General features: G+C 38.3%; 8 protein-coding genes and 2 pseudogenes across 14 annotated transcripts; 8 read left to right on the forward strand and 2 right to left on the reverse strand.

The window, feature by feature from the left end:
* The first annotated feature begins 15,031 nt into the window (after positions 1-15,031).
* On the forward strand, positions 15,032-16,508 carry LOC137730097 (AT-hook motif nuclear-localized protein 25 pseudogene; annotated as a pseudogene). Its single transcript, XR_015951979.1, has one exon. The product of XR_015951979.1 is annotated as an AT-hook motif nuclear-localized protein 25 pseudogene (transcript).
* Positions 16,509-18,142: 1,634 nt separating this feature from the next.
* On the forward strand, positions 18,143-23,189 carry LOC137729815 (cellulose synthase-like protein D4). The gene is made up of 6 exons (XM_068468851.2): positions 18,143-18,710; positions 18,989-19,375; positions 19,618-20,422; positions 20,842-21,249; positions 21,448-21,815; positions 21,961-23,189. The coding sequence occupies exons 1-6, from the start codon at positions 18,247-18,249 to the stop codon at positions 22,895-22,897; spliced, it is 3,369 nt and encodes a 1,122-aa protein (XP_068324952.2). The 5' UTR covers positions 18,143-18,246; the 3' UTR covers positions 22,898-23,189.
* Positions 23,190-23,437: 248 nt separating this feature from the next.
* LOC137727998 (uncharacterized) lies at positions 23,438-28,893 on the reverse strand. 2 transcript variants are annotated; one of them, XM_088677374.1, is made up of 13 exons: positions 28,672-28,893; positions 26,679-28,421; positions 26,553-26,592; positions 26,002-26,054; positions 25,729-25,774; positions 25,542-25,622; positions 25,330-25,455; positions 25,179-25,230; positions 25,020-25,095; positions 24,851-24,914; positions 24,708-24,758; positions 24,415-24,507; positions 23,438-23,798 (listed from the first exon to the last, which is right to left on the reverse strand). In XM_088677374.1, exons 2-13 carry the CDS (start codon positions 28,394-28,396, stop codon positions 23,694-23,696), a joined length of 2,505 nt encoding a protein of 834 aa, XP_088533500.1. In that variant the 5' UTR covers positions 28,397-28,421; positions 28,672-28,893; the 3' UTR covers positions 23,438-23,693. The 2 variants fall into 2 exon arrangements, with proteins under 2 accessions (XP_088533500.1, XP_088533499.1); XM_088677373.1 differs by having other exon boundaries at positions 25,020-25,104; positions 28,672-28,885.
* Positions 28,894-34,343: 5,450 nt separating this feature from the next.
* LOC137729082 (protein FAR1-RELATED SEQUENCE 5) lies at positions 34,344-38,503 on the forward strand. 4 transcript variants are annotated; one of them, XR_015952605.1, is made up of 5 exons: positions 34,388-34,750; positions 34,940-37,232; positions 37,430-37,611; positions 37,813-37,946; positions 38,074-38,503. XR_015952605.1 is itself a non-coding variant. In XM_088678480.1 (4 exons), the coding sequence occupies exons 2-3, from the start codon at positions 35,019-35,021 to the stop codon at positions 37,607-37,609; spliced, it is 2,394 nt and encodes a 797-aa protein (XP_088534606.1). In that variant the 5' UTR covers positions 34,388-34,750; positions 34,940-35,018; the 3' UTR covers positions 37,610-37,611; positions 38,074-38,503. The 4 variants fall into 4 exon arrangements, 3 of the variants coding, with proteins under 3 accessions (XP_068324007.2, XP_088534606.1, XP_088534605.1); XM_088678480.1 differs by lacking the exon at positions 37,813-37,946; XM_088678479.1 differs by lacking the exon at positions 38,074-38,503 and having other exon boundaries at positions 37,813-37,973.
* A 2,311-nt stretch (positions 38,504-40,814) lies between these two features.
* LOC137729386 (protein FAR1-RELATED SEQUENCE 9) lies at positions 40,815-44,094 on the forward strand. Its single transcript, XM_068468332.2, has 3 exons — positions 40,815-41,006; positions 41,757-43,264; positions 43,765-44,094. Exons 2-3 carry the CDS (start codon positions 41,774-41,776, stop codon positions 43,930-43,932), a joined length of 1,659 nt encoding a protein of 552 aa, XP_068324433.2. The 5' UTR covers positions 40,815-41,006; positions 41,757-41,773; the 3' UTR covers positions 43,933-44,094.
* A 576-nt stretch (positions 44,095-44,670) lies between these two features.
* On the forward strand, positions 44,671-46,475 carry LOC137727419 (UPF0481 protein At3g47200-like). The gene has a single exon (XM_088678629.1). The coding sequence runs from the start codon at positions 44,891-44,893 to the stop codon at positions 46,307-46,309; it is 1,419 nt and encodes a 472-aa protein (XP_088534755.1). The 5' UTR covers positions 44,671-44,890; the 3' UTR covers positions 46,310-46,475.
* Positions 46,476-50,510: 4,035 nt separating this feature from the next.
* On the forward strand, positions 50,511-54,599 carry LOC137729997 (protein VACUOLELESS GAMETOPHYTES). The gene has a single exon (XM_088677700.1). It carries the CDS (start codon positions 53,693-53,695, stop codon positions 54,416-54,418), a length of 726 nt encoding a protein of 241 aa, XP_088533826.1. The 5' UTR covers positions 50,511-53,692; the 3' UTR covers positions 54,419-54,599.
* A 478-nt stretch (positions 54,600-55,077) lies between these two features.
* LOC137728312 (putative L-type lectin-domain containing receptor kinase S.5) lies at positions 55,078-57,304 on the forward strand (annotated as a pseudogene). The gene is made up of 2 exons (XR_015952450.1): positions 55,078-56,049; positions 56,164-57,304. The product of XR_015952450.1 is annotated as a putative L-type lectin-domain containing receptor kinase S.5 (transcript).
* A 129-nt stretch (positions 57,305-57,433) lies between these two features.
* Positions 57,434-58,615, reverse strand: PDE191 (Mitochondrial transcription termination factor family protein). Its single transcript, XM_088677699.1, has one exon. The coding sequence runs from the start codon at positions 58,613-58,615 to the stop codon at positions 57,626-57,628; it is 990 nt and encodes a 329-aa protein (XP_088533825.1). The 3' UTR covers positions 57,434-57,625.
* A 917-nt stretch (positions 58,616-59,532) lies between these two features.
* LOC137728761 (Pentatricopeptide repeat (PPR) superfamily protein) lies at positions 59,533-60,661 on the forward strand. The gene has a single exon (XM_068467518.2). It carries the CDS (start codon positions 59,533-59,535, stop codon positions 60,472-60,474), a length of 942 nt encoding a protein of 313 aa, XP_068323619.2. The 3' UTR covers positions 60,475-60,661.
* Positions 60,662-60,948: the final 287 nt, after the last annotated feature.

The raw sequence follows: 60,948 nt of genomic DNA on the forward strand, positions 1-60,948 counted from the left end.
CAGCTCATCCGGGCCGTTCAAACTTGATTCAAAGGCTACAATAATTATAAATTTTAGAAGGGCCCCATGTTTGGAACCATTAGATCAAATTTCAACGGTCTGAATGAGCTGCTCAAGAGGATCCCCATCTTGAACTTAGGAGAGGATCCAGTTCCCTTCCACAATATCTCTTATACAAAAAGTTGGATTTATAAACCTTTTCTTTGTCACCAATTGTGATATTTCTTTGACCCTAGGGCAGTAACCTATCATGTTTCCACCCAACCTAGCATGTGTTTCTTTAATCGTTTGATTTTCCTTGGTTAAGATGGTTATGGTTTGAAAATTTAATAATAATAATAATATTATATTAAATTTATTAATTGAATGGAAATTAGAAGTGGAGTCTTTTGGTAGAAATATGTGTCTACTCAAATGAAGAGTTGTAACTTTTGACTCTTCATGAATAGTCACATGTTTTCCAAAGAGGTATCTCATATTCTATGAATAGGGAAGCCCCCTATAATCATTATAGAATTTTTCATTGTTTACATAATCATACATAGAGTGCACTAAATATTAGAGAGTCTCATTGAGTCCATATGAGAGAGTTTTCAACACAATCGTGGTTCATGGAGTGCTACTATTACAAGGACGTGGTCGTTGTATATTGGGAGACATGTGCCGATCAAACATGAGCACTGTAATGGGGCGTAAACTTGTCTTAAGGACAAAGTGTCCAACACTTGCCTCGACCGTATTTTCTAGGTTTTTCTAATCCATTATATCATGTTCATTTAACATTGGTTACTCATGTGCATGCATTATTGTGATATATAATTGCATGAATTATTTCTTGATTTTCTATGTGATTTATTATAGTAATTAGACCCTAATTTTTCCCAACAATCTTAAGACAAGTTTAAGGTTTAGTTGCTACCAAAAGGTTGATCAAATAAAGTTTGATTGTGAGAAAATCATGTATGGACACAAAATATGGTATTCGATTACATGGATTCTGTCATTTTGGTACGTTGTTCGTTTGTCATTGAAAATTATGAATAGTATATGATTATATGAGAGCAAATGCATGATTAATATATGGTATGGTATGCATGTTTATTACAAAGCAGGATTCAATGTATTAAATCCTGGTTTACGATTGGATACCATGTGTATACTTGAAAGACTTACTTATACTTGTTGACTTTTTAAGTTTGCAGTTTTTCTTTTCTTTTTAAGTCTAGAGATTTAAATAAACATCCATAGATTCTTGGTTGGTTTTGACTGACCAATTGGAAGTCTCGAAGTGCCTTTTGAAACTAATGCAACCCTTTTAAAGGTTACATCATTGATCAAAGGGCACGATTGGTGTCTTGGGTATTGTACAAAACTAGTACATGAAAGACATGAGAGAGATTACCAAATTTGGTATGTAATATTCTCAGTGTGATGTTCAGTTGCATCTCTTACCGTTGTATATTCGTGTTCAACAGACATGAATAAAACTTACAGTGATGTATATATATCATGACTATGATCATATTCCTGATAAGAATTTAACGAAAAGGCATGATCATTTAGTATGAATCATTTGGTTCCTTCCAAATGAATTAGCGAGTTTTAGAAGTCGTGACTTTCTTTCATTAGTATGGATATATGTGTAATCGTATGTCTAAATTAATTATAAACTGCTTGGAGATGTCAGCCACCAAACTGGTACTTTTGTTTATTACTTGCATGTTCTACTTATTGCAAAACTGGTATATGGCAGTACCTTTTCCAGGCGGTGGTATCTAGCAGTAAAGTTAAATAAGTTAGTAATGGATGCATATAGGAATTTTTCGGTGAAATGTACTGGCATAAGTTTGTTTACTGAGAAGTACGTCTGTCAACATGAAGGGTATAAACCAAAACCACAATATTGACTGGTGAATTTTATTGGGGTTTTTAAATCGAACAGATGCATCACTTGTCATTGTTCCGTTAAAAGGGATTAATATGCCTTAAATGGTCTGTGTGCAAGGAATTCATCATTTCAGAAATAAAAATGACCTAATTAATGATATATATTATATGTATCATGTACTGTGTAGATGCAAAATTAATTTCAAGAAACAAAAACAAAACTCAATAGTTTGTTCTTAATTAAGTATTCTATTTGCTTGATGAGTATATTAACGTTGCAGATATATGTGACGGCAAAAGAAGTATTCCCTCAAAGGGAAGAAACTTTAGATCATGTTTGGTGTGATAATTAGAAGCCTAATTAAGGAGACAGGTCACTCGGTATGTTCATAGGCTTAAGGGCCTAAGTGAGGCTTAAGGGCCTATGAAGATAGATGAGAGAAATTTATCTGCATAAGTTTTCAATTTCTTTTAAGTATGATGAATGAAGTATTGATGGAAATTGAAAAGCAACCACAATGTAACGGAATTGTGGGGGTGGCTTAGCTATCTTTGAGAAATGATCTATACTAGAGAAGAAAGAAAAAGTAATTTGCTTCTAGAAAGAAATAAAGATTATCTCTTATAACAGTAATTTTAAGGTATTTGAATGGTTGGAGATCTTCTAACAAAATACCTTAAATGTGGGGGAGTTTACCCAAGCATAGGAAAATTACTTAGTAAGTCCCTGTATATGTTTGGAAGACTTAACATTGGAAAACAACTGCTTTCAAATGAAATATAATTTCATAAATGGAAGTGTGCACCATAAGAGATAGTCATCAACCAAGTGAATCCAATTAATTAAAGGTTTGACTAGAGAGTAAATTGTATCATCAAGGGGAATGGGTTAAAAGCCTACGTCTTTAAGAATCACCATAATGGCAACTCAACCTAGCTGACTGGAGATCTCGAAATCTAGGTTCAAAGGGACAACCAAATTGTGGATGATTCAAGGGGAGCACTGCGGAGATAATCTCCTAACCATGTCCTATGATGAAATAGTGTTATCTGCAGCGTATTAAGGATAGGCTTTGCTTTTAATGATTCCTATACTTGGAAATAACAAGTGGGGTATTGCAGGATACTCTTAATTGGAAGTCACCTATCTTGAGTGAGGAATTGGGCCATTCCTGTGAGAATTTTTTGAAGGGCTTAGTTCACTAAAAGCACTCATGAGAAACCAAGAATTGTTCAAGGCCAAAAATGAGCACAACTGAGCAACCACGAAGTGTTTGGAAGGGTATTGTGTGATTACTATTGTCTTGGTTTACACAAACGGTTGAGCAGTTCGAGACATCGCATTCACTGATTAGCCAAGTAAATCCAATGGTAATTCACTACGGAATGTTCAAAGCCAAAAGCCACCTATCCTGATGTGGTACCTTTCCTACTGAATTCTCTCTCTAGTGTTTGCATTGTCATTTGCATGGTATTGAGTTAATTTCCATTCATGTGGGGGATTGTTGGAAAATTTAATAATATTATTATTATATTAATTTTATTAATTGAATGGAAATTAGAAGTGGAGCCTTTGGTAGAAAGATGTGTGTACTCAAATGAAGAGTTGCAACTTTTGACTCTTCATGAATAGTCACATGTTTTTCAAAGAGGTATCTCACATTCTATAAATAGGGAAGCCCCCTATAATCATTATAGAACTTTTCATTGTTTACATAATCATACATAGAGTGCACTAAATATTAGAGAGTCTCATTGAGTCTATATGAGAGAGTTTTCAACACAATCGTGGTTCATGGAGCTTTGTGATTTGGAGTGCTACTATTACAAGGACGTGGTCGTTGTATCTTGAGAGACATACGCCGATCAAACATGAGCACTATAGTGGGGCGTAAACTTGTCTTAAGGACAAAGTGTCTAACACTTGCCTAGAACGTATTTTCTAGGTTTTTCTAATCCATTATATCATGTTCGTTTAACATTGGTTACTTATATGCATACATTATTGTGATATATAATTGCATGAATTATTTCTTGATTTTCTATGTGATTTATTATAGCAATTATACCCTAATTTTTCCAACAACTTATACGATCTAGTGGCATTTCTCTTCACTTGTAAGTGAAAGGTTTTAGGTTTGAATTTTGTCAAAGGAGAATTTGAATCACATTATTGTTAGTCCATTGTGAGGCTTAGCCGAATCCTCCACCCACTTAGTGGAGATAACATCCTTTAAAAATAAATAAATAAATAAAAAAGATAGTTAGATGTGTCTTATTTCATGCAATATGGCTAATCGTACGACCTTAAAAAAATTTCTCTTGCAACTATTTCATAGTTATGATGACGTTATTTGGCAATTTATGATTGCCATGTGTTTAAAAAATGAACCATTAGTTCAATAAGAACTTGCCACATGATTAAATAATTGCATGAGAGAACCTTTCCCTGCAAGAGGCTTATAGTTCAAATGTTCAAGCAGTTAAAGTGTATTTATCCTTGCAATCAATAGCACATGTTTGATTCCCCACTCCTCCAATATCATTATACAATATAAAAAACCATCTTATATTTTTCTTTTTATTTTTTATCAACCGAAAAATGATAATTTGAATTTGAAATCTCTTTCAAATTTCAATATTAAGAGCACGGTATAGTTATTGCCAAAAAGTGGATGGGACATGTATCTCACCTAGAAAAAGAGTGCATATGTTAAATTGATATAGGGTTTTATCACAAATGGTCTCTGAAATTGACCAAAATCATCAAGGTGATTCCTAAAATTGAAAATCAATAAATGTAGTCTATGAAAATAGGTGTTACAAATCAATGTGGTCCTTCCGTCATAATTCTGTTAAAAATTCAGTTAAGTACTAATGTGGCACATAAATGGGACCCACAAAATTTACGAATTTTTATCACAAATGGTCCCTAAAGAGACGCACCTCGGGTATAAACTCAAGAGACGCACCTAAGAAGGGGTGTGGAAATAGTTTTCAACCAACAAGAGACGCACCTCGGGTATAAACTCATTATCTCAAGGCAGACCTCGTTGTTCTTTGCATCACCAGACCACTAGGGAAGTGCCGCACAAGCTATCCAAGATTAAGGTTGTGAGGATGTTGTTGGCCTAAATGTTAACGGTGATGTCCCAAAAGTCATTACCAATCGGCCAAGCAATCACCAAAGGTGATTTCGATCCAGGTTCAATTCGGTGAAGGGTGTCGAAGTGTGTAAAGATGGGTATATTGAGATTTAGAAAATAGAGAACGAATGAGGTAGAGAAATGTGGATTGAGATCGGAGATGATTATAGGACTGGGTTTTTGAGTTGACAACTTTTTTATTAATATTGAATTATTACGATTATTTTCAAAAATTTTAATTTAATTAGCCTTGTATGACCCCTTTATGTGTCACATCAACACATATATAATTTTTGACAAAATTATGACAGAATGACTATGTTGATTTAAGACACTTGCGGGACTACATTGATCAATTTTCAATTTCAGGGACTATTTTGATGTCGTGGGTCAATTTCAGGGACCATTTTGATGTCCCGGGTCAATTTCAGGGACCATTTTGATGTCCCGGGTCAATTTCAAGGACCATTTGTAAGAAAAAAAATTACTTATGGGGCCCATTTATATGCCACATCAGCACTTAACTGAATTTTTAACAGAATGACCACATTGATTTGCGACACCTATTTTCAGGGACTACATTAATTGATTTTCAATTTCAGGGACCACCTTGATGGTGCGGGTCAATTTCAAGGACCATTTGTGATAAAAACCAATTGATATATGATGTTGAACTTGTTTGTCATGTGACTCATGTCCTTTTTGGATTCTATAATCTTGTGGGTTTCTTCTAATAAATTGTGCGGGGTATCTAAAAAACACTCTACATCCATACTAACGATGCACAATATTTCAAAAGTGTTTTGAAAGATATCCAAAGCTAGTGTAAATTGGCTCAAAATAGTTCAAACTCGCACTAGGTTCGACTCGTGTTTGACTCGTTGAGGCTCGGCTCGTGAAAGAATCAATTCAAGCCTAGTTCCGCTCAGTTAAAAAACAAACCAAGCTTGAACATTAGTATGTTCAACTCGTAAATGACACGCCCGACCCTATTATTCTCCAAACACCAGGGTAGGCACATGCTAACCGACACCTGAAGGTGACGAAGCCATATTAGGATGCATGAGAACTTAGAAACAATTAACCGACATAAATAAAACTTGTAAATTTAATTATAATGAATATGCAGTTGCGAAACGTGTTCAGAGCATACAACTAATCCGAGAAGCTAAAAAGGAATAATATAAAATTGAATGAACAAGGAGATGGATCCTACACCGAGAAGACTCGAAAATGCCGATGCAGGAGTGCCTTGACATCGAGATTGTACGCCTCAATTCTAAGTCCTGAGGGGGCGCAAAACAAAACATAAGTGGACCAAGTTTATATATATATATAAGTTATACTAAAACAGTTATTCAACAACGTATTATCCCCCAAAGTTTATGAAAACTCAATAGCGTAGTATGTAATGGGTTTTCGGAAAACCCTAGCATGCCATAAAATCGAGCTAGAGGTGAAAGGGAGTGGTTTCGTACCTTTGATTGCCGTGAAATGGATGGAATCGGTCGGAGATTTGAGCTCGACTCAATGGCTCGCCGGGGGTTTTCCCTGTGTTCCACAGAAGCGAGGAGAGAGAGAGAGTAGCACAGTGGTGAGTGTGGTGGTGTCGTCGCCAATGGTCTTCCTCCTTGTTAGGTGTAATGAGTGAGTGAGATAGATAGAGAGGTTGGGGGAAAGAATGAGTGAAGAAGAGATATGGGTAGGGGTTTGCCATGTGGTAACAAAGGGAAAAGGTGAGAGCTTGGGGCCGGGGGAACCAAATCCAAAGGTCGGCCCCTTGGGCACACCTATTAATGCCCTAAAAATAATATTTTAAACCAAATGAAACCCAACCAAAGTGAAAATACGAAAACACCCTTCCATTCCGTAAAATTCGGGATAGGTTGTCACAAGGCAAGGAAGAAGAGAGGCCAAGGGACCAGAAAGATAGTGGGCCCCACCGGCTCACCATTTAAGACCCAAAAGTAACATCTCAAAGTATCTTTCATGTGTGAAAATACCAAATTGTCCTCGTTCTAAAATCCGTAAATAAATTCAGGACGAGTTGTTACAGTAAAGCTCATGGGCAGCTCAAAATTTTTTACGTGGCATGTCAAAGTAGTCATGAGCTCAGCTCGGTCATTCGAGTTTGACAGATAACATTCAAAAAAATACATGATAGTTTAATAGGTTTCTTCCTTTTTGTGGGACTTGCTAAAAAAAATTCTACTACATGTTGATGAAGATTTGTGCAAGATGTCTTACTTGTAACAAAGATGATGTGTTGTCATTTTGCTTTAAAGCATTGTATCCTCCCGTTTTCTTTTACTTCTAAAACTATATGCGTGATGGCCTAGTATTGATGTATCCACCCATTGGGTTCAAAAGAAACTACGTGCGTGTTTTAAAATTTTGTGTTGCGTTGTTTACGTTTTATATATTCTTATTGTTGAAGTGCACTGCCGAGTGGTAAAAAAATTTACACAATGGAACGACTTATTATAAATAAAAAATAGCTCGTAGCAGCTTGAGGTTGGTATCAAGCTTTAACTTTTTAAGCTCGCTCCAGCGTAGAAGAAGAAATCCAAGCCAAAATCGACCTTGAATAAAATTACGGAAAAGGATCCTTGCCGGATTCTTTTTTTAGGGATATCGTGATCGTGATTGTTTATCGTACATTGTGTGGTCAGAAATCATTTCAAAATTCAAATTTTAAAATTAAATATAAATAGTACCCAACAAAAACTAACCGCACGATGAACGATCATGATTGCAGAACTCCTAGAATCCGTTAAAAAAGGATCCGACAAAGATCCATTAAAAAAGAATCCGATAAGGGTCCTTTTCCAAAAATTACACAGGTCAAACTTAAGCATAATAATATTCAATTCGACTCGGCTGGTTTACAGCCCTTTTCAAAGCTTTTAGGTATTCAATCCCTTCAAGCTCATCATCATATCAATTCATAGGTCATTAAAATAATACCAAAACTTAACTTGTACCTTTTGGTGGCTCAGAAGAGTCAAGAAAGTGGTGTTAATAATACTAGAATTTTTATAAGCATGCACATATAAATAATTTGGAAAAGATTACTCTCTAATGTTTTTGTAAAAGCTATTATTGACGTTTCAAAATCGTACTTTTGTACTACTTGTTAAAATATATAAAAGAGTGATGACTGTAAAAGCTGTTATTGACGTTTCAAAATCGTACTTTTGTACTGCTTGTTAAAATATATAAAAGAGTGATTATTGTAGAATGCTGATAACTTCTTCTTTTTTTCAAAAGGACGGTAAAGTCAATATTTGAGCCCTACCACATAATGCAATTTCCATAATATTTTAGTGGATTTCTATTGACTTCTTTTCATATACAAGATTTAATTAGAAAATATTGAGCTCTAGATTATTTTTCATGAAAGATCTATAGAAAAAAGCAAAATGTAGGGAAAGAAGAGTTGAAATCCATAGGTGTTTGGTTTTCTGAAGGGCCATTCACTTTGTAGCCGAAGCGTGTGAGACCGTCTCTTCAAATGTGCTTGGGCTTGACCAAAACGCAAGTTAGCCCAGTCGGTATAGGATGACAATCTAAGCCCAGGAAAAGCTAAGGTGGAAAACCCAAACCAATGGGTAACTTGTCACTTGTAGGTAGTCACCCACATGCTCTACATGCTCGTCGTCGGCTGACAGTCATTTATATACTCGTGAAAATGACCTACCAAAATCAACTATAGGAGTAAATGTTCTTTAACGAAAAGCTCACGATATTATTCATTTTAATAAAAAAATTATATTTTTACACTAAGAAATCAATTCTGGCACTATTCACTTTACCTTTTATTTTGTTTTTATCGTTAAAACTCAAAATTTCAACTCATTTTCATTAGTTTTCCTTAAGTTTAATTCTTATCACAGGGCATAACAACTGCAACGTGATTAGTGATACAACGAACGTGGGGTATTAAATAATAGCGCTAATTTTTGCGTCTCTGAAATCGAATGACTAATTGGTTTGATGAGCGAATTATCAATCATACCACCATCAATAAGCAAATGCCGCGCAGGCACCTCTATGAGCAAGTTCGACTATAAAAATGTAAAAGACCATAATCATCTTCGCATTCTGAAGGTAAATTTCTTGAAAATTTTGAAACTTCATGATCCATTTTGAAAATCACTTTAACTCTACTTGAATGTCTACATAAATTCAAGTTGTCATGTGGCAACGAATTTCAGTCATGGAAAATCGATTATGTCCCTAAAACTAAAAGAAAAGGACAATGAAGTCCTAATTGTATTGTTGTGTCATGATGTTTCAATTTTCTCATATTGTAGCTTGAGATTTGAAATTGTATTAATTTGTTTTGTTTGTTTGGACGTCTAATCCTCCGTCAAATTGATGAGTTACTTTTGTCAACATAGTATATATGTGGCCTGCAAATGTACCTTGCACAATTACTATGTCATCAATTTAATAAAGAATTATAGAGCAATCATCCCTAAAACATAAACTGGTACATTTTTAATACCTACTGGTACAATATGGAAAAAAAAAAAAAAAAATTAAACCTTCATGAATCATTTTAAAAATCATCCCAAATTTGAAAAGTGTAAAACGCAGTTTGCTTGAAGGTTTTCATCCCTTAATTTTTCTTTGGAATGTTCAATGGATAATCCTTGAATTCCAACTTTGGAGGATGAGTTCATTCCCCGTTATGAATAATGTTTCTTGACCATGCAAATTTCATGTTCGGAACTATTCAATTTCTTCACATGTGAAGATCATTTTTACAAAAAATTATTTCAATCGGAAGTCACTTAATCTTTCAAATGTATAGAACAAATCGACAGTCCAGGTGCTATATTATATATACATGGTGAAGGGTCTATTTATTTGATGCATTTAGACGTTCATCTATTTATTTAATGTGGTTAGATAATTAAACGATTTCAAATTCAAATAATTTTTCGTTGAAGTGATCTTAAAAATAAAAACTAATAAGTTAAACGATTTCAATCGTTAATTTTATTGAGTAAAAAACACGGTATTCGCAAATAATAAAAAAAAGAAAAAAAAAAGGGTAAATATCAGTTTACTACCCTCAAGTTTCGTGGTTTTCAACATTTGGTATATGAAGTTTTTTTCATCCCAGAGTCATACCTAAAGTGTTAATTTTGGCACAATCTCATACATCCATTAGTCTAGCTGTTAAGTATTCCGTTAACTGATGATGTGGCGTGCCATGTGGACAATGATTGGGCGCCATGTGTCAATAAGGGTCCCATATGGATATTAAAAAAAAATTACGAAAAAAAAAAAATCGTTCTTCTCCTTCGAACATCTTCTTCTTCTCCCTCCCCTCTCTGACCCTCATCTCTCTCCTCCTCTACACACCCTTCTCCCCTCTGCATGTCCACTTTCTCTCTCTAACCCTCCTCTCTCTCCTCCTCTGCACACCATATCCACTTCACAACTTCTGGGCCATTCTGCTTTGCCAAAGAGTTACTGAGTCGGAACCTCGAACTCGCCTCTAAGTTGGACTCCAGCGACTCTTCGCCTCTTCACCTGGCGGCAGCAAAAAGATCGATGGAAATGGTGAAAATCTGATGCAGGTTAACCCAAATCTGGGTTTGGTGTTGCATCACGATGGGTTCACTCCCCTGCATCTGGGTGTGATCAAGGGGCGAGCTGGCCGAGTTAGATCGACGGCGAGGGTGTGTGGAGAAGAGAAGGGAAGGAGAGGGTCGATGTGATATACCGTCCCCAAAATTATTATTTTATTTTATTCTTGACGTATTTCAAAGATTTGATTGGAACTAGTTATTTATTTCTCCAAATTTAAGAAAAACGAAGTGAGGGGTACTTTAGTCATTTCTAATTTTCTTGATCTTTTCGGTCAACTCTTGAATTGATTAGGTAGAGTTCGATTCTATGAGCGCGTAGGCGTAAACAGATCTTATTTCCAAGTCAGAACAGAGAAGTTAGAGTCTTTTGAAGTTGGTGGCATTTTGGTAATTTTACCAAAATGCTATAAATGGGAGTGAAACCTCCAGAAAAGGGGGAGGTTTCTGAAAAATGGGAAAAAAGCTGTTACTAACCCGTTTTAGGGAGATTTGGACCCATAAACCCAGCAAATTTGACCCGCTTGTATCTTCTTCATCCGAGCTCCATTTTGGGTGATCTTGGTGTCCATGGAAAGCTCTTGACGAGCCATACATCTCTGTGACGTTAGATTTTCCCATTTATTTTCCATCTTTGCAGTTCGAGGTCGCAAAGCCCACGACTTTTCCGGTGGTTTTATCATTTTTCCAGCCATTCCGGCAACGATTTCCTTCGGGTGAGGTATGAAACTTCATCTACTCTTCACAATCTTCAAGTTGGTATGCTTAGTTTGTGTTTTCATATTCATTTTAGAGTTGGGTGTTTAGAACCCTAGAAATCCGGTTTTCGCCGGTGAATTTGAACAGTTTCTAGTTAGAAATTATCGTTGGCCTAGTTGTGAAAAATTTTTCCCTTGTTGAGCTCTAGTTACCACGTAAATTTGAGCTCATCTAGTTAATGTTGAAAATTCGGGGTTTCTAAACCCTCCATCTTGACTTCCACCGCGTGTGGCGATGCATGGGATCGTTCATGAGTATTGTCTAGGTTTCAAATACCTTCTAGTGACCCTATGAACCTATGTCTAGCTCGGTTTCCAAAGATTCAATTGTTTGGTGTGGTGATCAATTTGGACCGCCACTTGTTTGTGCGATTGAAGATAATCCAACCGTTGGATCATAATGAAACTTTAGTATGTTATTCTCGAAGCATAATGTGGACTTTGGGAAGTTATGGATCATAAATCTGATTTGCGGATCGTTGTGGACCCCATCGTTGACCGAGAATTGAATTGTGGTCAACATGTTTGGAAACGTTCTAAATAATAAAATTAGTACTATGGGAGACTTAAGTGAAGTCTAGTGGGCCTACATTGGTTAGAGAGTGACTTGAACACATGTGATATGGTTATTACCTTGATTTCTTATATTGGTATCATCTGTGAATTTGACTTGGTTTTATAATGTGATTCTATTGACCTTGATTTCTTATACATATATATATATATATAGCCATAGACCTATGTTTATTAAACATGATTTGGCTTGTGTACTGATGATGATCGTGATATGTGATTTGACGTGCATATTCGAAAGGTGGTTGATTTACATAGATGGTATGATATGATGAAATGTGAGTGACTTTAATATATGTGAATATGAAATGGTTTTATAATCATTTTTCCTATAAATTGTTAATTTTTATATTTAGCCAATGATGTAGTTATATGAAGTGGGATTTGATGTGCATATTGGAAATATGGTTTGTTTTGTATGATTGGCTTGATTTGATGAAGGTGAGGGCTAGTGGTGGACCGTTAACCCATTGTCATGGGGTTTGTTGCTTCGAAACATGTGTCAATGCTCGTTTCATTATTTCATTTCTTGTTTCGTTGAGCCTTTATAACTTGAGTAACTTAATTCATGTGTTGTTTCATTGATTGGTGGTTATGCAATGTACTCCGCGATACCGTTGAGTGATGGTCCTGAATCGTATCCTGGTTTGGATTCTGTTAAGTGATGGTCCAGAATCCTTCCTACTCCACTCCGCGATTCCGTTGAGTGATGGTCTGGAATCGTATCTTGGTTTGGGTTCCGTTGAGTGATGGTCTGGAATCCCTCTTACTCCGTGATCCCGTTGAGTGATGGTCCGGGATTGTATCCACCTTAGTTCATTGAGTTTAGTTTGACATAGTTGCAAAGTTGCAAAGGTGTAGGCTTTGGATGAACTGTGTCAGCCTAATTCTACTTTCATTGTGTGTATGTGAATATGGGTGTGAGATGTTATGGCTGTTTGAAATGAACTTTTGGATGTCTGGGTGACTCCCTCGGAGTTTTCAAAAGTTTGGTATTGATTTGTTATGAAAGATTTTATATTCAAGGTTTATAAATTGTGATTGATGGTTGGTTTTATTATTGTATCACATGCTTATTTTATTGTCCCTCACCCGAGCCTCTTAGCTTATCTGAGTGCCTGATTTGCCAGTGCACCAATTCCATAATATTGGCATTGACTTTACATATGACAGGTCTGGGTAGATTATGAGAAACTGCTTAATATTTTGGTTCCGTTGAGTGGTCCGGAATCCTTGCTCTTGTTCATTCCGTAAGGTGATCTTAGAATCCTAAATTGGAGTAGATGGGAATTACCCACAATAGATATTGTGAAAATAAATTAGAATTACCATGTTATTATTCATAACCCAAGTTGCGAATTATGTAGAGTTCTTTAATTAAATTTGTGAAATGATATGTTATCTCACTGATTGATTAACATAATTAAATATTAATATTGTGCTTCGTGATTCCTTGATATGTTACAAGCTATGTATTGAGATATAATGTTGGAAGCATAGTGATTGGTATGATGAAGTGAAATGTGATTTGACTTGTGTATTGGAATTGGTTGTGACATGTGATTGAAATGCATATTGAATTGCTTGGGAGATGTGAGGTCTAGTAATTGACCGATAACCCATTGTGATGTGGATTTGTGCTCGATATTGCTTCGTTTCGTTGAGTTTTCGTGAATTGAGTAACTTGAATCATGTCTTGTTCCTTCGAGCCGTTGTTATGCTTCTTGGACTTCCGTTCAATTCTGTTGGGTGGTCTGGAATTGAGTTTTGCTTGGATTCCATTAAGTGATGATCTGGAATCCCCTTTGGTGCCTTGGTCCGTTGGGTGGTCCAAAATCCCCTTTTCCAAAGATGTAGTCTTCAACCAAATTGTGTTGCTCTAGCCTTGCGTTTCGACATGTTGTATGTGTTATTGATGATGTGATGGTTGACATTATTGATTGATGTGATTATGGAATGACGTTGGATATGAGTGTGGTTATCATGAGTATTTTAGTTGATTAATATTTCTAGAGAATAAGGTGTACTTTGTTAATTCTTAACTATGTTACACACTATGAAATGCGATTTTATGTGGGAAACGTGATGAATTATTTGATGGATGAAGTGGCAATGTTAATCGTCATGTGGGATTGTTATGTTGGATATCATTGTTATTGTTATGATTAGACTTGTTGATAAATGTGGCTAGAGAATGGTATTGTGCTTCTTTGGTTCTTTGAAATGATATATGTTGTGAATTGCGGTATCATGTTGCGACATAATGACCTATATATGGATGGAGGGGAAATCATGATTTTCAGGTGGGTTTGTTATGTAACCCTAAGTCGAGTAATTTCATGCTTGTCAAGTTCTATTGATTGATTGAGAAATGTTATGCCTTTCGACTTAATCGGACTGTGATATATGTCAATTATTGTGCATGACGAACTACGAATGGCTTGATCCCTGCTTAGGGTACGTAGGCAATCTAACGGGGAGGTTAGATGCAGCCATAAGGAATACAAAAAATTTCTATGCGATTCGATTATTGAGTTGTGCTTTGCCCATATTCCGGAGGTGGTGTATGATGAATATGGATTTTTAGTGACGTCACGTGTCAATTCTAGACGTATGTTGGGATTAGGGCGTGACAGTCGAGGGTTGAGGTAGGGTGCCCTGAAACTTTTTTTTTTTTTTTTTTTTTTTTTTTTTTTTAATTGAGTGGATCAGGGTTGAGGGAGGGAGAGGGTTGGATTTGCACATATGGGTGGAGGCCTAGAAGGGAGGGACGGTCGGGGTTGAGGAAGAACAACTTTTTTTTCTTTCTTTTTTTTTTTGTTTTGTAATTTTGTAATTTTTAATATCCACGTGGGACCCTTAATGACACGTGGTGTCCAGTTATTGTCCACGTGGGCACCACATCATCAGTTAATAGAAGACTTAACAATCAAACTAACGGATGTATGAGACTGTCCCAAAATTAATACTTTATGTATGACTTTGGGACGAAAAAAACTTCATGTACCAAATGTTAAAAACTACGAAATTTCAAATTAGTAAATTGATATTTATCCAAAAAAAAAATATAGTCATCCCATATAAGTGATCTGCAAGTATTAACCATCTTTTATTCAACTCTCTCTCTCTAGTTTTCATCGGGTGTTTCGAAGCAAGTTCACCTATTGGAAAGGTGGCTTCTCAGTCAGACATTCAAACTCTTAGACGTTGAGAAAAGGAAAAGCAAACATCATTACACCATATTATAATGGCATGTTGGTGTATCGACAATACTTTATAATATTAAAAAGTTCCCTGTATATGCTAGTTGCTCCATATGACCTCACTTTTCTGCTCTTCATTTGGACGTATTTGGAAAAATTGCATCTCCCCTTTTGCATCTGTTCCTTCCCTTCTAGACATATGTTTGATGTTCTTGACCCGACATCTTCAATTTCCCTTCTTTATTTTCTTTGAAAAATCTAAGATGGTGATGAAAGTAGGGCAACTACTTTTGCAGTTTCATGATCTAGGGTTTGGCTTCAAAGGCTTTGATTTTTCGTTTTCGTGAGCCTAAAAGAATTCAGTGCTAGCTAGCTTGGTTTCTTAGCTTGTGTCACATTTTTGAAAGAAAAAAAAAAAAAAAAAAAAAAAAAAAAATCAGCTTTTGAGTATTCATAGCTAGCTTCTTCTTCAGAGGATTTATTAGGTTTGGAAAAAATTAATGTCAGGCGTCGATCCTGATCCTGATGCACCCACCAACACAAGTCCAGGTGCGCCATCCTCCCCCGCTCGCCGGACTCGAGGCCGTCCTCCCGGCGCAAAGAACAAGCCCAAGCCGCCCCTCATAATCGCACAAGACACCCCAAATGCGCTCACATCTCATGTTCTTGAAGTTTCCTCCGGTTCAGACGTTGTTGAATCGGTGATGACCTACGCCACCCGCCGTGGCCGAGGCGTTTGCGTGCTGAGCGGAAGCGGTGCAGTGGCTAATGTCAACCTGCGCCAGCCAGCCGCAGCAGTACTACCTTTAGGAAGCAGTAGTACTGTGCTGACGATGCACGGTCGTTTTGAAATCCTGTCTCTCACCGGCACGTGCCTGCCTCCACCGGCCCCATCTGGAACCAGTGGCTTGGCTCTATATCTGGCTGGTGGGCAAGGACAGGTTGTTGGAGGGAGTGTTGTAGGACCCTTGAGGGCTTCAGGGCCTGTGACGTTGATTGTGGCTTCTTTTGCTAATGCAGTGTATGATAGGTTGCCGCTGGAGGAGGAGGAGAAGGAGGCTCCACCGCCGCCATTGCAAGCGACGGCTTCGCAATCTTCGGGAGTGACGGGCAGCGGTAGCGGTGGGGATGGGTACAATTTGGGGATGTTGAGAACTTTTCCTGGTGATGTATGTGGTTGGAATAGTGGGAGTAGTTAGAACTTAATGCTTCAGGACTAGAATATGCATGGATTGTTCTTTAAAGAGTTCATCTAATCTGTAAGTCCGTGTTCAGACATTGTAAAATCCATCCAGCTGAAATTGTTCAATAAATTTCGGATCTTCTTTATTTTCCTAATTGTGTGATCGATTTATGGAAGCTTTGTCACATAATGCATATATAATGTGTCAATTGAACTACTTTTTCTTTCTAAAATCCAAGTAAGAATAACAGTTCCATCTGATTAATTTTTACAAAAAGTTGCAACATGGGTCCTTGAAGTTCGATCCTATTGTTCATGAACTTGTTAGAACATGGAGCAAATGATCTCTCTACGTTTTGTTAGAACTTACTGTCTCTTATATATTTGTCTTTAAACTTTTTTATTTTGTATGAAAATTTCTAAGGGTGTTAAGTAAAGAATTATTGCTCTAAAAATAACTAATGGTTCAATTTCTTTAGTTTTTAACACTCATTGTTGTCGGTTTGGTGTGCTTATTTAGTCATTTCCTCTTCTAAAAGTTTGGCTAGAAACTTAGATAAGTTTGAAAGTATCTTGAATTAACGTCTCGGACAAGGTGGAACATTGAGACTTGAAATATTTCATGCATTGGTCTATTTTGTTTGACCTTTCAATCAACCAGCTAATTCAGTCAAGCTAGCTAGCCATGGAAGCAACTTCATTACTGAGTCTGAAACTATCAGGATAACAAATTACCGTTTTGAATATTATATATCAATGAAACAGACAGTGTAAGCGTCACAAATTAAACATGTGACTATATTATATTGTAAAATTAAAAAAATCAGGTGGTGCACTTGATAAATTTAGAACGCTCCCACATTAGTTAGTGCCTTATATTATTTAAATCTCTCTTATAAGGGGGCAATGATTTATACACACTTCTTTTCTTTTTTTGTACATCCACGTTTATTTGCTTTTTTTTTTTTTTTTTTCATTCGATCAAAAGGTTAAAAATAAACACAAGTATGCTTTTATTATAAAACTAATTAACAACATGCGGAGTAGCTGAACTATTTATAATTAAATATATGCAAAATCTCTTCTTTCTTCACTGTGAAATTCACTCTCAACATTCGCATCATAAAATAAACCAGTTACTTAACAATTATATATTTTTACAGCTTCACGCAAGATTCTCATTCTCTGGTTTCACCAATCAGCTAAGCACCTTTTGTCATTTATTTGTACATTTTACCGTTGGCGAATTGGTGCAAGACACACATGCCTAAACCAAGCATTATTGTACGTATATATCAGTGTATAAATATTCATATATTATAAGAATTTTCTTTGTTAATTAGAGCTGAAATGTTAATGGTAACTAAATAAACAAATTACCAGTAACTTCTAACGTGTGGGTAGTTGTTACAATACGATAATGCGTGTTATACATACGAATACGAGTGAAATATTGGAAACACGACGTGATGAGGTTCAACCTAAACATGAACGGAGGTTATATAACTATCATGTAAGACCTCAGCTGCTAGCTCCCTCCTTTTCCCTCCACAAACACACTCCTCAAAACTCGTAACGCAATTCTCTAAAAACGGCATATCAGCATAGACTCGGTCCCTCTCTCTCTCAAACCATCTGTTCCTCCTAAGTTGTGGGAGGAAAAAACAACCCCCCTCCTCTTCTTCCTCTAGCAATAATAATGTCTCCTTCCATTTCTTTGGGCACACTTCTGCCTTTCCCAATTCAATGGAGTCACATTACATTACTATTTTCCTGAGAAACCATTTTGTTATTCTACATTGTATACAACGTTGATTGAAATCATAAATAGGGATCGAAGAATTTGGTAATCGAAAAAGAAAAAGAAGTAGAGAGATTGGTATTAGATAGACAATGGCAGCGTCCCTGAATAGAGAGCCATCGAAAAAGGCGATAAAAAGCCCTGGAGGTTCTGGTAGCTCTCAAGGCAAAGCTAATTCGAGTGGCCAAACTGTGAAGTTTGCGCGAAGAACTTCGAGTGGACGGTATGTGAGTCTGTCTAGAGAAGACCTTGATATGTCCGGAGAATTATCCGGGGACTATATGGACTACACAGTACAGATTCCTGCCACCCCAGATAACCAGCCCATGGACTCATCCGGGGCTGTGAAGGCGGAGGAGCAATATGTTTCTAACTCTTTATTTACCGGAGGGTTCAATAGTACGACACGTGCACATCTCATGGATAAGGTGATTGATTCGGAGGTGACTCATCCTCAGATGGCTGGAGCCAAAGGCTCTGCATGTATGATACCTGCTTGTGATGGTAAGGTGATGAAGGATGAGAGAGGAGTTGATATAACCCCCTGTGATTGCAGGTATGAGCTACGATACTCTAATTAATTACTAGTTTGATTACTAACCTAATAAGATCTTAAGTTCTTCGGGTACTAAAGCGGAGCTCAGAAATCCAAAACAAATAATTTCAACTAGTACTTTTGGATAGGATTTCCGCTATTATTACAATCAAGGGAGCAGAAAACGTGAGTGCAGAAATCAGTTCCCTTTGGACGAGGGCTAGTTTTCGCATTGTGTAATTTTAACAGTCTTAAACTTCTATGTTTTTTTTTTATTGTGTTTGAATTTTGTTTTGTAGGTTCAAAATCTGTAGAGATTGCTATTTGGATGCACAGAAGAACACTGGCCTTTGTCCGGGTTGCAAGGAGCAATACAGAGTAGGAGACGAATTTGGTGATCCATCGGGTTACAACAATGGAACGCTGCAATTGCCTGGTGCCGACGGAAAAAGGGATAACATGTCTGCGATGAAGAGGAACCAAACCGGAGAACTTGATCACAATAGGTGGTTGTTTGAGAACAAGGGGACTTATGGTGATGGCAATGCTTTCGATCCCCAAGATGACGGGTATGGTGATGGCGGTGGTGATGGCTTCGGAGGGGGCTTGCTGGATGCGGATGACAAGGCTTGGAAACCCCTCGGCAAGATATTGCCAATTGCAACTGCCATTATCACCCCCTACAGGTCAGTATATAAATTCTCTCTCAGTACTTACTTTGTACATGCTGCATTTGTTCACGCAAACAAAAAGTGTTATGAATTAATTGAACTTTCGCAACAGAACAAACTTCGCGAAAGTAAAAAAAAAAACATAAGAACATTGTTAGATGAAGTGATTATGTGTTCATATTGTATGATGATGCACTATAATTAAGATGACTTGACGAACAATTAATATATATTTTATGTTGATCTTCGTCTTGTAGGATACTGATCTTCGTTCGGTTAATCGTGCTAAGTTTGTTCCTGCATTGGAGAGTAGTCAATCCAAACAATGATGCAAGATGGCTGTGGCTCATGTCGATTATCTGCGAAATATGGTTCGCCTTCTCTTGGATTCTTGATCAGACTCCTAAATTTTTCCCCATTAATCGTCAGACCTATCTTGAAGTCCTCCACGACAAGTTTGACAGGCCATCACCATCCAATCCAACGGGCCGGTCTGACCTCCCTGGCACTGACTTCTTTGTATCTACTGCTGATCCTGACAAAGAGCCACCTCTCACCACTGCCAACACCATCCTTTCAATCCTAGCCATTGATTACCCGGTCGAAAAGCTAGCATGCTACGTCTCTGATGATGGAGGTGCCCTCCTCACCTTTGAGGCAATGGCGGAAGCTGCTAGTTTCGCAGACTTGTGGGTTCCCTTCTGCCGGAAACACAACATTGAGCCGAGGAACCCTGACAGTTACTTCGCGTTGAAAGTTGACCCGACAAAGAACAAGAGTAGGCTGGACTTTGTGAAGGATAGGAGGAAGATCAAGAGGGAGTATGATGAGTTCAAGGTGAGGATTAACGGTCTTCCGGTTTCGATCAGGAGGCGGTCTGATGCTTTCCATGCCAGGGAGGAAATGCAGCAATTGAAGCATATGAGGGAAAATGGAATTGACCCTTTGGAGCAAGTCAAAGTCCCCAAGGCTACCTGGATGGCTGATGGCACACATTGGCCTGGTGCTTGGTCTGTTCCTTCCAGTGACCATGCCAAAGGTGACCATTCAGGAATTCTTCAGGTAAAATTAGCTCTTCTCGTAGTTGAGTAAAACGACGTTTACCGATTACCTCTTAAATTCTCTATCATATAGCGCACAAGCGCTAACCATTTAGTAAGTTTATACAACTCTAACCATTTGTTTGGGTGCACTCCTCTATTTGATCATGGCTTGAGCAGTTCATTTTGTAGTTCTTTCAAAAAAAATTCAACCTAAATAGCTTAACGATTTTCAATGAGAGTCAATTATTTGTTAGGATAGTCTCATTGATGGCCTATGATCGGTCCAGCTCATGGGAATGTTGTGGAATGGACTCAAACGAATAGTTAGCATCATATTAACTTGCTAACTTATTAGCGCTTTAGTGCGTTGATAAGCATGTGGCTAGTAAATATGGCAGACACAATATTACATGAACTTTGATGCTGCATTGTGTATAGGTGATGCTGAAGCCTCCTAGTCCTGACCCCCTAATGGGAAGTGCCGATGATGACAAGCTCATAGATTTCACAGATGTCGATATACGCCTCCCAATGTTTGTCTACATGTCGCGAGAAAAGCGGCCTGGCTATGATCACAACAAGAAAGCCGGCGCCATGAATGCGCTGGTGAGAGCATCCGCCATCTTGTCAAACGGCCCTTTCATTCTCAACCTTGACTGTGATCACTACATCTACAACTGCAAAGCTGTCCGTGAAGGCATGTGCTTCATGATGGACAAAGGCGGTGAAAACATCTGCTACATTCAGTTTCCTCAGAGATTCGAAGGCATTGATCCCTCCGATCGCTATGCCAATCACAACACCGTGTTTTTCGATGGCAATATGCGTGCACTTGATGGTTTGCAGGTACCTTAATCTATTCGAAAAAATTTCCATGGTACGAACTCGTGTGACATACGAACATTTTTTAAAGGTTTACTTCAGGGATATGGAAATTGTGAACAGTTAAAGATTTGCGCGTATGTCATACAATTTTGTAACTTGGAGATTAAGTTACACACATTATATACATGCAACCAGTATGAATGAATCATGGGTTTGCAGGGTCCGATGTATGTGGGAACCGGGACCATGTTCCGGCGTTTTGCCTTGTACGGTTTTGATCCACCAAATCCTGATAAGTTGCCGGTGAAGAAGGATGATGAGGCACAAGGAGAGCCTTTGACACAGTCGAATACGCAACCTTTGACAGCCAGTGACTTCGACCCGGATCTTGACACCAATCTACTTCCCAAGCGTTTTGGAAATTCAACAATGCTGGCGGAATCCATACCCGTTGCTGAGTACCAAGGTCGCCCCGTAGCTGATCATCCTTCAGTGAAATTCGGACGGCCTCCTGGAGCTCTCAGAGTTCCTCGTGATCCGCTCAATGCCACTACTGTTGCTGAAGCTGTCTCTGCCATTTCTTGCTGGTGCGTATATCAATAAATAATTAGCAATATAATTAGCTGACAACTTGATGTGACAGTTGATGTATCAATTCAAATATGATCGATCAAATAATTTAATCGAAGTACTAGCTCTGTACATTTGCATCAAATTAACATTGTGACACAGGTACGAGGACAAGACCGAATGGGGAGACCGTGTGGGGTGGATTTACGGGTCAGTGACAGAAGATGTGGTGACTGGGTACAGAATGCACAATCGCGGATGGCGCTCGGTGTACTGCGTTACCAAGCGTGACGCATTTCGCGGTTCAGCTCCCATTAATCTTACTGATCGACTCCACCAAGTGCTCCGTTGGGCAACTGGCTCAGTTGAGATTTTTTTCTCCCGGAACAACGCCTTCCTTGCCTCAATGCGCCTCAAGTTACTACAACGTCTTGCCTACATCAATGTCGGCATCTACCCCTTCACCTCAATCTTTCTCATCGTGTACTGCTTCCTCCCTGCGCTTTCGCTCTTCAGTGGACAGTTCATTGTGGCGAATCTCAACATCACATTTTTGGTCTACTTGCTAACCATCACTATATGCCTCATAGCTTTGGCTATCCTGGAGGTGAAATGGTCAGGGATCGCGTTGGAAGAGTGGTGGCGAAATGAGCAGTTTTGGCTGATTTCCGGAACCAGCGCTCACTTGGCTGCTGTGGTGCAAGGCCTTCTAAAAGTGATTGCAGGGATTGAAATTTCCTTTACCTTGACGGCCAAGTCAGCTGGAGAGGACAATGAAGATATATATGCTGACCTCTACCTTGTGAAGTGGACTTCCCTCATGATCCCTCCAATTGTGATTGCAATGGTGAACATAATCGCAATCGCAGTCGCGTTTTCGAGGGAGGTTTATGCTCTGAATCCTCAGTGGGCGAGGTTTATTGGCGGTGCCTTCTTCAGCTTTTGGGTTTTGGCTCACTTGTATCCTTTTGCCAAGGGTTTGATGGGAAGAAGAAGGAAGACCCCTACCATTGTGTTTGTTTGGTCAGGTCTCATTGCAATTACACTTTCCTTGCTCTGGGTCGCCATTAACCCGCCCGCCGTTGTTGTCGTTGGTTAACCCCGCTGCAGGAGGCGGGTTCCAATTTCCGTGAGCGCTCGAACGACATAGTCCATGGGATTGGATTATAGAGTTTTAGGGTCAACACTGTATAAATATAAACTAGTAGAATTTACAGGTACCTTTCATCCTCCGCCATTCGAGGGAGAAGGTTGTTTTGTTCTGTGATTGTACTGGATGGAGTCTGCATATCTTTCATTGAAGGAGTTATGCTGAAATCTGTAAACGGAACATATTTTTTCTCTGTAAACATTCGCTGTCTGATCAAATCAATCCGCGTCGTTCTGGTGTACGAGGCATGTAATGTCCAGACACGGGATATATGTAAGCGAAAGACAAGCATTATTTTCATGTCTGTTCGTACCTCACTCGTCGTTTGAATTATCATGCAACGAGTGAGATCATAGCATATCTCACGCTACGAGTGAGATATGCTAATAGAAATCAAACATCATTTCATTCCTTTATGTATAAAATCAGAAGGTGATTCACTTGTAAGCTCTAAGTTTATAAAAGAAATTGAAAAGTCTAGATCAAAACTTAATAACAGGAGACCCAAATCGTTTGCATTTGAAAAATAGCGATCAAGAGTACCACACATTTACACGAGTCTCGTCATTTTAACTAGAACTGCTGACAACAGTTCTGATTCGTTGGTCAATTGGATGCGTCCAACTGCATAGGCTTGAGCACCAACTGTAAGTATGAACAAACCAAAAATACTCAGTATTCTATCTTCTGATGACTAACCGAAGATCTCTGTACGTCGGGGACAGAAAGGAAATTCATCCCTAGTTTAAAAATCTGACTGTTCAAATGGAACGCGCACAAACAACTGGCCATTCAAGGTCACTACCGCAGATGTCTGATGTGGATCGATTCTCGAAGGTAGGCTGACAACCTATAAAGAAAACCACTTTAATTATCCTGCAGGTATACTTTGATAAAGTGCCACACTACATAACAAAAGTTTGATTTGGACATTAAGGTGTGTGAATTTAACACTACCAGAAATCGATCTGATGCTTATGCTTAGGTATGGGACGCGGAGAACCTCTAGTGGGGTTGCCTCACAAGTCCCGAAACAAAATGAAAAACAACAGCACTTTTTAAGGATCATTTTTCCCTCCGTGTCTAATAACTATCGTCAGTCATAACCCAAAACATATTGGAGCACTATCAAGTTATCAACTGAACAGAAACAAAATGATACAACTGCAAGGGTAAAATATGCAAGAGTTCAGATGCGTTATCCTATTCTATATGTCAATTCATCAATAATTAACATGAATCGTTAAGGCCCGTAAAATATGACCGTACAACTGGCTAAGTGGCTTAAACATACTGCAAAAATTGCAAAGAACCACACATGCAGGTAATATAGGGGGTCATATTGTAACTAGGTTTGGATTGGAGTGGACAAATCATAGAATTCAACATATGTTGAATTTTATGATTTATCCACTCCAATCAACTCCTAGTTACCAAACGATCTCAAAGTACCAAGTTATGCCAACCTTCTTAAAGGGTGCAACACCCCAAGGATTATCCAGTTGTGCTGGTTGGCCGGATATAATCAAGCGTCCGGCTGGGTCAGATTGAACATGCACCTGAATGATGAATCACAATCATTATTAACGACAAAAACACACAGAATATAACAAGCAGAATCAGAATATAATTTCTTGGAAACAATAAAAGCAGCATGCCTATTTGAAACCCATGGACAAGAACTACCAACCTTGACTACAAATACAAAGATGACAAGCTTATAAACAACAATGATCACAAAACTAGTTCATGAACTGACCTCCTCGCGCAGTAGCCCAGGAACTAAGGCATATACCTCAAAGCAGTCATTCTGTGTACAGTAAAGTTTCAGTTCTAATTAGAAATAATCCATATAATAAGTAGAAATATGTTTGTCCTAACAGTGAGATGAGAGGAACTTACAAATCTTTTCACATTAATCTTCACCCAATCTGCTGGAGGTCCAATATCAAATACCATTGTATCCCTTTTATAAACAAGGGGAAAACAAAAATGTTGAGTTGGAATAATAGTAAAGGCACTTTTTACTATTATGGGATGAAATCAACAGGGGACCGAGAGAAATTAGTACCGTGGTTTTATAGCTTTCATGTCAGCAACTGGGACGGCAGAATCCATATAAGATGGCTTTTTCCGCTTTAGTAAACCTGAGTTAACTAACGATTTTTAAGATAGAGAAGATCATTATGGCTGCAAAAGTGTCAAAAATTAAACTCATCAGTCATCATACCAGAACTTTTAAGTTGCTTGTCACTTTTTGGCATGGTACTCAAGTGCTTATCCTAATACATGAACAAAAGAAATATCATAAGGGTGTGAAAATGGCAAAAAGAAAAGGAGAAGAAAAACAAATAAATATAGAGCTTAAAATTTCTCCAGACCTTATTAGTTGTATCTCCAACCTCACCATTATTACCATGATGGCGGTGAGAGTGCCAACCCTGCATGGCACGAGCTGCAGCATCCCTTAGTGCCCTGCCTGATCCTAAAGTATGGCCACCATCAGCCTGTGTTCAAACCCAACAGGATCATTTAACCAAGAAACAAAAGAACAAAAAAGAAAAAGAACCAAAATTTATTTAAGTCTAATTACCCGATTCTCAACTCTAGTTGGCTCTGCAGGAAGAGGAAGTTCACCACCATGAAGTCTATCCCTTTCAAATTCAAGTAATGCCTGTATAAAATGGTAATTAGGGATCCAAAACCCACAGGTAAACAGACCAAAAACAAAGACGACAATAATAAAATAAAAACTCAAAACATCATAAGTAGAGAATAACCTTCTCATAAAAATTTCGGAAAGTCCAAGAAACAGTAGTACACGTTCTGTGCACCATGAAAAAACAGCCATTAGAATGTAAGTTTATAAAAGAATGATAAACTCAAAACAAAGGGAAATTCTGTTTGGTGAGAGGGTGGAGGGGGTGATGTGTTTTGTAATTGTATACATAATAGCAACTTTGGGTATCTGCCACAAAATAAGTTGCCGGCCTCGGAAATCATTCAGATAGCTTAAAGAGAGGCATCAAGTAAAGAAAAACAATATTGCGTACTTTGGGGGATTGAATGATTCTCCAACCTGCCGCCACAACTTGCATGTAGTAACCTACATGTTCCCACAGAAACACTAAGCAGAGTAAACCAAATAGGGGAACTATGCAAGAAAAGTAATGTACATCATATCAAAGTTCACATTATCAGGATGTAGTTCTAAAGTACAATCAGTCCACCATAAGATAATCATTATGCAAGTGCGTCAGCCATCTTGCTTGCTTTCTTTTTCTTTCTTTTTCATAAGTTGTCATATTTGCATATAGAAACATATTGTTCACTTTAGGTAACTAAGTGTATACAAATACAAGAGAGGTCCGGTGAAGTAGGTATGCCACCAAACTTATTAATATAGTACCCCCCGGCATAGGAATTTGTGATAATCCATATATTTTTGGAAAAGTGTCTTCTGCTATTTGACCAATATGGGAATTCAGGGATTCTTTCTCAATTGGGCATATCACTACCTAATCTACAAATCCTTATCAAAAACCAAGGCCTCTAAAATAACAAATGATATTCAGGATTCAGAGATAAACAAACCCACACAAACCTTGTCATAGCCACCAAGTTTGATCACAGCTCTCCATAACCTGATTTTAAGAAGAAACAACAAAGTTAACATTGGGCCAAAACGTTTTCAAACTAATTAATTTATGCAAACTCAACAGAGATTTACTTGAGCAAATTTAATTCCTCTTTGTAGAACTTTGGGGCTTTGAATTCTAAATTCTTCTCTTTATATAAACTCTCAACCTCCTTCATGAATGATGTTTGCTCCTCCTCAGTCCCCGACTCACCACCCTCATCAGCACCTGGATCCAAGAGGAAGGTTTTCTTTGGTTCTAAGCTCTTCATCCCAACCTTACGTCCAACATAAAACTTGGGTTTCTGCAGTTGCTCGTTTATGTCGGTGTGAAAAGAAAACTTTGTTTTGTTGCTCACCCCACCATTCAGTACCTCTAGTTTCTCACCATCATCATCAGATTCAGTCTCCATTTCGACTTCATTATCACGATGCCTATCAGGCTCCACCTTACTAACAACATTATCAGTTTCAGCACTGATATGGGGTTCATTGGAGGGGCTGGCCTTGATGTTCAACCCACCTATCAGTGTCTGCATAGCAACCCCACTATCATGAGGCATTGTATCAGTTTCCATCTTACAAACAGAATTATCAGCTTCAGCACTGATGTGCAGTTCACTGGAGGGGTTGGCCTTGCTGCTCACCTTATTTGTCAGTTTTTCGGTTGCAAGCTCACCATCACAAGGCATATCACGCTCCACCTTACGAGCTGCATTATCAGCTTCAGCACTGATATTTGGTTCACCAAAGGGTTTGGCTTCAATGCTCATCCCATCCATCAGTTTCTCCGTTGTAGCCCCATTATCATGAGACATATCGAGCTCCACCATTTCAACAACATTTTCATATTCAACACTGCTGTCTAGTTCATTGGAGGATTTCGCCTTGTTGTTCGCCCGATTTATTAGTATTTCCATTGCAAGCTCACTATCATGAGGCATACCAGGCTCCACCTTACAAGCACTGCTATCTGGCTCATTGGAGGATTTGGCCTCGTTGCTCTCCCCGTCTGCTGGTTTCTCTGTTGCAACCTCACTATCACGAGGCATAAAAGGCTCCACCTTAGAAACAATATTATCAGTTTCATCGCCGATATAGATTTCACTGGAGGGGTTGGCCTCACTGCTCGCCCCATCTGTCAATTTCTCCACTGCAACCTCACCATTATGAGGCATATCAAGCTCCATCTCACAAGCAACATCATCAGTTTTAGCACCAATATCTGGTTCATTGGAAGGGTTGGCCTCGCCGCTCACCCCATCCTTCAGTGCCTTTTCTTCTCCAACACCATCATCTTCCTTTTCAAACTCCATGAGGTCCATGGTGTGATGGGATCCACCATCACCGACAAGACTCTCAGCCTCGGCACGGGCACCCAATTCAATAGACGGGTCAACTTTGCTGCCCAAATCATCCTTCAGCGCCTTCCCTTTCTCACCACCACTCTCCTCACTTGCAATCTTCACAGAAACCTCACTCTCACCATGCACACCAGAATCCACATAACTCACAACCTTATCAGTTTCAGTACCAGAACCCGGCTCACTGGACATCTCGTCGGCAACGTTAGCATCTTCAGGAATTTCGGGGACAGCGGAAACCGGATCAACTGCACCCCGGATTTCCTCACCAGGCAATTCAACTCCATTTTCGTCAAGGCTCTTCTGGATCTCCATTTCTACACCATCTAATGTATTGGTGTTTGGTTCTTCTCCCCCTTCAAGCTGTTCACGAACATGGGTATCTGCCACCCCTTTGAATTCCTCATCCCCCACAATTTTCCCCACCTCTTTCTCTACACCCGCCATTTTTTCCCTCCCTCTTCCTTTCCTTCTTCAAACATTCAAACAAAAACACAAAAAATAACAATAAAAATCCAAACTTTAACAAATTCCAACCTAATAAATACTCGGAAACAAAGGAAAGCACGGATTTTGAAGACATGAAAACAAACAGAAACTGGGAATGTTTTGAAAAACAACAAAAACGAGAAGCATATGCGTACATATAGTGGTTTAACCTCTGCTTGTATCAAAACGAGGAGGGAGAAAAACAACTTGAAACGACGTGGACAGAGGCTTACCCAGCTACCGTTTTTGGGCACGGAGGAGATGGTGAAGTGGCGGTGGGTGAGGGAGTTGTGCTTTCCGCCTCTGCTGGTCTGCTATTGATCTGTTGCTTCTGCTGCTCTCGTTGCAATGGTTTTTCCAATTTTAGGACTTTTTTTTAGTGTCGTCTCTTCGAGATGAGTAATTCTTTGCCTACGATAAGCTTTCACCATTTCACTTGTCACTCGCTCTAAAATCAGAGATTGGCTAAAATATTTATTCGTATTTAATATTTAAATTAACTATTAAAAAAAAAAAAAAAAAAAAGGGAATTTGTCTATTAAAAAATGGTGACTATAATTTGAACTTTTATCGCAAATTAAATTATGAGTGGTAATATAATTTTACAAAAATTAAATTTTTTTTATTTTCCAAACTTCTCCCTTTTTCAAATATCTTTTCTTTTTATAATTTATAATTCTAACATCTTTGTATCTAGCATGTATTTAATAATTTATTAAATATATGAGTCAATTTACTAAAGGTAATCTGTTTTGAATAAAAGAAAACTAATAAAAATGACTTGAAAACTTTGAGTTTTAATAATAATGACAAAATAAAGGATAAAGTGAATAGTACCAGGATTGACTTTTTAGTGTAAAAATGTGATTTTTCATTAAAGTGAACAATACTGTGAGCTTTTCGTTAAAACTCTCTTTGAATAATGTAGTTATTTCAACATGTGGAGCTTTACTTCAATGGCAAAAAGTAATAATGTATATGCACTTTAAAGTGGATTTGATCATACCAAACTCTCCCCCCTAATAACTAACAATTTAATCTACTATCGCTTAACAAAAGAAAATTAATGTATTACTTAATTTTAGCCCTTGATATGGTGTGGGTGTATTATTTATGTAGGGTGGGTACTTTAGGTTAGGTGATTGTGTGTTGGTTGAATTTTTCTATGCATTTAAGAGTCTTTTAAGTTCGATAAGATTTTGATAATGAATTTTATAGTAGATCTATTATGTGATTGGGATGTACAAATATCTTTTTTATAAACTTGGGTAATGTGATGAGATATAGATAGAGACATACAAATATATATATTCATAGGTTATTGTTGTCCTCAAATTTTGCCATTTCTAAAAATGTGGCAAAAGTGACGAGGACGTATTTGTATATTTCTTATAACATGAGTCATGTGATGAGAGAGAGAGATAAAGACAAAAAAAATATACTCATAGATTGTGATTGTGCCTCAAATTTTGCCACCTTTAACAAGTGGATAAAGTGATGGTGATGTATCTATATCTTTCTTATAACGTGAGTCATGTGATGAGAGAGATAAAGACAAGAGAATATATTCAGAGGCCATGATTGCGACTTAAACTTTGCCACATTTTAATAGTGGGCAAAAATGATGAGGATGTATCTACATATTTCTTATAACGAGAGTTGCGTGTTAAGAAAGACATAAACAAGAGAATATATTCATAGGTCGTGATTGTGACTTAAATTTTGCCAATTTTTAAAAATGATCATCGAACCTGGCATACAAAATCAACCTATGTACTCTTGTTCTACTTTAGAACGAAATAGATTGGGTTCGACATAATAGATCCAAACCTTAATCTATTGTTCTTGCCATTTGTTTTCTTTATAATCTGCCTAAATTAGAATATGTCATATTACTTTTTTGACACATGTCGTTTTGTTTTCAGTTATCACAATTCCATACCAGGTTGTTTGTTTTTTTATTCCTTTTATTTTTGAACCTTTTGTTTGTGAGTAAGATAAGAAATATATGTACCTTCAAAAGAGTCCACAAAGCTTGTTTTTGTGAAATTTAAAGTGTAATATATGATTTCTTTACTTCACAAAGTTGATAAACCCAATCCACCAATGTAGAACTTTTGCTCACTCTCTAAATTTGGAGACTTTCTACCCCACTCCACAAACTTTTTTTTTTCTTTTTCCAGTTATTAAATGTTTTCTTTGTCAACTTTCATTTCCTAAAAGAGTAGTTTCCTTTAGATTTAGAAAATAATAAAATACTAAAAGTCTGTTTGGTATTGTACTTGAATTCAACTTTTTAAACTCAAAAACAATTTTCAAGTTTTAGGCTTTAAAAACTTGTTTGGGAGGACTATTTTGAAAAACTGAACTCAAGATTAACTAAAAAAATATAATATATTCTCTAAAAACATAAAAAATGAGTTTTTAGAGTTTTTAAACTTAAACTCACTCATTTTTTTTCTCTCCCTCCCCCCTCACTCCAAATCTATCTCTCCCTTTTCTTCTTCTCTCCTCATTTTTTTTTTTTATTTTTTTTTTTTACCTTTTTCGTCTCTCCTCTAATCCACTCTTTTCATTCCCTCGGTTCTTTCTCACACTCATCTTCTTCTCTATCTCGTCTGATCCTCTCTTTTTTTTTCCTTTCCTTCAACCATCTCTTATTTTATTTCCTCATCTCTCATCTTTCTCCCTCTCCTGCAACCCCCCTCTTTTTAGATCTCTTTGTCTAGTTTAAGTCGTAAGATTTAAAAAATTTAAATCGCAAACCAATCAAGTTTTTGAGTCTTAAAAAAAAAAATTCAAGAAATGTTCTTAAGAAATGTTTTCAGAAATGATAAAAAATTTCAAATAGGATATCAAACAAGCCCTAAAATTTTATGAAATTTATTAGTGCGTAGTTATGACGTAATAAATTTTATTCTTCAAATTGTCACCTAGGTCAACCAACTTGTATTTAAAGAATTATGTTTACAGAAACTGTTGGAGATTAGACGGAAAAACTTCTCTTACCACCACAACAACTAAATTAATATAAGGACATTCCAGACGGTCACATCAATGTAAACCATCTATTAAGTGGCCTAAAATAGTAGTTTCCGTTTCCTATCCACTAATCAATTGTGTAACACTTAAGTTTTCAACTCTATGTAACGTACCCTATAATTCGCATGTGGGTACGTTTGGAACGGATTTTGCGAGGGCCACGATCATACATAGGGAAGAAACACATGACAAGTGTTTCAACATAAAATTACCATGAAAAACACTTGAGGTGATTTTATATAGAAACGTTTTGCATCTGTTGCAAAAAAATATAGGAGGTTCTTTGGTTTATAAACATGAAAATACAATTTTACAATTTTAACCGTAATGAACTTTTAGGTCAAATTTGTTAATAATCTTCACCATACGGATTTAATTCCTAATTTTTTTTTACCATAAAGTTCTATTGCAAGTACCCTATGACCGCGAGAATGATTAATCCAATCTAGCCAATCATTTTAAATCCAACCGCGAGAATGATTAATCCAATCTAGCCAATCATTTTAAATCCAACGCAAAGATAAAATAATACCATCCTCTAGCAACATGTGTACGCATGTGGCAATTTGAATTTTTTTTAATCTGAAAATTAATTTTTATTTCAGTTTTACATCTAATTACATTTTAATAAAAAAAAAATTTAAATACAAAGGAAGAATAATTAACCACCCACAATGTGGGTTTGAAGATCCATTTTTGTCCTTATCTTGTTTTAGCAGTTGTTCGTTGTTCTTCTCCATCAAGAGAAGGTGTTTTAGAGATATTTTCACCATTTTGGTATGCTCCCTATATATATATATATATATATATAAAGTGATAAGTCAAAAAGAGTGAAGCTTTTTTATTTTTACAAACGATATTATCTACACTAAGGGGAAGGAGTAGGATTAGCCTCATAATGAGCTAGTAATAATGAGATTTAAATTCTCATTTGACGAAAGAGTGAAATTTTTAATATCCTTGTAATACCCTCGCTTAGTAGGGCAGAACAATGAACAACTATCTAAGCAAAATAGAGACAAAATCATAAAATTACATGTTTTAAATGAATTTCAAATCCACTTTGTAGGTTGCTTTATTATTATTTAAAATTTTTTTTATTAAAAAATAGGGTTAATCTCAGTTTACTACCCTGAAGTTTCTTGGTTTTCAACATTTGGTACATCAAGTTTTTTTCATCCCAGAGTGCTACCTGAAGTCATAATTTTGGGACAGTTTCATACATCCGTTAAGGTTATTGTTAAATCAGCCGTTAACTATTGATGTGGCGCCCACGTGGACAATAACTGGACGTCATGTGTCAATATGGGCCAACGTAGATATTAAAAATAATAATAAATAAATAAAAAACAAAAAATAATACAAACTAAAAAAAAAAAAAAAAATTAAAAAACCCATCCTTCTTCTACCTCACACCCCGACCCCCTATCCCACCCCAACCCTCCCTCCCTTCTCTCTCAACGGCTAATGCCGGTTCACCTTCTATCGACCCCGACAACCCGATTAGCTCCCCCAGATTTGAACTTTCTATCTTTCTCTCTCCTCTATCTCAGTTTCTCTCTCTATCTTCCAAGGCCGAATCGCGAATGTGCAGTGTGTTTCCGGATCTGGAGATGTGGAGTGTGTCGCCGGATTGGAGCTGACGCCCTAAACCCCTCCCTGGCCCTCCTTACCGCCACCCAATGCAGATAGCAGCGTGAGAACACCCTTCATGTGAAAGGCTGCCGATTTGTCGCGGAGGAAACGACAGCCAAGGATGCCACTGGTGGTTTCTGAGGACTGCCACAACGATTGTGATTCGTCTTCATCGATGGTAGCGGACGATGGGGATTTCGTCGCGTCATCATCGTTTCACAAGGCCCCGCTGCCATTCGATCTAAATTTCCCACCGTTGGATGTGAATGGCAGTGGGATGGACGCCGGCGCCAGCAGTGGAGAAAGAAGGGAGGGAGAGTTGGGTGGGCGCAGAGGATAGACGGGAGGGACGGTTGGGTGGGATGGGGGGGTGTGAGATAGGAGAATGATGGGTTTTTCAATTTTTTTTTAATTTTTTTAAATTATATTTTAATTTTTAAAATTGTTTAGTATTTATGTGGGTCCGTATTGACACGTGTCGTTCAATCATTGTCCACATGGACGTCACATCACCAGTTAACGACTGATTTAACAACCTTAACAGATGTATAAAACTGTCCCAAAATTATGACTTCAGGTACCACTATGAGATGAAAAAAAACTTGATGTACCAAATGTTGAAAACCAAGAAATTTCAAGATAGTAAACTGAAATTAACCTTAAAAAATATGTAATTGAGATGTAAAATAGAAATAAAACGATTTTCAAAAGATGGTGTTATCCACGTACTCCTTCTCAATTTCTAGTCGTCATATCGAATGACTTGAAGATGGTTAACATATCTCTACTAATTAATAAAACACTCATTGTCAACCAAAATTCTATGAAATTACCAGTTTAACTCTTTAATTAAAACAATACATGAATAAGAAATATGGGGCAGATATGTAAATTCACACAACCAAATTTTGCTGTTTTTTTTTTCAAAGTCTCACCTACATATAATTTTAACATATGTTTAATTAAAATAAATAAATAAAAATAAAAAATAAAAAATAAAAAACTTCTCACCTCCACATTCTTTATCACTCTCTTTCTCTTTCTCCTTCCATTTCCAAAAACAAAAATAAAAAATTGTCTCACACATTTTATGAATGCCTATATGCTAGTAAAAATTAATAGATTTATATGGACGGTGAGAAAAATGTGTGAACACTATTATTTTAAATTAAGAAAAAATTCCAATTGCACGTGTATATAGAAATTTCTAAAAAATATTGTAATGATCATCAAATAATCTAACGGTACATAAGCGTTCACGCAACTGAAGGATGACCTAGTTGATCGAAACCCCAGGAACTGGGTAAGAATAGTATACGAACAGCGTACCCACCCATCTCAAGCTCCCGTCCCTCTTTCGCCTTCACTATCTCTCCCAAATTTTTAATCATTTTTTCCCAAAATTTTCCTTCAATTCAATCAATTAGAATCCAAAACCCTAAACCCAATCACCAATTCCACTCAAATTTGAACCGGATTCTAGGGTTTCTCTGCCATTCTGAAAACCCTAATTAAAACTTGCCATTTTTGTCTCTCACTCCATTGGCTAGAGCTAAAGGTTGAATATTTCTGAAGATCCACCAGAGCTCACTTTCTCAGCAGTACACGACTATGTGAAAGTCTCACTCTTTCAGGGTCAGTTATTTATTTATTTTTTTTTTCCATAGATTTTTGCATATTTGTTAGAATTTACTTTGAAATTTCATTTTTTTCCCGCTAAAATTGTAGAGGAACTGAGACTTATTTGAACCTATTTATGTATCAGTGATTCTATTTATGCGTAAATATATTTACGTACATAATACCCATTTTATAATTGCACAGAATACAGCACTGTCAGTGTGAGGTTAGGGACTTGAGATCATTCTATTGGAATTGATCTGAAACAGTTTGAAACTTTGACATGGATAACGAGGTGATTGAATTTGATATTGGGTTGGGAGGAGGGGGAGGCCGAGATGGGGACGATGATTTTGTAGACATTGAGCATCCTGTTGATGATGAGGAAATGGTTGATAGTCCTCTTATGGGAAGTGCCACTGGTAGTGGCAGTGGTATTGTTTTCGGTGGTGGAGGGAGTGGTGAAATTTACTTGCCTGAGGGGGATCTCTTGGACCTTGAGCCATATGATGGCATGGAATTTGAGTCTGAAGAGGCTGCCAAGGCCTTTTACAATTCGTATGCACGGCGTGTTGGGTTCAGTACTCGTGTCAGCTCCTCACGTCGTTCCAGGCGTGATGGAGCAATCATACAGAGGCAGTTTGTTTGTGCTAAAGAGGGTTTCCGGAATTTGAATGAGAAGCGCACCAAGGATAGGGAGATTAAGCGCCCTCGGACTGTCACTAGGGTAGGGTGCAAAGCATCCTTTTCTGTGAAGATGCAAGATTCGGGAAGATGGGTGGTGTCTGGTTTTGTTAAGGAGCATAATCATGAGTTGGTTCCGCCTGATCAGGTGCATTGTCTTCGTTCTCACAGGCAAATATCCGGTCCTGCTAAGACTTTGATTGATACCTTGCAGGCTGCTGGAATGGGCCCCAGGAGGATTATGTCAGCGCTGATTAAGGAATATGGTGGGATAAGCAAAGTCGGATTTACAGAGGTGGACTGTAGGAATTACATGAGGAATAATCGCCAGAAGAGCTTAGATGGGGACATTCAGATGCTTTTGGATTACTTGAGACAAATGCAAGCTGATAACCAGAACTTTTTCTATGCTGTGCAGGGCGATGGCGATAAGTCCATGGGAAATGTCATTTGGGCTGATCCAAGGGCAAGGATCAACTATAGTTACTTCGGTGATACTGTTACTTTTGACACTACCTACAGGTCTAACAGGTACCGCTTGCCCTTTGCACCTTTCACAGGGGTGAACCATCATGGACAGCCTGTTTTGTTTGGTTGTGCCTTTCTGATAAATGAATCTGAAGCATCATTCGTTTGGCTGTTCAAAACATGGCTTATGGCAATGTCAGGCCGCCCCCCAGTGTCAATTACCACTGATCATGATCCCGTGATACAGTCAGCCATCAAGCAGGTTTTCCCACAGACCCGGCACCGTTTCTGCAAATGGCACGTCTTTAAGAAATGCCAGGAGAAGCTATCCCATGTGTTTCTTAAACATCCAACTTTTGAAGTAGACTTTCACAAGTGTGTTAATTTGACTGAGTCCATAGAAGAATTTGAGTCTTACTGGTTGTCTCTTGTTGATAAATACAGTCTCAGAGATCATGAATGGATTCAAATGGTATACTCCGCTCGCAGGCAGTGGGTCCCTGTTTATCTGCGGGACACTTTTTTTGCAGAAATGTCCATTACCCAAAGAAGTGACAGTATGAACTCATATTTTGATGGATATGTGAATGCTTCAACAAATTTGAGCCAATTCTTTAAGCTTTATGAGAAAGCTCTAGAGAGTAGAAATGAGAAGGAAGTGAAAGCAGACTTTGAAACTATGAACACTGCCCCAGTTTTGAAAACCCCATCTCCAATGGAAAAGCAAGCATCCGAGCTTTACACAAAAAAGATATTTATGAGGTTTCAAGAGGAGCTAGTTGGAACGCTAACTTTCACGGCATCTAAGGGTGATGATGATGGGGAGATCATCACATATCAAGTAGCAAAGTTTGGGGAAGACCATAAAGCATATTATGTTAAGCTTAATGTTTTGGAGATGATGGCAACTTGTAGTTGCCAGATGTTTGAGTTTTCAGGTCTTCTTTGCAGACATGTATTGGCAGTCTTTAGAGTGACCAATGTGCTGACGCTCCCATCCCATTACATATTGAAACGATGGACTAGAAATGCCAAGAGCAGCGTCATGTTAGAAGAACGTTCTAGTGATGTATATACCAATTATCTAGAATCTCATACTGTGCGGTACAATACCCTACGTCATGAGGCTTTTAAATTTGTAGATGGAGCAAGGTCTTCAGAAACTTATGACATTGCAGTGGAAGCTTTGAAAGAAGCTGCAAAAAAAGTAGCTCATGCCATAAAGAATGAGGGGAAAGCCATGCTCAATGGGCATGTCAGGGGGAGTTTGGCTGGTGGAGCAAGTCGGGCAGCACATTGTGCTAGTGGGGATCATGAAGGAAGCTCTGGACAACATTTGTCTGAGGTCAGAGCCATTTCCCGATTTTCTTTATTTGATTACTTTTATTAAGGCCTTAGCCTTATATTTTTACCTTTGATGGAGTGTTCTGTGTTGACAGAGTCTTTCTTTGCTGATGTTTGCCTCATAGTTTGACTAATGGTTTGCATATGTGATCTGTTCAAGCCTGCTGTAACTTTGTTCTAATGGATGTTATTGTGCAGGATGACATGGACAAAAAAATCCGAGAACTTACGAACGAGCTGGAGTGTGCAAAGCGGAAATGTGAAGTGTACCGGGCTAACCTGCGTTCAGTTTTGAAAGATATAGAGGATCATAAGTTACAGTTGTCAATTAAAGTACAAAACATTAAAATTGGCATGAAAGACGGCCTAATCCTATAAAGGTGCAATATAGTCTCATGTACTTATCTTTTATTTTGATTGTTTTTTAGTCAGTGTACTTTCACAATGTTTTTTGGATAAGGCTGTTCCTTCACTTATGGATGCTGTATAAATTGGAAGTCTGAAAGTTGTGCTATGTTTCCACAAATTTTGTAGATGCATATGCTATGAATTTATAGTTGTAGGATTCGAACTCTATGCAGGTAGTTGTCCTTGCGTCTGACATAAGATCAATCGGAAAATAAGCTCCACTTATGTGGGAAATTGGCAGGGTCCATATTGTAGATTATGGATCTTGGCTGTGGATTTGACTCGTGACAGGCTTGATACCTCACATGTAAATCTTATATTGGCATATTCATTAGACTTGTTTTCTTTTCATTATCAGTTAATAGTTATGTTATTTTAAACCGATTTATATTGTTTCTGACATTTTATGGGGTATGATTCTTGTGATCTCCAAGTCAGCAACGGTAACTTTGTAGGAGGAAAAATCGTTGTGTGAATGGTTGCACAAGAAGACAGATATCAGAGCTGAAAGGTTCATCAGGGTATGGAAATGCTTTGGTAGCTTTTTTTTCATTGTGTGTGTGTGTGTGTGTGTGTGTGTGTATACTTTCATTTGTCTATTGGTTGCAGTTGAAGATAATAATCAGATGTAATTTTCTTTGCCCGTCGAATAACACCTTCAATTTTAAGTTTTCATATAAGCTTGTAGGGAAATTCATCCTTGAATTGACAAGTCATCTTCTACTCATCCTTGCAAATTGGCTGAACAGAATCCATTGACTGCAGTTTCTGTTAGAAAGGTTAATGCATTTTCATTGGAGTATATATGTACAAACAGTTTGTTTACTATTCGTGCTTGGATTGATTTTTAGGCTTTTGTTGTCCCGTTTTGCTTCGGTAGTGATTTACATGTGTATACAGTTTCGCTTGTTAAGCTCATTTGGAGTTTGCTGATTATTTGGTATTGTGCCGATTGTCAGTTATCACCTTGCTTTCGCATTGAGAGCAATACGGTGCAGTATGACACCGAAACTGAAAGCTTGAGTTCGGGTGGCTGGGAAAGTGAGGATGGAATGTTATGTTCTTCCGAGCCTTTTTCGGGGGGAGTTTTATTTTGCAGTGTGATAATCAGTATTCTTGTGTTTTGTATACACTTGTAGGATCTGAATTTCTCGAGTAGAGTTCAATCAACTGAAAGAACAAATTGAAGAAATGAAAAGAATCGACCGTGCTGGAGTTGAGATGCTTTCAAGAAATCAAAATATGAGGATGATGATTTTCCCCTCTCTAAAAACAACCGATTGTTGAAGAGTTTTAGCTACTCCAACCGAGTTCGAGCATTGTTGGAGGAGCCTCGAGGGGGTTCGAACAATGTTCGATGAGAGAACTTTTGGTACAGGCGTTATTTGGTCGGGCAAGTGGGGTAAGTTACTAAAAAGTTGTCACGTTGACACGAAAGGTGTCGGATGAAGGAGGTTTGAGAGAGAGAGGTGCCCGGAAAGTGACCCACTTTCCACGCTGGAGTTTTTCCCTTCTTCGAGAAGAAGAAACTTGTAGATCCTATGTAGTCATCCGACCTACGTGTTCGCATGACCACAAACACAAAAGTAAGGACCTCTAGTATTTTGTATTACCCAGTGACGCATCCCAACCTCGAGATGGTACACACCTAAAAGGTGATGAAGTTATTTTATGCATGATGACTCGAGAGACAAAATATTACAGGTTAATTCTTAAAAAAATAAAAATAAAATAACAACACAAATTTCTATTGGGAATTCGACATAACCTTCCCGGTTTTAATACAAATTACCTTATTTTACCCTGCAAGATCGTGGTCAAGTATCACCCGAGCCCACCTTTGGCTCCACCCATGGTGGTACAGTTTAGGTCGTGCCGCGTGGACGAGTTCAGCCCCAAGATGGGGCAATGGATAGATTATTGCCGAATCCTCTTCGTGAAAATTATGTAAATTTTCAAATTACATTCGTTCATTATATATTGTGTAGTCAGAAATTATTGTAAATTTTTTATTTAAAATTGAATATAAACAGTATCTGACAAAAAATTGCCACACGATGTACGATGAACATATGTGATTGGAGGATTCCCGAAATCCTCATAAAGAGGATCCGGCAAGGATCCTTTCTCCAATGGATACTCATGAATACTCCATCACCATCACCACCACCACTACCACCACCGCCGCCGCCGCAATTAACACATAACTAACTACTAATGGTTACTCATGGAGGCTAAATGAGGTTTATATTGAAAAAATGGGTGAAAGTCTTTAATATATATATATATATATATATATATATATATAAAGATAGTCGGACTTATAATTTATTTACTAATAAAAAATAATAATATTATATCGTAATACTAAGTGATGTAATTATTAATGTTGGCTATTCATGCTTGGACATTATATTTGGAAGAGGTGTTTACCCGTTATTGATCGAAGTTATTTTTTATTTGATTGTACTGGAAATGACTGTATTAGATACTCCTCTCTTTAATTAAAAAAAAAATTCCAATAAAAAAAATTTCATGAAAAATAAAAGGAAAATTTTATTTGAATCCATGTAACCTCTTTCTACACCCAACTTATTTTTTAAACCCTTATTATTTTTAATTAAAGAATTAATAGCTCTTTAAACCAAAAGTTATTACCTAAATTACCCTTCCAAACCAATTAAAAATGTAAATTTATCTTTACACCCATTTAGAAAATAAAATCCAAAATTAAATAATTTGGTGAAGTTTCTGCTTGTTTATGAATATTCCATATACCTAACACTTTTCAATTTCTTGTTTTCTTGATATTCATGTATCAGTGATTTTATTTGCATGTAGGAATAATAGATTTTCTTGCGCAGAAGAAGATGCTTCAAAGGTTGTGTATTCAAAGCTTTAGAATCACCATCTATCGATAAAAAAAAATAAGCTTGTTTTTCTCTATAAGAACTATTAGGGTTTTAGCCGAAATGAACGTAGAATAAACAAAGTGTGATGATGGGTTTAATTATAAGGTATGAGTTTATTGATAAATATAAGTTTTATTATTAATTTTATATTGTATTTGATGGTAATTATATACTATGATAAAAAAATAATTAACATTTAAAATTTAAATTAAATGTAAAAAGAAGTTACGCGATTCAAATAAAATTTTCCAAAATAAAATTCCAAGAGATCACTATTCACTAAAAATGGAGCTTTAAGCAGCGTGTAGGCGGGCCTCTCTGTCACGCTCAACTCTCAACTCTCAACTCTCAACTCTCAAGAAACACAATCGCCAGAGGACGACGGCGATCGGGACTTGCCTTTGATTTTACGAAGACCCACTATTCCGTGCAGCAGAGCTCGATTGCAGTTTTGGGTGAGTCTCAATTCCCCAGTACATATAATTTTGCTTCAATTTGTTCATCGTCTTCCGGATTTCTCTTCAATTTTTTTTTTGAGGCCAACTGTTCAAAATTCAAATTCATGTTTAAATTGATAAGTGTGGGTGTGGGCACCCAATTATTTGCAGGCTTTCAGCTTCCTAAATGCTAAAGCATCTTTCTTTTTTACTACCCAATTGCCTATTTTCACCAAATTTACAGTTTCTTCTTCTCTCTCTCTGTGAAGTAGTTTGTGGGTTGGTGTTAACTGGTAAATATTTTATTTTTCCTGTTTTAGTAAACTGCAATGTTAATGGTGTTGGTTGAAGACAATTTCAAAGTTTTGGACTGTTTAGAGTATGTTGAAGTTTTTCTGATTGAACAATTCCCTTCTTATAACAATGTGTTAACGTTGCGAATAATTTTCAGGCCAGTAAGGCCTTTCTACACGCAATATAAGTAATAGCGGAATCATGGCATTATTCTAGTAAATATAGCTAAAGACTTTCATGTAAGAATTTATTAGGGATGGAACACTTTCACAGTCGGGTTGAGCCTGGTCATGATGATCGCATATACGATGCTTAGCATTTAATTTTAGCGAAAATGCACTGATGTTGGTAGATACCATGCTTTAGTTTTAGTTTGAGGTTTTGAACCTTGGCTTGTGTGAGTTACCTTCCATGTTTAACAAGGGCCTTTGGTGGAACCATTTCTGACTGTTTTTCTTCCCTCATGGGGTACAGTTAAATTGAGAAGCTACATGATCGGCGTCAGACAGAGGACCCTCGGGGGTGGGGGTCAGCATGTTCTGGACTATCTAAAAAGAATGCAGGCAGACAATCCTGCTTTCTTTTATGCAGTTCAGAGTGATAGTGATCACTCTAGTGGTAATATATTTTGGGTGGACGCAACAGCCAGGATGAACTATACATATTTTGGAGATGCTGTTATATTTGACACTTCGTATAGGATAAACCGCTACAGGGTACCGTTTGCCTCATTCGCCGGATTTAATCATCATGGCCAGCCGGTGTTGTTTGGCTGTGCGTTAATTCTCAATGAGTCTGAGTCCTCCTTCGTATGGCTATTTCAAACTTGGCTTCATGCAATGGCTGGACGCCTCCCTGTCTCTATCACTACTGATCCAGATAGGCACATGCAAGTTGCAGTTGCGCAAATTCTTCCTGAAACCCGCCATCGCTTCTGTAAGTGGGCCATATTTAAACAAACACAAGAGAAGTTGGATCAGCTGTATCATTCTCATCCTACTTTCGAAACCGAGTTTAAGAAGTGTGTCAATGAGAGTGAGACAATTGATGAGTTTGAGTCACGGTGGCAGTCATTGCTCGGAAGACACTACATCATGGATAATGAGTGGCTTCAATCCATGTACAATGCTAGGCAACAGTGGGTCCCGGTTTACATGAAGGACACCTTTTTTGGAGAGTTTGCTGTAAGTGAGGGAAGTGAAAGGTTAGCCTTGTTTTTTGATGGGTATGTGAATGCATCCACTACCATGCAGGTTTTGATTAAGCAGTACGAGAAAGCTTTAGTTAGTTGGCATGAAATGGAATTAAAAGCAGATTATGACACTACTAATACTATGCCAGTTCTGAAGACACCGTCTCCTATGGAAAAACAAGCTGCAAACCTCTATACAAGGAGAATATTTAAGAAGTTCCAGGAGGAGTTGGTTGAGACCATGGCAAATCCTGCAACCAAAATTGATGACTCAGGAACTGTTGCCACCTATCGAGTGGCCAAATTTGGAGAAGACCACAAAGCTCATGCTGTTAGTTACAATTCCTTTGAGATGAAAGCTAGTTGTAGTTGTCAAATGTTTGAATATTCAGGGATAATCTGTAGGCACATACTGGCAGTTTTTAGAGCAAAGAATGTTCTCAAACTTCCTCCTCAATATGTATTGAAACGATGGACAAGAAATGCCAAGAGTGGAGCTGGCGGAGCTATGCTGGATGAACGTGCTTCTGAATCGCCAAGCAATTCTCGAGAATCTGTAACAGTTAGGTATAACAATCTACGTCAGGAAGCAATCAAATATGTAGAAGAGGGAGCAAGGTCTATCCACATATACAATGTAGCAATGAATGCTCTACAGGAAGCTGCTAAGAAAGTTGCTGCTACCAAGAATAAAGGTTCTGGAGCTACACAGGGTAGTTCCCTTGCCAATGGAGGTAGCCAAGAAATTCCTGCGACTGAAGCGAATGAAATGGCAGGGTATCAATCCACGGTGAGTTGTCCTACCTCACAACCTGATCTGTTCTATTTAATATTGATATTTATCGTTGTTGTTGGTGGTGGTGTTGTTCTGGTTATAATTCTTATTGACGAGAATATCTTCCTTTCCTCTCGCACACACTGGGGTCATTTGGGAAGTTTCTGAACATGGAATAGAATTATTGAGAGGTGCAATGTCTTCTCTCATGAATCTGGAAATTGTGGATATATTCTCTGAATTATTTGCTTCTTCGGTAGCTTAGGCGCATGTAGCTATTGAACTGTGCAAACCAAGAAATAATGCATCTTTAGGTGTTCCCTGTTTACAAACTTACAAACACAGTAATTCATAAAGTCAATTTCACGACTGTAGCCAGAGAGGCCCAGATTTGAATAATATTTAGAATCCGTGCATGACATAATTTGCGGTTGTGTTTTCAGTACGATTGTGAAATACCACGCCGTTATTTCTGTTTACTTATTCTTTTCATCCATACTCATTATTTTCATCAGGATGAGAAGGAAAAGAAAATCCGCGAATTGTCTGCTGAGTTGGAGAACACCAACAAACGCTGTGAAGTTTATCGTGCAAATCTGCTTGCTGTTCTACGAGATATGGAAGAGCAGAAGTCGAAGCTTTCGGTGAAGGTTCAAAGTGCAAGGCTAAGTCTGAAGGAGTGAATGCTATCTTAGCCACGGGTTAACGTCCTCTAATGTCAATACTAGGAAGCTGTACCATTAGGTCGTCGCCGTCTTTAGCCATTTGTTACAGTTTATTACTTGTTTGTGACAAATTCATGCTTTATTGTGATTTTGAATAATTAATAACCCATTTCATAACCACTTGGCTTGTCATGCATGCAGTTCGAACACTGTTACTGTTATTTTTCGATTAATTCCCCCAATAAAATAGGAAATCCCTCTTAAATCTTCCACAATCGTACAGGGTTTTACAAACAAAGAAAAAGAAAAAAGAAAAAAGAGAATATGGAATCAAATACTGTGGCCCTTAGTTAAAAGTAGAAGAATTTCTGTGCAGTGCTGCCTTTAGTTGGGAAGAGGCAACCCTTGAGACGATTGCTTCTTCGTTTATCTTCAAGTCTGATAGAAATTTATTTGAAATTATGTCATGTTTACTGACCTGGAACGAGTTTCGGTTCATGACTTTTTTCTTGTTTACTAACATATTTTTGAATTAAAAAAAAAATTATGTGAGTCCCGTATTACAATCCATAACTTAATACCTAAAAATCAAGAATTCGACTCATTAAGAAGATCAACTGATCATATACCCATTCCTTACAACTTTCCCGATTCACGACTTTTTTCTGTTACAAGTAACTATCCTCTATAAAAAAAAAAATAAAAAAAAAGATGCAATCCGACACTTAGCAGCTTCAACTATACAAAGATGTCACAGTACCCGTAAATTTGGAAATCACAGTGGTATGTCATCTATGACAGAGGGCAGAGGCACAAAACCATCTCATCTGTTCATCGTTTTTTGCTTTGTCTTTATTAAAATATAAGGAAGCTTCCACATAAATCCATCCATGCTGCTGCTTTTACAATCTTTGAAATCCTTTATTTATCAAGGAGACAAGAGAGAATAATAAATCCAAAAATTTGTGAGCCTACAATGACCTCATCTTCAGCATCAAGTTTCCCATCAGAAGACAATGGAGGAAGAGATGATCCGGACGTGGTCATTCCAATTGAATTGCCAGACGATGTTAATATAACTCAGCTGATGTCGTCAATGGAGGAACGTCTTAAGTCAGTTGAGAAAACAGATTGGCTACTCCGCCCATCAGCTGGTAGGGCATCCTGCTGCATCTTCAAAGTACCTCAACTGTTGGTCGAAGTCAACAGCAAGCACTACCACCCGCATATAGTCTCCATCGGCCCATATCACCGTGGTCGCCAACATCTGGAGATGATGCAGCAACACAAATGGAGATATCTTTGCGACTTACTTGATCGAACACCATCAACTGGCCCCAAACTCGCTGATTACTTGCAGGTTGTAGCTTTGGGGGAGGAAAAGATACGAGGGTGCTATTCTGAGACCCTCAACTACTTGAGCAAAAGCGAGCTCGTTGAGATGATGGTACTAGATGGTCTCTTCATTATCGAAGTCTTCTCCAGATTTGAACATTTTGCAGAAAATTGGGATGACACCATCATTAGCTCGGAATGGATATTGCCTCAACTCAGGCTAGACTTTCTTCGGCTAGAAAACCAAATTCCTTTTTTCGTTCTTCGACAGTTATTTGATATGTCGAAACCTTCAAGAGAGGATACTAATCAGTGTTCGTCCCTTAGCAAGGCTGCTTTAAAATTCCTTAACTACGTAGTGGAACGAAGATCGGGCGAAGTCTTGGAGCAATTTTTCAATGTAGGCGGAGTACATCTACTCGATTTATTTCACGTGACTTTTACCGCCGGTATTCCTGATCTTCCTCGAGAAAATCCTCCTCAGTCAGTTGAATTGATCGGAACAGTGAAAAAGCTTCATCAAGCGGGAATTAAGTTCAAGAACAGCAAGGCAACCAGCTTCCTAGATATCAAATTCTGCAATGGAGTGCTAGAAATTCCACACGTAATAGTAGACGATTACAGTATCCATGTACTCCTGAATTTCGTTGCATTCGAACAATGTTATAAGGATTGCGACAAGCACATAACCACTTATGCTGCATTCATGAACTGCCTCATCCACAGGCCTGCGGATGCAACCTTCCTCTCTGAGAAGAACATCATCGAGAATTATCTTGGATTCGACGAGGAGCTCACTCAATTCTTCAACAATATGAGCAAAGATGTTGGTTTCTGCGTCATTGGGAGTTACTTAGAGCACGTATTCAAGGATATGAACGAGCACTGCAATAATGTTTGGAACGTGCAATGGGCAGGTTTTATGTTGAAGTATTTTAAAACCCCTTGGTCTTTTATGTCTGCCTCAGCTGTTTTGATTGCCTTATTACTCACACTAATCCAGACCGTTTTATCCATTTTTGAATTTAACGGTCCACAGGAGCGTAGCGGAGGGCACTAGGTTTAGGGCGCGCCGATCATCTCTCTGGTGCTCTATGGGATTTCATTTCCTTACAATTCATTTGGTTTTGCATCATTTGATTTCTTTGTTGATTTGCCTTCTACTAATTTCTCATATGTTTGGCTGGTGTGTTGTATTTAGCTTTCATATATGAATCTGGAGTGTATTTAACCTTTAATCAGTGCTGCATGTTGTTTATATATATATATATATATATATGTGTGTGTGTGTGTGTTTCTATTTAAACATGGTCAACGGAATTGAAAATCAATCAATGTAATTCCTAAAAATAATGTCGCAAAGAAATGTAGTCATTATGTCATAATTCTGTTATTTGGATGTGACACATAAATAGGCTCCATAAGTCGTATTATCACAAATGGTTCATGAAATTGACCCATACCATCAAGATGGTCCTTGAAATTAACCCACAATATCAAGATGGTCCTTGAAATTGAAAATCAATCACTATAGTCCTCGAAATAGATGTCTCAAATCAATGTGGTCCTTCTGCCACAATTTTGTCAAAAATTATAGGGTGTCTTAATGAAACACTCCTGATCCTGTTCGCTTTTAACTTTAAAAATATTTTTACTCTAAAAAGTCACTCATGGTACTATTCACTTACAACACATTTTTATTCTTTTGGTTAAAGCTCAAAGTTTTCAAACATTTTTCATTACTTTTCCTAAAATTATATTATGTGCTGATGTGACACATGAATGAGTCTCATAAGTCTAATTAAATTAAAAATAAATTAGAAATAGGTTTAATCATTTAATAATTAATTAAAAAAGTTATCTACCTAGAAACCAAGTCTTGCAATCACCTCTGATCTCAACCCCCACCCCTCTACCTCTATCTATGGTAGCATTCACCATCTTTTCTCTGTAAAAAAATAAAAAATAAAAAATAAAAATCTCAAGGCACCCATCCACCCTCCACTAAACCGGACTAGAATCGAGACCACCTTGTGATGGCTTGGATTGACGACAACTTATGTGACTTCACTGTTAATATTTGGCTATCGACATCTACACAACCTTAATCTTAGAGAGCATGTTGGGCACTACGCTGGGGATCTTAGTGACACAGAGAACGGCGAGTTCCGTCTTGAGATAATCCCATTGTGCAAAAAGGTGTTATGACAACATTTTTAATTAATTATTACCACATAACAAAGTTTTTGACAAAATTGTGATGGAGAGATAATATTGATTGCAGCATCTATTTTAAGGACTCAGGGACCATTTGTGATAAAGCTCGTAAATCTTGTGGGACCAATTTATGTGCCACATTAACATATAACAGAAATTTTGACACACCCCAAACCAGAAAGTCCACTTGGACCCTGAATCGAGCTGTGCTGGCCGACACCTGGAAGGTGACGAAGCCATAAAATGTGATAGAGTGTAGAAAAATGTGAATGATTTGAACCTAAAAATTTTAAATGCCAGAGTGCGTTGTGAGCATGAGCGAACCCATTTCACACACGATGTCAGAGCATAAGTAAGGTACAGGAGTGTGGGTAAGAATCATACCCTCAGAAGTATCCATCAATACTAAGATTCGCCACAGATCCTTGTTACATACAAACTCAGCAGCTAAAACCTGGAGGGCACCAAATAGAGAGTGTGAGTGAGCAATAAAACCATGCTTTCCAAAGTTATTACCTTTCTAAAAGTAATGCCCCTCAATGTAAAACACGTATCGTTTTCCATAAAATAATACAACAAATATACATATATCCAAACCATACTCAGAAATGACCAAAACCACGGTTTGCCATCAACTCCACCATGCATTAATAAGTAGGCCAAATGAACTTAATCAATACAAAATGATATATCAGTCAAAGTCATCTAATATGACATGTACAACTTATCCATATCACATCAATCATGACTAGCATATAAGTCGGATTCACCTATAGTGACCTGTACGACTTATCCATATCTCATCAATCATGGCTAGCATGTAAGTCGGAGTCACCTACAGTGACCTGTACGACTTATCCATATCTCATCAATCATGGCTATCATATAAGTCGGAGTCACTTATAATGACCTGTACGACTTATCCATATCTCATCAATCATGCTAACCAATAGCTCAATAAGTATACCTGCACACGAGTCGGAACCACCTAAAGTGGTCTGTACGACAAGACTGAGTGTAAATAAATACGCTCAAGTGCTACGATCACGTGAAGACGGTGCGAATAATCGCGGGTCACCTACGAGTCGGAACCACCTAAAGTGGTCTGTACGACAGGACTGTGCACCTACCTTGAATCCAAGGTGAGCGTTAGGTGCAGGAGGTGAACATCACGTGAAGGACTGTGCCCTGGCCACGGGCGGGAGCACTAACACCGGGGTGCAGGTTTATGAGCTATAATATATCTCAGCACAATCATACTCACTACCATCACTAACATCAACATGTACTCACCTGAAGCTTACCTGGGCGTCCGCGGCGTCATATAGCACTTCAAAGCATTCACAATAGTTAGGTTCAAGTAATATCCATATGAATATGCCATGATGCAATTTAAACCCAAACATTTCATGATATTCCCAAAATATATAATACGGTGTAACATGTACAATCAATAACACCTTACTCCCAAACTATTTACTTTTAAGAGTAATCATCAGTGCTAAGCCCAATTAGACCCTAGTTACATTAACTATCATTACTTACCTTTCCTTACTTCAATTTCTTGATTCTTCACGCATTGATTTATGATCAACATTAATCACCAAATCATAAAACTAAATCTCACACTTCCCACCAGTGTCCCTCACATTGCTCAATTCACTAAACAAGGCTATTATCTCAATTATTTAATCTCATTTATTATATGGTTGCATCTAACGTCTCGTTAGACTGCCTACGTACCCTAAACAGGGATCAAGCCATTCGTAGTTCGAAATGATTAATTGTAGGTAACAAGTATAGATCACTATAGAAGTGCTTGTGGAACTATCAATTATATGCTTATAAAAGAAAAAAGGCCCACTCACCTGGAGTCCACGCTATGATTATCTTGCACGCACATCGAGACATCACGATCTATCATTGCCTGTGACCAATTATCAAATCACATCTCAAAGTTTTTACCAATAGAATACATAATTTACATAAAACATATCCTCAAGGACCTTCAAGAATAATTTGAGACCCATTGACCAAAAGTCAACTGTCGATCAAAGATCGACGGTAGGGCCTACAACTCTGTATAACTCGATTCGGAAGATCCGTATATTAGATTTCCAATCCGTAACTTCCAAAGATCCACATTATGCTTCTAGAATAACATATTAAAATTTTATTACGATCCAACGGTTGAATCCTCACCAATTCCCAAAACTGATTAGCGATTAATGTTTTATTTTATGAATTTACAAATCCAATTCAGAAAGATCTGTACTTCAGATTCCCAATCTGTAAGTTCCTAAATTCTTCAAATATTATGTACTACAATATAACAAAGTTTGGTGATGATCCAACGGTTGGATCGTCGATTCATATAAATACCTATTAACATATCGTAGAGAATTTAGGTTCCAACGATCAACCTACATCATTTAAATATCAAGACTAAATTCAAGACATTCGACATAGCCTAAAAATAGCATTGGCGGCCCACTGGCCACGCGCCGCCGTGGGTGGCGGTCGTCCGTCCCGACTCGCCGGAAAATCTAACTATTTCCAAAAATTCTCAAACTTCACAGAAATGAAGATCTCAGTGAGTGGAGCAACTTTCATACCTGCCATGAAGTCCAAAAGTGGACGGAAGATGATCAATTTTTCCCACAAAGCCGGTTGGTGCCTAAAACTTCCCGACGTGGATTCGTCGTCTACGGTGGTCCAACGGGGTCAAAGTTGGTTGGGTTTTGCTCCTGGGATGATGGGCTACAAAGTCCAAGTGGTGGCATTGGCCAACGCTTTGCCGATTTGCCGGAAAATCGAAAAGAGTGGCCGGAGCACTATTGATTTTCGTCAACTTTCGTGGCCTCCAACCGCCACATATCATGGTTAATCAAGGTGGTTCTTGGGTGATTTTTGTAGAGGAGAATGAGAGCTTCAAGATGGTGGTCGTGGTGTCGAAAAACTCCATCGGAGTTGGCCGGAATCGGCCTTGGAAGATAGGTGGTCGCAGAGGTGTACGGACGGAAACTCACGGGAAAAGCTTTTTTTTTTTTTTTTTTTTTTTTTTTTCTTTTCTTCCTTTTTTCTGATTTCTCACTGGTCCTCCATTCCTTTTAATTTGATTGGTTCTTTTTCCTCTTTACTTAAGGCTGATTGGTTAGTCTTCCTACAAGGTGGGAGTTCAAATAATTTAACTACTTTTAAATAACCAACTTCAAACGTCCGTAATTATACCGTTATAATTCGGACTCGCAAACGGCTTTCGCCTATGCGTTTGTAGTGACAACTATTACGAGGATATGCTAAAAGAATAAGTCATATGTCACTCTAACCAATGATCAATGGAAGTCAAAGTCTTTGCCTCTAAAGCATTTTCATAAATTCACGCTTCTAAAATTAATAAAAATGTAAAATTTGGGACAGGTTATCACAAATTTCGACAGAATTGTGACGGAATGACCACATTGATTTGCGACACCTATTTTCAAAGACTATATTGATCACACTATTTGTAATAAAAATCTTTTTTTAAATATTTTTACCCTTTTTTTGTTTATTTCCCATCACATTCTACTACAAAAACTATTTGGCTTTAATAAAAAAATATCTCACAAACAAATTATTTAAACAACTGGACACGAAAACACTCAACTTTTTAATAATCTCACAAACCAAATTCTTCATAAAAAACCGTCCAATCAACTTTTTTTAATAAATACAATCGTCAATTCTTGAAAAAACATGTGCAAGAGAGAATTTCTGCATACAACAAAAAATAATGTTAAGGAAACTCTTAAAATAAAACTCTTTATGGACTCTCTGACACTTACAGTTTAATTTCAACTTCCATGCCAATTATAAAACATTGTGCATAAAACATGAGATTCGTAAGTCAATAAAGGGTCTCATTTTTAAGAGAGTTTCTTTTTCTTTACGATAAACCCAAAAACAAGCTTAGACACGCAAGCCCACAAAAATATTTAAAAAGCAGAAGAACAATAAGCCTGTGTGAGTGTGTATGCATGCCACAAGGTAAGTAATAACAAGGGAATAAATATTTGGGAGAAGGATTCTCTACCCTCATATTCTTATATCCTTCCATTATTTCCTCTCACACATTATTTTTTTGTCTTATTATCTCTATAAAAAAATTAATATAAGATGTTGACGTGGCTTAATCGTGACCGTTTAAATAGAAGGGCATGGAAGGATAAAAAGATTAGGAGGGTAAAGAATCCTCCTCCATATTCGTGAACTCGTCAACGTTATAAATCAAAATCATAAGTATGGTACAATCTGTAACTAGTCCAAATCCCAACGATGTTCTATCTCGAACTCTGAGACATGATACAATATTTACTTTTATTTAATCTTATGGCTGCATCAACTTTCAAGTTAAACTGTCTACGTACACTGTAAAAGGATCAAGTCAATCGTAATTCATCTTTAATACGAGAAATCCTATTTTAATTCTGAGATTAAGAAAATAGGCCATTTTTAGCAATTTCATTTTCTTTTTTTACGCTGTCACTGTTACAGGGTTTTACAAAACAAAGAAAAAGATAAAAGAAAAATGAGAATATGGAATCAAATAATGAAAGTGAAAGGTAAAACAAGAAGGATTTCCGTGCAGTACTGCCTTTAGTTGGCAGTGGCAACCCTTGATACGATTACTTCCAAGTTAATCTTCAAGCCTGAGAAATTTATTTGAAATTATGGCATGTATACCAACAACCTGTAATGAATTATTAGATCGTTTTGATTCATAACTCTCCTTTCGTTTGTTAACATATTTTTGAATTAAAAAATTACAAGTCTCAAATTACAATTCGTAATTTAATGCTTGAAAATCAAGAATTTGATTAAGAAGATTAACTGATACATATCCGTTCCTTACAATTTTCCCGATTCACAACTTTTCCTGTTACAAGTAACAAGGAAATGTCCTCTAGTCAAAAACTTCGATTTGGAGAGGAAGCATGGAATAATACTTTACAAAAAAAAGATGCAATCCAACACTTGGCAGCTTCAACTATTCAAAGATCTCACAATATCCATAAATTTGGAAATCATAGTGATCATGCCACCTGTGATAAAGGCAGAAAACCATCTCATGTGCTTTTATTGCTCTGTCTTTATAAAAAAAATAAAGAAGCTTCCAAATAAATCCGTACTGCTGCTTTTACAAGCTTTGAATTCCTTTATTTATCAAAGAGATACAGAGAGAATAATAATCCAAACACTAATTTCCACCTGTTGGGGGAGTTGAGATGAATTTTAGTCTCTGAAGAAAAAAAAAGCATTCCTTCCTTGATACTCTAGAATTATCCCTCAAGTGAAAAACCATTTACAAGTTTTTGATTCTTCATTAAGCACCATTTTAAATCTTAAACTCACAAAATTGTTTGTTAACAAAAATAATAGCAAATCATCGTAAATTGTCACATCCCAAACCGGTTCCACCTTGTCCGCTTTAGACTTACCATTTTTTCACGGTTTTGTTTCTAGGAACTCAGACGAGAACTTCCCACTGGGTTACCCATCCTAGGACTGCTCTCGTCCAAACTCGCTTAGGACTGCTCTCGTCCAAACTCGTTTAACTTTGGAGTTCCAATGGAATCCGAAGCCAGTGAGTTTCCAAAAGGCCATGTGCTATAGGGAGAGGAGCATGTACATATAAGACACATCACCCCCTCTCCGTTGGTCGATGTGGGATCTTACAATGTGTAGAGATACAAGTGAATCCACATATAGAAGAATCATTGTTTGACATGTGTGCATAAACCCTGGTTTTTGTCATTTTAAGTTAATGAGTTACTTTTGGACACGTGTTAGACTGTGGTTTGCAGATAAGGATGAATAATTCTTTACATATGAGGAGCCGAAGAGTGTTCTTCTAATAATATTGTTAGGGTTTTAAGTCAATAACCTCCAGTACTAGGAATGCTAATCTTAATCCCATATGTCAGGCAATAGCCAAAAAAACATCCATCCACAGAATCAGATTCCAAAGGGAATGCTTTATTTGATTCCTCTCTCTAAGTTCCAACTCCCCTCACCTAATTATTTGATCAAGGTAACCAATTTGTTATTCTCCACTTCTGAAAGTTAAGCAAAGAATCTTTACCTTAGCCACGGGACTGTTGAAACTTCCTTTTTAATCTCCATATAAGCATCCCTAACTCAGAAACTTGAGATTTACCCAAGAAAACTTTGAGGGAAAAAAGCCATGAAGATTGACAAGGAAATCTCTCATCCCATCCACCTAAAACACAAGCTCAAGATCGAAAACACCGAGGTCCCGTTCTACTGCGACGGGTGCAAAGAAGCCGGAATTGGCCTCAAATACAAGTGCCAGCAATGTGAGTTTGATTTGCACAAGGCATGTGCTGTGGCTCCTCCAACCATCACTCATCCCTTCTACGACAAATGTGAGTTTCAGTTTCTTTACAGACCACCGGGCGCTGTGAGGAGAGTGTGTGATGCGTGTAGGAAGGATGTTGTAGGGTTTGTGTACCACTGCAGGAAGTGCGGTTTTGATCTGCACCCCTGTTGTGCCAACCTCCCACAAGTCCTGGATGACGGTGAGCGCAACTTTCACTTGTACCTCAAGTTATCGAGCGCTTGTCATCGGTGTGGAGGCAAGGGGCGTGGTTGGTGTTATAGGTCGGAATGCAAGACGTATAATCTTCATGTGTCATGTGTGAAGGAGTTGCTTGTGGAGAGCTGGCAAGCCATGTATCTGAATGTGGACAAGAACAAGGTTAGGGAAATGCAGACTAGGATCCCGAGCCTTAAGGGGACGCTGAAAAACCACCACGGCGGAGGGAGAGGCGAGAAGGTCAGAAAGTGTTGCGAGATAGCTGGTGGCGCTGTTCGCATCATTGTCTCTGCCATACTAGGAGATCCTAGCGCTCTGATAGGGGCCGCTATTGGCGGTTTCATATCCAAGTAGAGAGTGCAGAAAATTGAAAACAAGTACATGTTTGGTATTTCTGTTTCTTGATGTTGTTGTGTTGTATTTGTTACTTTATTTCATGTGAATTCCAAGTACTGTGTGAATGATTGGGACTACGTGTCCTCCATATCTGCGTACTTCGTTATATTTGTGAAAAAAATATGGATTGTCTTTTCTTATTCCAATATATTAATTTTCGGAACTAAAAAAAGGAGGTTGAAAGGAAAAGATCACTTCACTCTATTACCAGTGGTGCATCTTTTACTTCATAGATAACAGAAAAAGAACTCCTACATTCAAGTGATAATAGGGGAGCATGAATCAAACACAGAGCCTCGAATGGAGGAATTGATATTCTTAATCACTTAAATTACAACTCTGATCTTGCTTGCTTAACATTTTGAAATATAGAACTGGCTTGTTCGTTCCGCAATGAATGCCAAATTTCCCTTAATTCGGAATTTTAAACCTCCTTAGTCTCCTGGTGAAATTCCTTGAGGCCTTCTGCAACGACCAAACTACCTTCCACTTTACACCACATTCTTCCATTGATGGTAGGGCGCTTCAGTTAACCCCAGACACCGAGAACTATAATGAAACAAGTCTGTCGGATCATGTACCATAGAACTTACCGAATACAGACTATGGCTTTCTGACATGCCTCCTTCAACTCAACTTTCCTCATCATCATCTACAGTGACAAAGAGTGGGACGCTCGTGAGGGGTTTGCTTTTCTTATAGGTTTGGATATTCATGTACGTGGACAAAGTCAGGGGCAGTGGCTTGGCCTCGCGAATTCCAGCACCGATTGTCAAGCCACAGGCCACTTCGTTGCTGTTGAATTTGACATGGAGAAGCAAAATTTCGATCCTGATGACAACCACATTGGACTCAACATCAATTCTGTACGATCAGGCAAGACTGTTTCTCTCAAGCCTTTAGGCATTGAGATATCACCGGAGATACCCACCAACTACAGCGTGCGGGTAGAATACAACGGTAGGTCCACAGTCGAAGTGTACTTGGCTATACACTCTCAAACTAACCAGCCAAAGAAGCCTGAGACACCACTTTTGAAGGAGACAATAAACTTGAGGCAGTACTTGAAAAAGGCGTCCTGCTTCGGATTTGCTGGTTCCACAGGCAGCTCAGCGCTTCAGCTGAACTGCGTTTTGAAATGGGATCTGAAGGTGGAGGAAATGCACCCTAAAAAAGATTTGACTTGGTTGAAGATGCTGTCGGGGTTGGTGTCCCAATAACGGTTTTGCTACTATTCTCTACAGTTTGGGTGGGATTCGGGTATGCGAACAAAAGGAAAAGAACCAGGAACGAAGAGTCCAATGTCCACGGGACACTGAAGAAGTTGCCAGGGATGCCTAGGGAGTTCAAGTACAAGGAGCTCCAGGAGGCTACCAAGAACTTCCATGAGAGCATGAGACTGGGGCAAGGCGGATTCGGCATTGTTTACAGAGGATCTCTGCATGATAAAGATCATGCAAATACCAACACCTCTGCAGAAACTGCTGTCAAGAAATTTTCTCGGGACAACATCAAGGGCAAAGACGATTTCATGGCTGAGCTCACCATAATTCACTGCCTTCACCACAAACAGCTTGTCCTATTAGTAGGTATATAATTTTCAAGTTTTAACTGCCTTTCCTAAATTTTTTGTTGTAAATGCAGCTCGATCAATAGGTACAGACAACCATGTTCATTACTCTAATACAAATACTGTCGTACAGGATGGTGCTATGAGAAAGGGAAGCCTCTTCTAGTGTACGATTTCATGCCAAATGACACCATCGATAAACACCTACATGAAGTTTATAATGAGAATACACTGAATTGGAAACACCGATGCAAGATCCTAGCTGGTGTGTGTCAGCATTGCATTACCTGTAAAATGAGTATGATCAAAAAGTGGTGCACTGCGACCTTAAAGCCAGCAACACCTTGCTTGCAAAGACGTCAATGCTCGCCTGGGAGAGTTTGGCCTTGCCCAAGCCTTGGATCAAGAAAGGAACTCATGTGCTGAACTAAACTAGCTGGTCCCGGGCACCATGGGCTTATGTTGCTCCAGAGTGCTTTCACACAGGGAAGGCTACTCCAGTCTGAAGTGTTCGGTTTTGGGGCAGTGGTGCTTGAAATTGTGTGTGGTAGAAGTCCTGGGATCAAGATTGTTCATGAACACCAGCAGTATTCATTGGTCGATTGGGTGTGGATGTTGCATTCAGAAGGGCATATCAAAGAAGCCATAGATGAGAGGCTAAAAAATGATTATGTGTTTGATGAAGCAAATAGCTTCTACTTCTCGGGTTGACATGTTCACCTCTGATTGCTAGTGAGAGGCCTCAAATACAGGCGGGTTTGCCAGATCATATCTGGAACAGGAACCATGCCGGCCCCTAGTGTACCTCCATTCAAGCCCGCTTTCACGTGGCCTTCCGTGGCTACTGGCTACAGCAGCACTGAGACCGAGATTACACTTTCTAACATCATTCTTTCTAGCATTACCGTGTCTTCCTAAGTTACAGTAGAACATTGAATGTAATAGCATTGCAGTGGCTTCAGCTCATCCCCTGACTAGTTATTAAGCTCCTAGGAAGGTGGGGTTAACCAGCCATAGCGAGTTTTCTTACTGTATATAGTCTCCTCTTGCTTAAGATTGGAGGTTTTTTACGTAAGTCCGTTGTTTAGAATACCTCATGATATTATGTTTAACGAGAGTGCTAATTGTGCTAAGAATTTTTTTAAAGATTCTACCTGAAATCAGTAAAATTACAGCATTAATTGTTCGTTCAGAACCTAAACTCTCTCAATTAATTTCATCAATTGTGTTATACCCGTGAGATTAGGTAATTTTCAGCCAAGGCTGCATAAAAAGTTGTTAATTGAGGAGCGCCAGTTTCATTAGTTGTGCAGAAATCAAACTATGGCCTAATATTTCATCTTTCAGTTCCTAAACGAAGAAATGAAACAATATTCTAAGTTCTAACTTCTAACAGATAGCACTTGATAGAAGAAAGACATATATATTGAAATGTATTTAAGACCAAGTCATTCTATGACCACCAGATTCTTGAACCATGTACAAGTTCAATTCACCTGATATATTGAAATTGCAATGCCAAACTAAGCTACAATACAAGAAAAACGATTATCGAAGGATAGTAAAATGAAACTCTAGTACCTTGAGCCTATTCTTCAAACCAAACCAAACTTCGTTACGAACTTCTTTTGATTACAGTCCAGCATTTCACTCAAGCTACAATCAGTTGTCGTCTGTTTCAAAAGTTTGTGTCGCCGCTCCACTCTTTTCTTCAGACCATGGCGGAAGAAGTCAGGATAATCAGCGACTTCATCAATTCGTCTACCCATAACCTCTACCAAGTACCTGATTCTCGGTTCTAAAGAGTTGTGGATGCTCTTGATCAGAATGGGTGGATAACCAGACACCAAAGCCGCTATCTGTCCATCTTCAAATCCACTTCTCTTTAGAAATTCGAAATTGGGTCTCAGAATCTTGTCCACATCTCTACACAACACTTCCGGAAAGTTCATTACCACTGTCTGAAGACCCTGCTCTGTGAGACCTACTGATTTCAAAAACTCTGCCGTAGGGCGCAGTCTTTTGTCAACGCTATAACCCATGATAAATGGGTTCTTTACCAGTACTTTTCCAATCATTCCTTCTCTGGATAGGCCAAGATTAGCAAGAAAGTTCACGATTTCAGAAAGCTTTGCTTCAATACTGTAGCTGATGAGCCTTGGATTGAGCAAAATCATTTTGCCAAGTTGCTTTTGAGGAATTCCCAGAGCCTCAAAGAATCCCAAAAGGGGACAGAGCTTCTCTTCCACGCTATGGGACAGAATGTGAGGGAATTTGGCAATGGCAGACGCAACTTCACGGGGTTTGGTACCAAGCGTGGTGAGGCACTCAACTGTAGGGATGAGCTTCTCGTGGAGAGCCAAAGTAAGTATCTTGGGGCACTTTGAGACAATAAAAGGTAGCTTCCTCTCCTGAATGCCAATACTCTTCAAATAAGCCCAATTCTCGGAGGCTCTTTCTGCTTGCGCGTTCTCAAGGCGCTTGCACTTTTTGAGCATATCTTGAATGCTCTTATCATCAAAACCTTTATCCCTGAAGAACCACATGATACTAGAACCACCATTTTGGGTGGTGCTGGTTTCCATTATCCCCCTGAAAGTGAACGTGTGAAAACATCAAGCCCAAGCTACATTTACAGGTTCATATAAACCCAGAAACCTCCTGGTGTAACAAGTAAACATCGACATTCAATAGTGGGTCCGGCTACAGTACAAACACTAACACGAACACCTGAAAATACCGTCGTCGTGGCCCGCTGTAGCACCTCTTCAAGTTCAAGAGTATACTACACCATCTGATTAGTCTAATACACCGTCTGATGGGTTGTTTTAGTGTTTGTACTTAATACGTGTTTATAACGTAAATAAACCGCATTCAGCAGATGGCCATGATGAAAATTAACAAAATCAGTAAATGGGCAGTCATAAAAACTAACAACCTAAACACTGCCATAGAATAATACTATCAGATTATAAATGCGCAGTTAGGCCAGTTGGCCAGGACAGTGTGCCCGCCCTCTCGCACTCGAGTTCAAATTCCCCTCCACCACAGAATTGCTTATTTCTATTCTGAATTCGGCAAATATATACATACATGTATATATAAACATACAGACAGAGTGAGAGTCACATACCTATGATTCAATCTGTTGCAGCAAAAGGGAACGGCAAAAAAGGGAGAGACTTTGCGGTTGTTCCGGCAGCCGCCGAAAATTCATAGGCAGTGGCAGTGAGGAATTAACAAAGGAGAAGGCCAAAGCCTTATCTGTTGGACTTGGTTTTACCTCTCTCTCCATTTCAAGCAGGGGTTAAGTCCGAATTCCGTATTTGCCCTCGTTGTCTTCTCAAATGACCAATGTATCCTTTGCCGTATATGCCACAATCAGAGAGTCCTCTTTCTCCTCTTTCGGTTCGAATTGAAACCCCAAAACCCTAAACTCTCCCTTAAACCCTAATCAGAAACTCAAAGCTCGTAACTTTATCGATCAGAATTTATCGGGGCGATGCCATCGTTTCAGGGTCAGGTTTCCAAGCACATATTGTCCACCATTTCTAACCCTCTTCGCCAATCAACGAGCTTGTCGATGAAGCTGCGTCGTTTTAGCACCACCGCCGATCGTGGCGGTGAAATGGAAGCACCACTGGAGCAACAGCCGCCGGAGCCCATACCCAATAGGCCCTTGAGAGGCCAAAGACCATCAAATCCTCAAACTTCCAATCTTCAGTTTCTCAACAAAAACTCGCCCATTTCAGAGAAAAGGAGAGAGAGGCCTTCTTCTCCGCCATTGCAGGACAGCAGCTTTCTCGAAAAGCTGAAGATGGGTCTCGACAAGTCGAAGAGGGAGGAGCCTCAGGAAGTTCCCGAGCCGCCACAGCCGCCCGAAGAAGCGGACCAGATATTCAAGAAGATGAAGGAGACTGGTCTCATTCCCAATGCCGTGGCAATGCTTGACGGGCTCTGCAAAGATGGGCTGGTCCAGGAGGCTATGAAGCTTTTCGGGTCGATGCGTGAAAAGGGCACGATTCCTGAGGTTGTTATATACACTGCGGTGGTTGATGGGTTTTGCAAGGCGCAGAAACTTGAAGATGCTAAGAGAATTTTCAGGAAGATGCAGAGCAATGGGATTGTTCCCAATGCTTTTAGTTACACTGTGTTGATACAGGGGTTGTATCGGGCTAATATGTTGGAGGATGCTGTTGAATTTTGTAGCGAAATGTTGGAAGCCGGTCACTCGCCCAATGTAACTACTTTTGTGGGGCTGATTGATATGGTTTGTAAGGAGAAGGATATGGAAGAAGCTGAGAGTGTTATTGGGAAGTTGAAGCAGAAGGGGTATTTGGTTAATGAGAAGGCTGTTAAAGAGTTTTTGGACAAAAAGGCACCATTTTCGCCGAGGGTTTGGGAAGCTATCTTTGGGAAGAATAAATCGCAGAGAGGGTTTTGAGTTCCCTTGGTTATCAGAAGTACAAGAAATTGTAAGTTTTGCTGTTCTGCTGTTGATCATTTTAGATTGAGTTTCATTGGCTTTGTTAAAAGCGTGTTGCCTCACTGTATGAGTGGCGGCATGAGAAGAACATAAATGTCACCCTTGGAAATTACTCTGTTAATAATGGTCACGATTGCTTGTGCTTTGTATGGTTTTCCAGGATCTTTAAGCATAAGCTTTTTTATCATATTTTCTTACAGTTCACATTTGTCAATGTAAATATCATGGCACTTCTGATTACTAAAACGCTACTCTTTTAGCGGAGACTAGGATTTATGACCTAGATCAAGTTTTCTTAGTTCAATTAGATTGCGTGGTTTATGACCTAGATCAAGTTTGCTTAGTTCGATTGCCTAATTTATGCTCTTGATCAAGTTTGCTAAGAACTTCACATAATAGCTACTTCCTGTTGTGGTTTTTTTATTGATACTT

This window comes from Pyrus communis, chromosome 10 (assembly GCF_041283825.1).
Source record: "Pyrus communis isolate YQ-2024b chromosome 10, ASM4128382v1, whole genome shotgun sequence".
Taxonomy (NCBI): Eukaryota; Viridiplantae; Streptophyta; class Magnoliopsida; order Rosales; family Rosaceae; genus Pyrus; species Pyrus communis.

Bases quoted from the DNA above. Each gene is read 5' to 3' on its own strand.
- LOC137727419 (XM_088678629.1), top strand. From the start codon at position 44,891: ATGACCTCATCTTCAGCATCAAGTTTCCCATCAGAAGACAATGGAGGA.
- LOC137729082 (XM_068467906.2), top strand. From the start codon at position 35,019: ATGGATAACGAGGTGATTGAATTTGATATTGGGTTGGGAGGAGGGGGA. The intron at 37,233-37,429 runs GTCAGAGCCATT...GTTATTGTGCAG, and splicing joins CTGGACAACATTTGTCTGAG to GATGACATGGACAAAAAAAT.
- LOC137728761 (XM_068467518.2), top strand. From the start codon at position 59,533: ATGCCATCGTTTCAGGGTCAGGTTTCCAAGCACATATTGTCCACCATT.
- LOC137727998 (XM_088677373.1), bottom strand. From the start codon at position 28,396: ATGGCGGGTGTAGAGAAAGAGGTGGGGAAAATTGTGGGGGATGAGGAA. The intron at 25,623-25,728 runs GTTATTCTCTAC...CATTTTATACAG, and splicing joins TCCGAAATTTTTATGAGAAG to GCATTACTTGAATTTGAAAG. The intron at 25,456-25,541 runs GTAATTAGACTT...GTTTGAACACAG, and splicing joins CAACTAGAGTTGAGAATCGG to GCTGATGGTGGCCATACTTT.
- LOC137729997 (XM_088677700.1), top strand. From the start codon at position 53,693: ATGAAGATTGACAAGGAAATCTCTCATCCCATCCACCTAAAACACAAG.
- LOC137729815 (XM_068468851.2), top strand. From the start codon at position 18,247: ATGGCAGCGTCCCTGAATAGAGAGCCATCGAAAAAGGCGATAAAAAGC. The intron at 19,376-19,617 runs GTCAGTATATAA...TTCGTCTTGTAG, and splicing joins GCCATTATCACCCCCTACAG to GATACTGATCTTCGTTCGGT. The intron at 21,250-21,447 runs GTACCTTAATCT...ATGGGTTTGCAG, and splicing joins GTGCACTTGATGGTTTGCAG to GGTCCGATGTATGTGGGAAC.
- PDE191 (XM_088677699.1), bottom strand. From the start codon at position 58,615: ATGGAAACCAGCACCACCCAAAATGGTGGTTCTAGTATCATGTGGTTC.
- LOC137729386 (XM_068468332.2), top strand. From the start codon at position 41,774: ATGATCGGCGTCAGACAGAGGACCCTCGGGGGTGGGGGTCAGCATGTT. The intron at 43,265-43,764 runs GTGAGTTGTCCT...TATTTTCATCAG, and splicing joins TGGCAGGGTATCAATCCACG to GATGAGAAGGAAAAGAAAAT.